General features: G+C 42.0%; 4 protein-coding genes across 4 annotated transcripts in view; 2 read left to right on the top strand and 2 right to left on the bottom strand.

Annotated features, from left to right (window-relative positions):
- The window catches only part of LOC138189217 (uncharacterized), a 4,643-nt gene extending 3,938 nt beyond the window's left edge, over nt 1–705 (bottom strand). Inside the window, exon 1 of the mRNA XM_069131350.1 lies at nt 1–705. This exon is cut by the window's left edge and continues 313 nt beyond it. Coding sequence (XP_068987451.1) covers nt 1–705 — 705 coding nt within the window.
- Nucleotides 706–12,873: 12,168 nt separating this feature from the next.
- On the top strand, nt 12,874–17,516 carry LOC138189218 (uncharacterized). Its single transcript, XM_069131351.1, has 3 exons — nt 12,874–13,891; nt 15,279–15,561; nt 15,680–17,516. Exons 1-3 carry the CDS (start codon nt 12,874–12,876, stop codon nt 17,514–17,516), a joined length of 3,138 nt encoding a protein of 1,045 aa, XP_068987452.1.
- A 603-nt stretch (nt 17,517–18,119) lies between these two features.
- On the top strand, nt 18,120–19,136 carry LOC138189219 (uncharacterized). Its single transcript, XM_069131352.1, has one exon. It carries the CDS (start codon nt 18,120–18,122, stop codon nt 19,134–19,136), a length of 1,017 nt encoding a protein of 338 aa, XP_068987453.1.
- A 32,977-nt stretch (nt 19,137–52,113) lies between these two features.
- On the bottom strand, nt 52,114–55,533 carry LOC138189220 (uncharacterized). Its single transcript, XM_069131354.1, has 5 exons — nt 55,318–55,533; nt 55,080–55,253; nt 53,226–53,744; nt 52,402–53,114; nt 52,114–52,327 (listed from the first exon to the last, which is right to left on the bottom strand). The coding sequence occupies exons 1-5, from the start codon at nt 55,531–55,533 to the stop codon at nt 52,114–52,116; spliced, it is 1,836 nt and encodes a 611-aa protein (XP_068987455.1).
- Between the last annotated feature and the right edge of the window lie 16,556 nt (nt 55,534–72,089).

Genomic DNA, 72,089 nt, shown 5'->3' on the forward strand with positions numbered 1-72,089 from the left:
GAGCGCTTTCAAACTTACGCTGACGGTTTCCAGCAAGTCCTCAATGGCTTCTGGAGTTTCCCTTTTTATTTCGGGATAACTGCGCAGTAATTCCCAATGACGCATACAGATCCGGAGGGCACAATTAAATTTCTCCTTCAGTGTGTTGAGCGCGATGGGATAGTTGGCCTCTGTGAGTTCTAAGGATTGTATGCTCCGTGCGGCCCGTCCAGTTATAGATGAACGTAGATGTTGGAACTTTTGGACGTTTGTTAAGTTTTCATTCCGATCCACTGTGGATGAGAACGTGTCGTAGAAATAAGTCCAGTTCTCGAGGGCACCGTCGAATTGAGGCAAACGGACCTCTGGCAAAGTGATTGGTGTCGTCTCAGGTTTCACGCATGGATCGCGGGTCTTTGTTGGCGAAGGGGTTGTTGATGGTAGTCGGTCGAAGAGGTCCAGGATCTGTACTTCAATCTTATGATGCTCACGCAATAAAGAATCTGCACGAGCGATTTCCCCCTCATCTAACGCTTCTAATTCCTCTTGCACCGCGCTGATTTTTCGCCAATTTTCGTCGAACGAATTACGGCAAGCTATTAGGTAGTATTTGTCTACCCGTCCAGACGCTTCATATTCCTCGAGTTGACGCTTCGTGGTTGCAAATCGGCTGACTAAGGCACTTCGTCTACGCCGCAACGTGCTGATCGGTTCAGCTTGAGCCATATTTGAGTTCAATGGTAGGAACGAGTTTACCTTAATCAAATGGACGTTGATCTAGGAATCGGTAGCTACTCGTTACAGTGCGGTGTCGGCTCGCGTATGTGCTGAGCGAGGAAGGAGTTCCTTTCCGAGGGCAGCTCCTTTGGTTAGTTGCCTAAGTCGTTGGAATGTGGATTTCACGTGACACTGTATAGTCACTCGTCAGTGCACTTTTTAATGGCGCGAAATCCGGCTCGAAGGACCATGTAATTTCGACCAATCGCGGGGAGACGCAATCGCGAGGAGAGACGTCAACGGGAGTCGTAAATTCCCGTTACGATTATACTAGTCGACACCACGAGTTGATCGATCCCCTGATTTCCGTTAGGATAATAGGGGTGATTAAGTTTATATAACACTGTGATTCACAGAATTATAAAATATATATTTCCAACACTTAAACTACACTGTTGAGTAGATATAAATCGTCGATAACAACTTGTCGCACGAAGATGAGATAGATATGAATAGTAGAGCAAGGTTCGTACAGTCGAATTTCGTATGTTAGTGGACGGGAGAGTTGTTTTTCTTACTACCTGTCGCCCTTAGGCTAGCACGGAAGAAAGCTCGGTGTGGGTGTGCCCTTTGCATGAAGAACGCGGATTCGTTATTCACGCTGTTCGTCAGGAAAAGTGAGGGCAACGATCCGCGATGTCGATTGGTTGTGACCCATGCTGATACGTGAAGGAATGAGTCGGAAGCCTCCTACCGAAGTGGTTCATGAATGACCTTGTACATGGAAAAACCCAGCCTGTTTTAATAGATAGCTATTCGGTTTTTCCTAATGGTTGCGTACCCGCTTTCTCCATGTTTTTAATTGCGCCTAATAAACCCAAGGACCTTTCTAAAAACCAGATGTGCGTCGAAAATATTTTTAGCCTTAAGAAATCTTTCAAGACAACGGATCGCCTGAAGACCCATATTGACACAATACAAAGAAACAGACAAGTTATGGTGGGTCCTTAGGTTTATTGAGGTATGAAATGACATTACGCAGGCCGTCGGCTGCACGGTCGCGAGAGCTGCAGCGCCGATGTTTTAGGCGACGTAACATATATCTTGTGTGAATTCGAAGGAAGGATAAGAGAGAGTTAACAAGTTTCTAAGCTTTCAGTAGTTTTTATTCACTAACAGTCCTGACTAAGAATATACAATTCAGTACTAATATATACAGAAATATACAAATATCCACATAAAACTGTACATACAATCATGCGAACAAAAACATATATACAAAGCCATACATACAAAACTATACATACGTTGATTATTATACATAGGAAAAAAAGAGTGACAAGAGTACCGATTATTGGGGATCGAGGTATCCCAACTCCAGCCAGTATGCTGCCATATCTCTTGCGGATTCTCCCGGCTCTCGGTCCAGCAGCAACCTTGCAGTTATTGCTTCTCCCGGAGAAGGATCGATGTTGACTAGGCTCCCTGTCCGTCGCAACATGGTGAATCGGGTCACTCGATGTCTCTTCGCTTGGATCGGTTGTTATCGTACACCTGGCAGGACGATTTTTCTAGCCCACGGTGCCATTTTTGCCAAATTCCGTGGCAGCAGCCGTATTGAACTGAGACATTGCTCGCTTTCTAACCCCCAATCGATTAGAAACACGATGTAGCCAGTCATGGTCCGTTGTAAAAGGATGGCTCTTTCCCAAGCGCTAGCTTCCTTAAAATCTACTAGCACGGCGACTAGCATCCCTGCTCTTAAACTTTTCGCCTTCGGCAAGTACTCCATGGGATGTTCCATCATCTCCAAATTGAGTGTTTTGGTTATCTTCGGACATCCAACCAAACGAACCCACATGGTGGTAAGTGATTCGACTCGAACTACCCGGACAGGAACTCCTTCTCGGAACCGATCGTTTGTGCGTTGTAAAATCTCCATGTTTTACAAATCTTTGAAAAAATTTCGAATGTTAATGTTCGACTATACTGAGCTGCCTAGTTGACGTGTCTAGCACGGATGATGCTCTGGCTCCGCCGGGAATCGGACCTACTTTATATACCTGCAGCGCCGACCCTGAAGACTTACTCGGTCACCGCTTGAACTAAACGCACTTTTTCGTTTGTCTTGTTTCACACTTTTCTTGTCCTCGCAATATTTTATAACAATGTTAACAGTAAATACAGGCAGAATATATAGTATATTTTTGATACACAAGTGTCAGATATCAATTATTGTTTTCCGTTAAAATAAATATACCATAATTAGATGCTCTTTTTAACATTCCGATCCGCATTCTTACAATATTTTACAATTTTTGACCTGAGAATGTCGCTAGAAAATCGAAAACGAACAATTTGAAAAGCACTAGCACGCTTCAATGTGAAAATTATGACGTGGGTGTATGTGCTTTGCCCTGCTTTAAAATATATCACATTCAATTGTATTATTAATTATTAATGTAAATTATTAATGTTCAAGAATATGCATCATATCCCTAAGAAAAATTATCATTTATTTATCCAATGTGCTTGCGTAGAGAACAGCATTATCCGCCACATATTGCAGTGCTGTATCGTTTACGCGTAATTCGCGTCAAACCCTGCCATACGAAGGAACATCCCTGCTCAAAATTCAATCGTACCTAAGACGGTAAATCGATCCTTTGCAAGTTTTCTTCAAAGAGATACGCGATACGACTTGTTGGATTGAAGGGTTTCTTTTCTTCTTTCATTTCTCCTCCTTTCTTTCTATTTGCTCCTTTGCTTCTCTTTGGTCGTCACTAGTTTTCGTTTTAGTGGCGAAGAGAAATAGTTGGAACGAATTTGATTTGCGGAGTTTAAACTCGGCTCTTCGCTGATATCCGATTCGTAGTTTGGTGATTGACAATTATTGGAGTGGTGAACAACGCTTTGTATTTCATGTATTTTACGGAAGACTGCTTTATAAATTCGATATATACGAAATTCCCATAACCCCTCGTATCGAATAGATGGAATTTTATATATAGTTCAATTTTCTTACTTGTATAAATACGAAAGTTTTTATTTTGGTACTTTGTCTTCTCTGGATTATGAATTAGTCCGAAACTCTTTCCGACAACTTCCTCTCGCGAAATAAAATATTCCTTGCTATAGAAAATCGTAGAAAATCAAATTCCTATATTAATCCTCTATCGTTATCAATTTAAATTTCGTTATCGAGTAAAAATTATTATTTTATTAAATTCCTTAAAAAATCGGAACAAACCTTCCGGGCAACTTATATTATATCTAATATATCGATAACGGTTTCGTATTATTCGATCGTGTAATGTAAAAATATAATTGTTACAACCGTTTGCGGAGAGACGCGATCGCGAGGAAAGCGCATCAGCGTGAGGCGTAAATTCTCGCTACGATTTTGACAATCGACGCCGCGAATTAGTCGCACTTCTGTTATCTTAACCGACACAGGGGAACGAAATGAACGGTTGACACCCGTACAAAAATTTCAGTATCTCAGTTCATCCTTGACCGGAAAGGCATAAAATCGTTAGACATTACAAAGGTAAATTATCCAATCGCTATCGACGTTCTAAAAGACAAATTTGACTGTCACCGTCAAGTCCGCATGCGCCACTGGGACTTGATTTTCGATTATCCGAAAATAACTAAGGAGACACCCGAAGCTATAGACGATTTCCTTGAGACGGTCGAAATAAATCTCAAAGCTTTAGATAAATTAGGTGAACCAATCACGTCAAACGTTGTCCTCATCAAATTGTTCACATCGAAGCCGTCATTCGCAAATGGCAACGCACATTACTGGACAAAAAAATGCCGTCATATACACACTTGGTAGATTTTCTTAAAACACCTACGAACGGCGATAGGACAAGTTCAACACCAACCGAGATAAAAAAGGCGCCCGACCAACATAACCGACAGCGACAACACGCGCCGCGAATTCACACTTTCGCCACTACACACAAGACGTTGGCGTGTCCAACTTGTCAAGGACCACACGAAATATGGCATTGCGATGTGTTCAAGGTGAAGTCTGCCAAAAATCTCCTCGAAATCGTCAAAAAGGCTTCACTCTGTACAAATTTCCTAGGTACAGAACACACTCATGCTCAATACTCAGCCGGTTCATGTCGCATATGCAGACAGCGACATCATACATATTTGCATCAACACCAAGGTCACGACAAATCACGATCATCTAGTGGCCAATCGTCGAGCGGTCATTCTTCGAGCGATCGATCTTCTAACGGACGATCATCACCTAGTTCATCGACACCTCCGTCGTCCCACCGTTCGAGACGCGCATCCACGTCTCCCCTGTCGTCGCCCCTATCGTCTACACGAACTTCTCCCCGAGGGTCTCCGCGAACTTCTCCAAAACGCGAGCCTCGGTGTTCTCGAACAAAAGTAGTCGAATTAAACCTACCGTCCAGTTCTCAACGACACGGGAAGGAATGACCGAATCACAGAGAACCGATTCACTGACCTCGCTTCATTCCAAATTCCATCACGATCTCTTGGTCACAGAACAGGTCAACATACTTAACAATAAAAATCAACCATTCCCTTGTAGAGCTCTGCTAGACACCGGCTCTAGCATGAATTTCATAACCGAAAAACTCGCTAGTTCATTAAAACTCAACCAACGGAAATTTTCGGTCCCAATCGGAACTCTCGACGCGTTATCGACGACCTCGAAACGCTATATCGACGGCCACGATCACCTCAATTGACGGCACATACGAACGCACACTGACGTTCCTGGTCATTCCAACTATATCGACTTGGGTCCCAGATCAAACCATAGATCGCTCACTGATACAAATACCGAGGAATCTCCAACTTGCCGATCCAGCATTCCATGGACCTGTTCGGATCGAAATCTTACTGAGCGCCGGCCCAACACTAGCATCACTTTGCGTAAGTCAACTCAATATCAGTCACTCAAACGGGCCCGACTTGCGGCTGCAAAAAACGCGATTCGGATGGGTCATCGGGGGGAGTCCAACCCCACAATGCTCAGCTCGTACATTTCACGCTTCCACGACGGCTTTACAGGCGGACCTCGCCCGTTTTTGGGAAATCGGCGAGGGGCCGCCCACTTCACACAGTTCTGAGGCGGAACGACAATGCGAGGAGCATTTTCGAAATCGACGAAGGGCGATACATTGTCGCTCTTCCATTTATCGAAACAACGCCTTCGCTTGGATCCTCTAAAACCATGGCGATGAAACGACTCACATCTCTCTGCCGTCGTTTCCAACGAGATAAATAATTCGAAGCTGACTATCACGCCGTAATACGAGAATAATTGGAATTAGGACACGTGTCGAAGATCACCACGGATCACTCCACGGCCGACGGATATTTTCTGCCACATCACGGCGTGAACAAAGAGTCCAGCCAAACAACGAAACTCCGAGTCGTGTTCGACGGATCGGCACCAACCACCACCGGAGTTTCCTTAAACGACTTACTTCACACGGGACCGAAACTACAAGAAGACTTATTTTTTATTCTCCTGAGATTTCGTTCTCATCAATACGTCCTTACAGGCGATATTGAATAAATGTACAGGCAATTTCTTGTGCGTCAAGAGGATCGGAAATTCCAACAAATTTTGTGGCGTAACTCTAATGGAGAAATTGACACCTATCAACTTAACACAGTAACGTTCGGGCTTTCGGCGGCTCCTTATCTAGCCATTCGGTGCCTCAAACAATTTGCGGACGACGAGGGACGTCGATATCCACAAGCGGCGATAGTCTTACAGCGAGATTTCTACGTCGACGATGTTCTCACAGGGGTTGATACAAAGGTCGAGGCACAATCATTGAGAACGGAACTCACAGAACTACTCAAACTAGCCGGTTTAAATATTCGAAAATGGGCATCAAACGACCGAGAGCTGCTACAAGGACATTCCGAACAGGATATAAACGACAAACTACTTTTAGGCGAATCTCAAACATTCAAAACTCTGGGCGTTGTTTGGAACTCCTCTGACGATTCGATCCTATATTCCGTTAAAATCAATCCTACCAGCTCTCGAATCACGAAAAGAATAATCAGCTCCGAAATCGCCAAGATCTACGATCCTCTTGGATTACTTGCACCAGTAATCGTGCGAGCTAAGATGCTACTCCAACGACTTTGGACGTTAAAAATCAATTGAGACGAATCTCTGCCGGCTGATTTACATACAGAATGGAATGAATACTATACGCAGTTACCATTACTAAACCACGTAAGGTTTCCACGCAAAACTGTCATCAAGTCTGCAACCGAAATTGAGCTACACGGGTTCTGTGACGCCAGCGAAAGGGCGTATGGGGCATGTGTTTACCTTCACACCATCACTCCGGAGGGCCATGTCTGGATACGACTCCTCACTGCGAAGTCAAAAGTGGCTCCGCTCAAATCACAAACTATTCCAAGGCTGGAACTGAGTGGAGCACTTCTTCTCACAACATTGACTACTACAGTCCTTCAAGCACTACCAAACAATATTTCTCGGACTGTTTATTGGACTGACTCTACCATTGTCCTTCATTGGATCAACACATCACACCATACGCTGAAAACATTCGTCGCTAATCGTGTGGCAGAAATTCAAAGGAATGACAACCCTGCGGATCTCACATCCCGAGGACAATCGCCCGAAGACTTTCTACGACCAACCATTTGGCAATATGGACCGGAGTGGCTACAACAGCCTGAAGAATATTGGCCGACGTGGAACCCAATACCACTACCAATCGAAATACCGGAGCAAAAGAATGCAACCTGTCTGTCCGTGACTCCCGCCGACCACAGTCTGCTGGAGATATTCTCCTCTTGGCCTAAACTAATCAGAGTTACCGCTCGTTGTCTTCGATGGAGACAAAAACAGGATCGAGAGAGACCTCTAACTGCACATGATTTGACTATTGCGCACAACAAGCTTGTCAAATTATTACAACTTTGCTATTTTTCAGATGAGATCCGTATTCTCCGAGCTGATCGAAATTCTGCAGTGAGGGGGAAGTTACAACGGCTCAATCAATTTCTGGACAAGGACGGGGATGTTGCGAGTCGGAGGCCGACTCAGTCACTCAACAATCCGATTATTCGTCACAAAAACATTCGATTATTTTACCTAAGTCTTCCGTTACAGCACACGTAATCGAGCATGAACACATCTTAACCTTCCACTCCGGAACTCAAGCTACTCTATACGCCATAAGATGATCTTATTGGCCTATCGACGAACGTAGTCAAGTTTGGAGCACTGTGAAGAAGTGCGTCCGTTGCTGCCGTGCCAATCCACCTCCAGTGGATTACGTAATGGGTGACCTCCCAGCCGCACGGATAACTGAATCTCGGCCGTTTACCAACGTCGGAATTGACTATTGCGGACCATTTTACATCAAGGAACGAAAGGACCGCAACCGACGCGAAATTAAGGTATACGTGGCAATCTTTGTATGTCTTGCAGTTAAAGCAGTTCACATCGAGCTGGTCATCGACCTCACAAGCTTTATTTATTGCTCGTCGAGGATTCTGTCTAACAATATACTCTGACAACGGTACCAACTTCGTTAGCGCCAACAATGAATTACGAGAGCTCCGAAACCTCCTGCACTCCGACGATCATAAGGTGAAGGTTCAGTCTTTTTTAGCCGACCGACGGATCGAATGGCGCTTCATTCCGCCCAACTCACCCCACTTCGGCGGGTTATGGGAGGCTGCAGTGAAATCTTTCAAACGACATTTCAGACGTGTCGTAGGTAACGCGCTTTTAACATTCGAAAACTTAAATACACTCATCATTGAAATTGAGTCTATCCTCAACTCCCGTCCGCTCACTCCAATATCAATAGATCCAAATGATCTCCTTGTCCTCACTCCCGGTCACTTCCTCATCGGAGACTCACCAACAAGTTTTCGAGAACGAGATTTCAGGGATACTCCGTCCAATCGTCTCTCCAGCTGGCAACATCTTTAAAAGCTCAAACAACATTTCTGGCGAATCGAGAGTACCTGAACGAGTTGAATATCCGGAACAAATGGAGCAAGGGCAGTCACGGCATATGAGAAGGCACCATCGTCATTCTCAGAGAGGACAACATTCCCCCAATGCAATGGTCATTGGGCAGAATCATCAAGGTCCAAACCGGCGCAGACGGCATCATACGGACGGCTACCGTCCGAACGGCAACGAGCACCCTGGATCGGAGCATCAAGCGGATGGTACCACTACCGAGCAGATCGACGTCAGATGACTCCGAAGCATTCATTAACAGTAAGGAATTCTAGAAGAGACCCACCTCACAGCACCACATCTTATCAATTGATCGGTACCCTCTCAACGGGGGGAGTATGTTACGACACGAGGCATTCCATAGGCCGTATTCTTAACCGTTGCTCGTGGCACGACAGTGTCGCAGACGGATCGTCTCAATCATCCGACAAATATACAATGTATCGGCTAGCAGCAAACAGAGCGAGTTCCAGAACCTTCGATTCGGTCCGTTATTTTAACTACACACATAAGGTGACACGCGTGCTGATGGCGTGATCGGTGGCGTGACCCGAGCATAGTGGGGATCGCCTCCCAAAGAACACAAAGGGACCATCGAAGGTCAATCAGTATCGATTGAGAAACCGAACGGAATGCGCTAAAAGAGTCTAACGAACAAAATCCAAGTCGCATAGTCTACCAACTATATCAATAAATATTGTAAAGCCGAGTCGATTTATTACATCAAAGTAACTGTATAATCGTTCAATAACTTGTGACGTGCTTATTGTATTCTTATATATATTGTCGAATATACCATTTTTTGTTAACCTGTTAATTCAGTGTTAACCTCATTTACCTAACTCTGTTATCTTAACCGAAACAGGGGAAAGACTATTTTGCGCCGACGATTATCAAAATCGTAGCGAGAATTTACGCCTCTCGCTGACGCGCTTTCCTCGCGATCGCGTCTCTCCGCGAACGGTTGTAACAATTATATTTTTACATTACACGATCGAATAATACGAAACCGTTATCGATATATTAGATATAATATAAGTTGCCCGGAAAGTTCGTTCCGATTTTTTAAGGAATTTAATAAAATAATAATTTTTACTCCATAACGAAATTTAAAATGATAACGATAGAGGAATAATATAGGAATTTGATTTTCTACGATTTTCTATAGCAAGGAATTTTTTATTTCGCGAGAGGAAGTTGTCGGAAAGAGTTTAGGACTAATTCATAATCCAGAGAAGACAAAGTACCAAAATAAAAACTTTCGTATTTATACAAGTAAGAAAATTTAACTATATATAAAATTCCATCTATTCGATACGAGAGGTTATGGGAATTTCGTATATATTGAATTTAAAAAGCAGTCTTCCATAAAATACATGAAATACAACGCGTTGTTCACCACTCCAATAATTGTCAATCACCAAACTACGAATCGGATATCAGCGAAGAGCCGAGTTTAAACTCCGCAAATCAAATTCGTTCCAACTATTTCTCTTCGCCACTAAAACGAAAACTAGTGACGACCAAAGAGAAACAAAGGAGCAAATAGAAAAAAAGGAGGAGAAACGAAAGAAGAAAAGAAACCCTTCAATCCAACAAGTCGTATCGCGTATCTCTTTGAAGAAAACTTGCAAAGAATCGGTTTACCGTTTCTTAAGGGTATGATGCATACACTTGAACTTTAATAACTTACCTTAATAATGAATAATACAATTGAGTGTTATATATTTTAAAGCAGGGCAAAGCGCATACACCCACGTCATAATTTTCACATTCAAGATGCTAGTGCTTTTCAAATTGTTCGTTTTCTATTTTCCAGCGACATTCTCAGGTTAAAAATTCTAAAATATTGTAAGAATGCGGATCGGAATGTTAAAAAGAGCATCTAATTATGGTATATTTATTTTAACGGAAAACAATAATTGATATCTGACACTTGTGTATCAAAAATATACTATATATTCTGCCTGTATATACTGTCAACATTGTTATAAAATATTGCGAGGACAAGAAAAGTGTGAAACAAGACAAACGAAAAAGTGCGTTTAGTTCAAGCGGTGACCGAGTAAGTCTTCAGGGTCGGCGCTGCAGGTATATAAAGGGGGTCCGATTCCCGGCGGAGCCAGAGCATCATCCGTGCTAGACACGTCAACTAGGCAGCTCAGTATAGTCGAACATTAAAATTCGAAATTTTTTCGAAGATTTGTAAAACATGGAGATTTTACAACGCACAAACGATCGGTTCCGAGAAGGAGTTCCTGTCCGGGTAGTTCGAGTCGAATCACTTACCACCATGTGGGTTCGTTTGGTTGGATGTCCGAAGATAACCAAAACACTCAATTTGGAGATGATGGAACATCCCATGGAGTACTTGCCGAAGGCGAAAAGTTTAAGAGCAGGGATGCTAGTCGCCGTGCTAGTAGATTTTAAGGAAGCTAGCGCTTGGGAAAGAGCCATCCTTTTACAACGGACCATGACTGGCTACATCGTGTTTCTAATCGATTGGGGGATAGAAAGCGAGCAATGTCTCAGTTCAATACGGCTGCTGCCACGGAATTTGGCAAAAATGGCACCGTGGGCTAGAAAAATCGTCCTGCCAGGTGTACGATAACAACCGATCCAAGCGAAGAGACATCGAGTGACCCGATTCACCATGTTGCGACGGACAGGGAGCCTAGTCAACATCGATCCTTCTCCGGGAGAAGCAATAACTGCAAGGTTGCTGCTGGACCGAGAGCCGGGAGAATCCGCAAGAGATATGGCAGCATACTGGCTGGAGTTGGGATACCTCGATCCCCAATAATCGGTACTCTTGTCACTCTTTTTTTCCTATGTATAATAATCAACGTATGTATAGTTTTGTATGTATGGCTTTGTATATATGTTTTTGTTCGCATGATTGTATGTACAGTTTTATGTGGATATTTGTATATTTCTGTATATATTAGTACTGAATTGTATATTCTTAGTCAGGACTGTTAGTGAATAAAAACTACTGAAAGCTTAGAAACTTGTTAACTCTCTCTTATCCTTCCTTCGAATTCACACAAGATATATGTTACGTCGCCTAAAACATCGGCGCTGCAGCTCTCGCGACCGTGCAGCCGACGGCCTGCGTAATGTCATTTCATACCTCAATAAACCTAAGGACCCACCATAACTTGTCTGTTTCTTTGTATTGTGTCAATATGGGTCTTCAGGCGATCCGTTGTCTTGAAAGATTTCTTAAGGCTAAAAATATTTTCGACGCACATCTGGTTTTTAGAAAGGTCCTTGGGTTTATTAGGCGCAATTAAAAACATGGAGAAAGCGGGTACGCAACCATTAGGAAAAACCGAATAGCTATCTATTAAAACAGGCTGGGTTTTCCCATGTACAAGGTCATTCATGAACCACTTCGGTAGGAGGCTTCCGACTCATTCCTTCACGTATCAGCATGGGTCACAACCAATCGACATCGCGGATCGTTGCCCTCACTTTTCCTGACGAACAGCGTGAATAACGAATCCGCGTTCTTCATGCAAAGGGCACACCCACACCGAGCTTTCTTCCGTGCTAGCCTAAGGGCGACAGGTAGTAAGAAAAACAACTCTCCCGTCCACTAACATACGAAATTCGACTGTACGAACCTTGCTCTACTATTCATATCTATCTCATCTTCGTGCGACAAGTTGTTATCGACGATTTATATCTACTCAACAGTGTAGTTTAAGTGTTGGAAATATATATTTTATAATTCTGTGAATCACAGTGTTATATAAACTTAATCACCCCTATTATCCTAACGGAAATCAGGGGATCGATCAACTCGTGGTGTCGACTAGTATAATCGTAACGGGAATTTACGACTCCCGTTGACGTCTCTCCTCGCGATTGCGTCTCCTCGCGATTGGTCGAAATTACATGGTCCTTCGAGCCGGATTTCGCGCCATTAAAAAGTGCACTGACGAGTGACTATACAGTGTCACGTGAAATCCACATTCCAACGACTTAGGCAACTAACCAAAGGAGCTGCCCTCGGAAAGGAACTCCTTCCTCGCTCAGCACATACGCGAGCCGACACCGCACTGTAACGAGTAGCTACCGATTCCTAGATCAACGTCCATTTGATTAAGGTAAACTCGTTCCTACCATTGAACTCAAATATGGCTCAAGCTGAACCGATCAGCACGTTGCGGCGTAGACGAAGTGCCTTAGTCAGCCGATTTGCAACCACGAAGCGTCAACTCGAGGAATATGAAGCGTCTGGACGGGTAGACAAATACTACCTAATAGCTTGCCGTAATTCATTCGACGAAAATTGGCGAAAAATCAGCGCGGTGCAAGAGGAATTAGAAGCGTTAGATGAGGGGGAAATCGCTCGTGCAGATTCTTTATTGCGTGAGCATCATAATATTGAAGTACAGATCCTGGACCTCTTCGACCGACTACCATCAACAACCCCTTCGCCAACAAAGACCCGCGATCCATGCGTGAAACCTGAGACGACACCAATCACTTTGCCAGAGGTCCGTTTGCCTCAATTCGACGGTGCCCTCGAGAACTGGACTTATTTCTACGACACGTTCTCATCCACAGTGGATCGGAATGAAAACTTATCAAACGTCCAAAAGTTCCAACATCTACGTTCATCTATAACTGGACGGGCCGCACGGAGCATACAATCCTTAGAACTCACAGAGGCCAACTATCCCATCGCGCTCAACACACTGAAGGAGAAATTTAATTGTGCCCTCCGGATCTGTATGCGTCATTGGGAATTACTGCGCAGTTATCCCGAAATAAAAAGGGAAACTCCAGAAGCCATTGAGGACTTGCTGGAAACCGTCAGCGTAAGTTTGAAAGCGCTCGAAAAGTTAGGACAGCCTGTAACATCAGATGTAGTGATTATTGAGTTGCTTGCGTCGAAATTACCTTCGTCCAGCATGCGTAAATTGCAACGCACGTTGCCAAACCAAGACGTGCCTTCCTATCAACATCTGATGGACTTTCTGAAAACACGGGCAAACGGTAATCAGCTCCTTTCTAAATCAAAGGAAACTAAAAGGTCAACCCACAAACAACATCGTCATCGACAAAACATACCGCGTGGCCGAACCTTTGCCACAACCAGCAAGACATTAGTGTGCCCGACCTGCAGCGGACCCCACGTACTCAGACATTGTAAGGTCTTCAAAGCCAAATCGGCTGTAGAACGCTTTCAAATCGTAAAAGGGGCAGCGTTATGTATAAACTGCCTAGGCAGCGGACATTCGCTGACACAGTGTACAGCGAGTTCGTGTCATATCTGCGGGCAACGATACAACACCTACCTACACCGAGAGCAAACGCAGATCATTTCACGTTCGTCGAGTAGTCAGTCATCTAGCCGTCGATCGTCCAGCAATCGGTCGTCCAGCAATCGGTCGTCAAGCAGTCGGTCGTCTAGCGGTCGGTCATCGAGCGGTCGGTAGTCGAGCAATCGTTCATCGAGCGGTCGGTCGCCGGGCAGTCGTTCATCGCACAAACGATCTTCTAAGCGACAATCCCCACCTGGATCATCGAAGTCGCGTTCGTATCACAAGTCGAGACGGACATGTAGTGTGGTTCCTGGTGTCGGGTGCTTTCCTGAGATATAGAATCATATACAGCGCCCGGGCATCCCCAGAGCCATCGGAGTTGGGATACGCCCAACCAGCGCACATGGTACCGAGTACCTATGTTACCTCGATTAGTTAGGCCTGCAGGGGCTTTCACTCGTCTCAGGTGAAACGGGGCTTTTTCCGAGCCCTACCGTCTTCTCGGGACGGTATCCGGAGCTGGTGGGACGCTGCTCACCCGCCGAAGGCCTTTCGGGGGAACCATGTCCCCCTTAAATCGGCCCTCTTGCCAGCATTTGGCCACAACCACTGCCACCACGAGTCCATACCCATAATTGGCCGAGCCGAGGGCTCGCTACACCCTCAGGGCTAACGCTCGGCCGCCCGTGGTACCATTCTTAGTCAATGGTGGGACTGTTCTTTGTGGATGTACCGCCACGTCTCTGCTGCACGGCTATCCTGCTAACCGTCCTCGACAGACCCAGATGAGACTCACGTAAGCGGGAGTTGAGGAAATGTACCTCGGCGGCTCTCCCGACGGTCTCGCCCTTCGCTTCAGGATCGTGGGTGCGCTACTACCCAAGGCTCCGTGGGGAAGACTTAGTCTTACACCACGGCAACCTTCCTTGCGGTGTACATAGAGGACTCACGTAAGCGGGACGCTTGTCCCGACGGTCCTCCCTGGCTGCGGGAACGTGGGTTTGCCAGCCCCCATAGACTCGCAAAAGCGAATCCTCCCTGCGGGAAGTCGAGACGGACAACCGAATCTTCCCGGAAGCATACATATTCGGCTCCTAAAGACTCGAAAGTTCCTGAGTCAAGCTCCCCACGGACCAAGGGCACCGCCATACACACCTTGTCCAAGTCCCAACCAGAGCAAAACTGACTAGCTAAACAGACTACAGAAAGGTGGACCGTATTGGAAAATACATCTCCAAACGGCATACTACATCATGATCTACTGGTCACAGCACAGATCGATGTGCTAGACAAAAGGGCCTCACCAATCCGAGCCAGAGCTTTGCTAGATACCGGATCTAGTATGAATTTCATGACTGAGAAATTCGCAAAATCCCTCGGTATGAAACGAAGGAGATGTTCGGTTCCAATCGGCACCCTCGATGACTTGACTACAATTGCCAAGAGCCAGATCACGGCCACCATTGTTTCTGTGGATGGCAAATATGAACGTATAGTAACGTTCTTAATAATCCCAACAATATCGGCAGTCGTTCCAGATCAACCAATCGATAGGTCTGTCATCCAGCTACCCAAAAATCTAAGATTAACCGACCCAGCATTTCATCGACCAGGCCCGATCGACATATTATTAAGTTCGGGACCAACCTTAGCATCCTTTTGCGTCGGGCAGATCAAAATATCCCAAATCCACCGATACGGAGTTGTGTTTGCAAAAGACTCGATTCGGTTGGGTTATCGGGGGGAGCCCGCCAGCTCACGCGGGTATCCACTCCTTTCACGTCACCACCACCGACATACAAGCGGATCTCGCACGTTTTTGGGAAATCGATGAGGGACCACCTACCACGCATTTCTCAGAGGCGGAATTACAATGTGAGGAGCATTTCCGCAACCATGTCCAACGCAACAAGGAAGGGCGATACGTCGTCGCCCTGCCATTCAACGAGAAGCTTCCCACGCTGGGGACGTCAAGGTCCGTTGCCATGAGTAGACTCGCCTCGCTCCATCGCCGATTCCAACGCGACAAGCAATTCGAAGCCGCGTATAGTGCGGCGATCCAAGAGTATCTAGACTTGGGTCACATGACGAAGATCACGCCTGACCTTACCACAACCAACGGTTATTATTTGCCTCATCACGGCGTGATAAAGGAATCGAGTGATACTACGAAACTCCGAGTTGTTTTCGACGAATCAGCAATCAGCACTATCGGAGTCTCCCTCAACGACATTCTACATACAGGACCTAAATTACAGGAAGATCTAATTGAAATTCTATTGAGATTCCGGTCCCATCAATATGTTCTAACGGGTGACATTGAGAAGATGTATCGACAAATCCTCGTACGCCCAGAAGATCGTAAATATCAACTGATTCTATGGCGTAATTCCAACGGGGAGGTCGATACCTATCAACTTAACACCATGACGTTCGGACTATCAGCTGCCCCATACTTGGCCCTCCGATGCCTCAAACAATTAGCAGATGACGAAGGACATCGAATCCTGCGAGCAGCAGCGGTTGTGCAGCGCGATTTCTATGTCGACGACGCCCTCACCGGAGCCGACACAAAGGAAGAATTACTATCGGTAATACACGAACTCACAGACCTTCTCAGATCGGCCGGCTTACACATCCGGGAATGGGCATCCAATGACAAGGACATATTGCGAGGACTATCAGAAAGAGATACCAATAGAAGACTACAATTGGGCGAGTCACAGACGTTGAAAACTTTAGGCATCTATTGGGATTCTCAGGAAAACGCAATCCTTTACTCAGTTGAACCCACAGCGACCATCACTCGTGTCACTAAACGATCAATGAGTTCCGTGACAGCCCGAATTTATGATCCACTTGGTTTGCTCGCGCCAGTGATTGTCAAAGCAAAAATATTGCTTCAACGCGTCTGGGCATTAAAACTTGATTGGGATGAATCCCTACCAGCAGAGTTGCATACTGAATGGGATCGATATCATATCCAACTACCCTTGCTTAATGATATTCGGTTCCCTCGTAAAACCATAATCAAGGCAGCTAATCATATACAGTCACACGGCTTCTGCGACGCCATTGAAAAGGCATACGGAGCATGTGTCTATCTACGCAGTACCAATCCGGAGGGACACACACAAACTCAGATAGTCACTGCTCGATCTAAGGTCGCGCCACTGAAATCGTTGACAATCCCACGACTCGAGTTAAGCGGAGCATTACTCCTCGCCTCACTTATGTCCTTGATAAAGAAGTCCCTTACTATAAATGTTTCTCGCATTGTGTATTGGACGGATTCTACTATAGTGCTTCAGTGGATCAAGTCCTCGCCACACACATTGAAAACCTTTGTGGCGAACCGCGTAGCCGAGATCCAGACGAAAACAAACATCGACGATTGGCGTCATGTGCCCACCAACGACAATCCAACAGATCTCATCTCCCGCGGGCAGACTCCCAAGGAATTTCTGCGCCCGACCATCTGGAAAAACGGACCCGAATGGCTCAAATAACAAGAGGAAAACTGGCCGATCTCGATCCCCACGCCGCTGGGAGAACTCCCAGAACGAAAGAAGACGATATGCCTAACAACGAGTACCATCGATAATACACTCCTCCATAGATATTCGTCCTGGACAAGACTAATAAGAGTCGTCACTTGGTGTCTTCGATGGAGATATAAACAGAACCGATCCTCCCATCTAACAACAGACGAATTAACCACCGCACACAATAAATTGATAAAGGTAATCCAATCCCGACACTTCGCGGCGGAAATTCGGACACTGCAGAAAGATCGAGGCAAGGACGTTGGAGGAAAACTACAGCCACTAAATCCATTCCTCGACGAAGAGGGGATACTACGCGTCGGAGGACGACTAACCAACTCCGCTATCCCATTCAGGCAAAAGCATCCAATTATTTTGCCGAAATCGACAATAACCGAAATCATTATAAACCAAGAACATCGAAACAACCACCACACAGGGACACAAGCTACACTATACGCCGTGAGACTACGCTATTGGCCGATCGACGGCCGCAGCCAAGTGTGGCGCACTATCAAAAGGTGCGTCCGTTGCTGCAGAGCTAATCCTCCACCAGTAGAGTACTTGATGGGGGATTTACCAGAGGCGCGTATTACCGAATCGCGCCCGTTTACGAACGTCGAAATCGACTACAGCGGTCCGCTCTATATCAAAGAGAGAAGGAATCGCAACCGCAGTAAAGTCAAGGTATACGCTGCCATATTCGTCTGTCTGGCAACAAAAGCTGTCCACATCGAGTTAGTCAGCGATCTAACTACCGACGCATTCCTGGCCGCTCTACGCCGATTCATCTCCCGACGAGGATACTGCGCAACCATCCTAACCGACAATGGCACCAATTTCGTCGGAGCTAATCGGGAATTGCAAGAACTCCGAATCCTACTGCAGTCCGACGACCTCAAGGAAAAGGTGCAAAATTTTCTCGCCGACCGACAGATACAATGGCGTTTCAACCCCCCAAACTCACCACATTTTGGTGGTTTATGGGAAGCCGCCGTGAAATCGTTCAAACGTCATCTCATCCGCGTCGTCGGCACGGAGCTCTTGACCTTTGAGCACCTTAACACCCTTGTGATTGAGATTGAAGCAATTCTCAATTCACGCCCACTGACTCCCATCTCATCCGATCCGAAAGATCCCCCTGTCCTCACTCCCGGTCACTTTCTAATCGGTGATACATTAACGAGTTTACGGGAGCGTGATTTCAGGACAGTTCCATCAGGCCGGTTATCAAGTTGGCAGCGCATCCACCAGATCAAGCAGTACTTCTGGAGCAGATGGAATCGAGAGTACCTCAACGAGCTGACCCGCCGCAACAAATGGGACAAGGGAAAACATGACATCCGTGAAGGCACCGTAGTAATCCTCAGGGAGGATAACGTCCCATCTATGCAGTGGCCTTTGGGCCGCGTAATCAAGGTCCATCCAGGAGTCGACGGAATCATACGGACCGCTACCGTGCAGACGGCAACGAGTATCCTGGACCGTGGTGTCAAAAGATTGGTCCCCTTACCCATTCAACCAGAAACAGATGAATCCGAACACCCACCCGGAGCGAAGGAAATGGACAAACGACGCACCTGACTCCACAGCCAGAATTTGATCGGTGCCCTCTCAACGGGGGGAGGATGTTACGTCGCCTAAAACATCGGCGCTGCAGCTCTCGCGACCGTGCAGCCGACGGCCTGCGTAACGTCATTTCGACCCTCAATAAACCTAAGGACCCACCATAACTTGTCTGTTTCTTTGTATTGTGTCAACATGGGTCTTCAGGCGATCCGTTGTCTTGAAAGATTTCTTAAGGCTAAAAATATTTTCCACGCACATCTGGTTTTTAGAGAGGTCCTTGAGTTTATTAGGCGCAATTAAAAACACGGAGAAAGCGGGTAGGCACCCATTAGGAAAAACCGAATAGCTATCTATTAAAACAGGCTGGGTTTTCCCATGTACAAGGTCATTCATGAACCACGTCGGTAGGAGGCTTCCGACTCATTCCTTCGCGTATCAGCATGGGTCACAACCAATCGACATCGCGGATCGTTGCCCTCACTTTTCCTGACGAACAGCGTGAATAACGAATCCGCGTTCTTCATGCAAAGGGCACACCCACACCGAGCTTTCTTCCGTGCTAGCCTAAGGGCGACAGGTAGTAAGAAAAACAACGTCGAAGTCTAGCATCTAACTCTCCCGTCCACTAACATACGAAATTCGACTGTACGAACCTTGCACTACTATTCATATCTATCTCATCTTCGTGCGACAAGTTGTTATCGACGATTTATATCTACTCAACAGTGTAGTTTAAGTGTTGGAAATATATATTTTATAATTCTGTGAATCACAGTGTTATATTAACTTAATCACCCCTATTATCCTAACGGAAATCAGGGGATCGATAAACTCGTGGTGTCGATTAGTATAATCGTAACGGGAATTTACGACTCCCGTTGACGTCTCTCCTCGTGATTGCACCTCCCCGCGATTGGTCCAAATTACAACATACAAAATTAAATTTAATGTTCAGCTGGACAAATTGTACAGTGCAAAATAAAAAAAACGAGAATAAAGAAAGGAAAATAAAATAAAAAAAAAGAATAAAAGAACAAAAATAAAACAAAATAAAATAGAAAAAAAGTTAAATTTAAGATATCTTTTAAACTAATCATTTTTCAAGTCAAGTACTTGTATACCCATCTATAGAGAATTAAAAACTGCATCGAATCGCGTCTAAAAAATGCATCGTACCATTTACATCTGAAAATCATGGAATTGAACTAATCCGTGAGATTGTGATGTTTTTATTTTTGGCAATAAAATAAAAAATACAAAATGAAATAAATAAAATGCAGCAATCGAACAATACCCTAATGTGTAATTACAGCTTAACATGTACAGCTTTTCTCTGTATCTTATTATTACATTCAATTGCATAATGACACATGATTAAGAGAATTAGTTTCTTCCCTGTAGTGAATTCTCTAACAAAAATTATTTTTAAAAAAATTTGTTTAATCTTTATGTTTTATTTTTTACTTTTTTAGTCTTTATAGTTGTCGTCACAGTTGCCACATAAAAAAGTATTTTTTCAAATTTCACCTCGGATAAACCAACAATTATCTCCAATAGAAAACTGTCAAGTTTTTGAAATGAGCAAACGTTTCAAATTTCTGCTTTTTGCAGCTGTACGATAAATGAACGTTATTTAACTTCAATAGTATTGCGCAGGCAAACAGAAAAAGAAGCTAAATAAGAACCGTCAAAAATATGACAACGAATTGCTATCTTCATCGACCGCGATAAATTTTAATGCTGCGCGTTTTCTTTACAGACAATGAAAAATGATTCTCAATTATTGGTGACTGACAGAAAAAACAATTTTTCTCTGAGAAGCTGTTGCAATGGCGCTAATTTATGTGCTTTTATAATTATTCAATGGACGTCGAGTGGCAATTCAATCTTCATTAGTATGTCGATAATTCTTGATAAAAATGGTTATGAGATGAAGTAATATCTCTTCGAGAATTAATCACGGTAAATTAACGATTAATGACAATTACACGACTGTATCTACCGTACGAGTAAAATCTAGCGATGTTCTGTCGTTTCTCAAGTGATACAAATGTACATCAATGTAATATAAATGATAAATATTTTCTCGAAATATCGGGACAAAAATATAGGACAGAAAAGACAACCTCATGGAACTAGCGAGAATGTGAGACAATTGAGAGATAGAGGTAAGATCAAACGAACCGCCTTTTATGGTAGCCCAGTAACGTACGTAGCGGAAAAATTACCGGTGGATTTTAACTCTTACGTCGGGCGACCCTCTAGCTAGACCAGGCCGCGTGCCAGACGAATCCAGATGTCCGCTCACCCGTACTGCGTACCCTCAATAGTCTTAAGGACCCGTCATAAATCCCACGAATTTGCTAGCTAAGGTCCTTCAGACCGAACCAATGTCCTTTTTTTTATCGCTTCTTAACGACTATTGTCTACTACGGCTTGACAAGGGAAAGTTGATTTTTCTCACGTATGAGGCCTCCCACTTGCGCCTTTATCTCGAGGGCGGTTAGCATCCTTCCTCACCCACCACCATAGCAAATAACCAATTAACACCGAAGCCTATTTCCCTCACTCTCTTAGCCAAAATCGTCACCGACAAATCCGATAGTCCCGTGCGCTAGACACATCCATCCTTAGCTATCCTCCGCCACAGCATCATCACCGAACTTCACTGATCTTCCATCTTTCATGCAGTCAACACCCTTTGACCGGGTTTACACCCGTAGATCAGGCACTTACTTATCTTATACATACGCACCAGCGCAACTATCTTCTTTACAAAATTGCTGGAATAAACTGCGATTTATAACTAATTATATCAGTGTCATATTCAATTAAACCACCTATATTATCCTAATCGAAATAGGGGATCGATTATTTCGTGGCGTCGATTATCTAATCGTAACGGCAATTTACGACTCCCGTTGGCGTGCTTCCTCGCGATCGCGTCTCTCCGCGAGTGATCGAACACGATCAGAAGTGCGGAATCAGTCGAGGCAAACAATTAGTGATTATAGAAGACGTTTCAGTTGTGGCAGTGCGGATCATTTAAATGCTAAGTGTCCGGGGAAAGAAAAAGGTGCTAAGTGCTTTAAATGCTTATATTTGGCTGCAATACTCAGCATTAATCTAATTGCGTTAAACCGAGCAACGGGACTAAAGGTTTTCTTATAATCTATGCCTTCTTTCTGTGAACACCCTTTTATTAAAAGTCGCGTTTTCTATCGTTCCGAGTTGTCCGAATTTATCTTTACCTTCCTTAAGGTTGGTTGGTTAAAACCAACCTATTACTAACTACCTTCTGATCTTTTGGTTTTCCTACAAGAATCCACGTCTTATTTTCATGGTGCGATTTCATTTCATCATTCATAGCCGTTTTCCATAACTCGTTCTTTTCGGATCTCATCGCTTCGTTAAAATCCACCGCTACGTACGTTACTGGGCTACCATGAAAGTCGGTTCGTTTGATCTTACCTCTATCTCTCAATTGTCGCACATTCTCGCTAGTTCCATGATGTTGTTTTTTTTCCTATATTATTGTCCCCATATTTCGAGAAAATATTTATCATTTATATTACATTGATGTACATTTGCATCATTGGGAAACGACAAATATCGCTAGATTTTACTCGTACAGTAGGTACAGTCGTGTAATTATCATTAATCATTAATTTTCCGTGAGTAATCCACGAAGAGATATTACTTCATCTCATAAGCATTTTTAGCAAGAATTATCGACACACTAATGAAGATTGAATTGCCACTCGGCGTCCATTGAATATTTATAAAATCACATAAATTAGCGCAATTACAATAGCTTCTCAGAGAAAAATTGTTCTTTCTGTTAATCACCAATAATAGAGAAACATTTTTCATTGTCTGTAAAGAAAACGCGGTGCATTAAAATTTATCACGGTCGATAAAGATAGCAATACGTTGTCATATTTTTGACGGTTTTCATTTAGCTTAAATAACGTTCATTTATCGTACAGCTGTAAAAAGCAGAAATTTGAAACGCTTGCACAATTCAAAAACTTGACAATTTTCTATTGGAAATAATTGTTGGTTTATAAGAGGTGAAATTTGAAAAAATACTTTTTTATGTGGCAACTGTGACGACAACTATAAAGACTAAAAAAGTAAAAAATAAAATATACGGATTAAACAATTTTTTTTAAAACAATTTTTATTAGAAAATTCACTACAGGGAAGAAACTAGTTCTCTTAATTAGATATCATTATGCAATTGAATGTAATAATAAGATACAGGGAAAGGCTGTACATGTTATGCTGTAATTACACAATAGGGTATTGTTCGATTTCTGCACTTTATTTATTTCATTTTGTATTTTTAATTTTATTGCCAAAAATAAAAACATCAAAAGCTCGCGGATTAGTTCAATTCCAAGATTTTCAGATTTAAATAGTACGATGCATTTTTAAACGCGATTCGATGCAGTTTTTATTTATCTACAGAAGAGTATACAAGTACTTGATTTGAATAATGATTACTGCAAAGTATATCATAAATTTAACTTATCTTTTATTCTATTTTGCTTTATTTTTGTTTTTTATTCTTTTTTTAATTTTATTTTCCTTTCTTTATTCTTTTTTTTTTATTTTGCACTTTACAATTTGTCCACCTGAACATTGAATTTAATATTGTATGTCTTGTGTGAATGGGAAGGAAGGATAAGAGAGAGTTAACAAGTTTTTAATCTTTCAGTAGTTTTTATTCACTAAGAGTCCTGACTAAGAATATACAATGCAGTACAAATATATACAGAAATATACAAATATCCACATAAAACTGTACATACAATCATACATACAAAACCATACATACAAAACCATACATACAAAACCATACATACAAAACTATACATACAAAACTATACATACAAAACTATACATACATTGATTATTATACATAGGAAAAATAGAGTGACAAGAGTATCGATTATTGGGGATCGAGGTATCCCAACTCCAGCCAGTATGCTGCCATATCTCTTGCGGTTTCTCCCGGCTCTCGGTCCAGCAGCAACCTTGCAGTTATTGCTTCTCCCGGAGAAGGATCGATGTTGACTAGGCTCCCTGTCCGTCGCAACATGGTGAATTGGGCCACTCGATGTCTCTTCGCTTGGATCGGTTGTTCTCGTACACCTGGCAGGACGATTTTTCTAGCCCACGGTGCCATTTTTGCCAAATTCCGTGGCAGCAGCCGTATTGAACTGAGACATTGCTCGCTTTCTAACCCCCAATCGATTAGAAACACGATGTAGCCAGTCATGGTCCGTTGTAAAAGGATGGCTCTTTCCCAAGCGCTAGCTTCCTTAAAATCTACTAGCACGGCGACTAGCATGCCTGCTCTTAAACTTTTCGCCTTCGGCAAGTACTCCATGGGATGTTCCATCATCTCCAAATTGAGTGTTTTGGTTATCTTCGGACATCCAACCAAACGAACCCACATGGTGGTAAGTGATTCGACTCGAACTACCCGGACAGGAACTCCTTCTCGGAACCGACCGTTTGTGCGTTGTAAAATCTCCATGTTTTACAAATCTTCGAAAAAATTTCGAATTTTAATGTTCGACTATACTGAGCTGCCTAGTTGACGTGTCTAGCACGGATGATGCTCTGGCTCCGCCGGGAATCGGACCCCCTTTATATACCTGCAGCGCCGACCCTGAAGACTTACTCGGTCACCGCTTGAACTAAACGCACTTTTTCGTTTGTCTTGTTTCACACTTTTCTTGTCCTCGCAATATTTTATAACAATGTTGACAGTATATACAGGCAGAATATATAGTATATTTTTGATACACAAGTGTCAGATATCAATTATTGTTTTCCGTTAAAATAAATATACCATAATTAGATGCTCTTTTTAACATTCCGATCCGCATTCTTACAATATTTTAGAATTTTTAACCTGAAAATGTCGCTGGAAAATTGAAAACGAACAATTTGAAAAGCACTAGCATCTTGAATGTGAAAATTATGACGTGGGTGTATGCGCTTTGCCCTGCTTTAAAATATATAACACTCAATTGTATTATTCATTATTAAGGAAAATTATTAAAGTTCAAGTGTATGCATCATACCCTTAAGAAACGGTAAACCGATTCTTTGCAAGTTTTCTTCAAAGAGATACGCGATACGACTTGTTGGATTGAAGGGTTTCTTTTCTTCTTTCGTTTCTCCTCCTTTTTTTCTATTTGCTCCTTTGTTTCTCTTTGGTCGTCACTAGTTTTCGTTTTAGTGGCGAAGAGAAATAGTTGGAACGAATTTGATTTGCGGAGTTTAAACTCGGCTCTTCGCTGATATCCGATTCGTAGTTTGGTGATTGACAATTATTGGAGTGGTGAACAACGCGTTGTATTTCATGTATTTTATGGAAGAGTGCTTTTTAAATTCAATATATACGAAATTCCCATAACCTCTCGTATCGAATAGATGGAATTTTATATATAGTTCAATTTTCTTACTTGTATAAATACGAAAGTTTTTATTTTGGTACTTTATCTTCTCTGGATTATGAATTAGTCCGAAACTCTTTCCGACAACTTCCTCTCGCGAAATAAAAAATCCTTGCTATAGAAAATCGTAGAAAATAAATTTTCTATATTAATCCTCCTCCGTTATCAATTAAAATTGCGTTATTGATTAAAAATTATTATTTTATTAAATTCCTTAAAAAATCGGTGTTACTTCGGGCGTCCCTCTACCTAGTCCAAGCCATACACCGCGGGCCAGACGGAAACCAAATGTCCACTCGTCCTTACTGCGTACCCTCAATATTCTCAAGCACCCTCCATAAATCCCAGCAATCTGCTAGCTACGGTCCTTCATACCGAACCAATGTCCTTTTTTTATCACTTTTTAACGACTATTGTCTACTACAGCTTAACAAGGGAAAGTTAGCTTTTCTCACGTACGATGCTTCCTACTAGTAACTTTCTATTGAGGGCGGCTAAGACCTTCCTAATCCATCAATCTTCGTTTATCCAATCAGAAGCAATGTATACTGCCCTCACTTTCCTGACCAAAATATCATAAACAAATCCGATGGTCCCGTGCGCTAGACACACCCATCGCTAGCTTTCCTCCGACACAGCATCGTAACCCAACGTTACACCTCCTACACCGCTAGAAAAGTCAACTACTTCTCCTGCGACATCATGAGGGTCAAGTCAACTTACTTCTTTTACATACTACAACTTCGAAGTCTAACGTCTAAATCTAACGTCTATTAAGTATCCTCTAATGCTACGTCCACTAGCATACCAAATTCAACTATAAAAGACTTGCTCCATTGTGCATATCTATCTTATCTTCGTGCGACAAGTTGTTATCTATGATTTATACCTATTCAACAGTGTAACTTAAGTGTTGGAAATATATATTTCATACCTCTGTGAATCACAGTGTTATACTAACTGAATCACCCCTACTATTTTAACCGAAATCATAGTTCGTAGTATCCATTGCTTCTTTTACTGTTTTATTAAACAGTAGTTCTCGAGAAACAAAGCCTCAAACGAAAAATTTTTATTCTATTTTTTCGACTTTTCTTTGGCGTAGAATGGGCCCCTTTCCGCTTGAACCACCAGTTACCAACCACCCTGTATATAGATATATCTTATACTATTCTTATTGCATAAACATTTTTCTCCAGGTTACGTTCCTTCGTCTCGCGCAATTTACCACCAACGTTGATAAATCGTTACGGATACACGTCGTTCAACGTCTGTGTAAATAAGAAAATTGATCAAATATATGTATGTCGGGTTTAGATTAGAATCAGAGTTAGGGGCGTGAAACGAATCTCCATTTGAATTATACATTGTCCTTATGCAATAGAGAAGACATTGACTAGTGCATATGCGACTATCATAGAATTGGACAAGCAACCGTGGTAATTAGATACTCGAGAAACTAATGACAATGATCCTAGGTTCAACAACGAATCCGCGGTCAACGGAATGATAGACGTACGTGCTCACAAAATTTAAGTCGGACTCTTTGTTAATAAAACGCGTAATATTCACTGGTCGTAAGGCGTTACTCTTTTTGTCGATGAGATCGGAAGAAAGAATGAATTTCCGTTCCTGTGATGCCACAGAGGAAAACTATGGTGGGGTGTGTCCAAGGACAAGAGATCATTGAATTCATCGAGAATAGCCTTCGTTCAGAAAGTAAGGGAAATTGACGTTGCTGCTAATTGGTCAATCTCCATATCGGTGGTTAGAAAAAGATGCTAACCGCCCTCGAGGGAAAGTTGCTAGTGGGAGACGCCGTTCGTTCAAAGAATAGGTCTCCCCTATCTTCCCGTAGTTGTGATAAAGTCTGTCTGTCTGAAGGACTATAGTTAACCAAATCTTATGATTTATAACGGGCCCTCAAGCTAGCTGAACATGTACTGCGGAGATGCATCGACATTTGGCAATCATCTTACTCGAAGAATAGGGTCTGCAAATGGCGAGCCACGGGACAGAGACCGTTGGAATGTTTACTGTCGCGTGCCGCCCCAAATATTTCTTTTAAGGAGAGCTATAGAATTACTCTATACCTTTGCTAGACAAAGCGTTCATCCATTGAGCGCGGCTACGTTGGCGACTGACTGTCGTCTCGAGCCCAAACTCACTATCACTGTCAAGGTAAAGAGAGGATTCGGAAATACAAATAGTTTTCTTTATTTCGCACACAACAGCTATACAGTATGTTACACTCTGAAGATCTCGATAGCCCTTTTGCACACACGCCTGTTGTCAACCGACTCTCCCAAATACTTCTAACAGCTTCTAACGGTCCTTTGTCTCAACTCAGACCAGGACGCCCTCTAACGCTTACATACACATTCACATGTGCAGTGTAAATGTATCATCTCCCTAGTACGCCTCCTTACATTTATACCGTACACTTAATTGCATTTACGTGCTTGTCGAATTAATTAACAGAAAACTTAACACATATTGCTTTATTTACATTTCTCTTATTTTACATTCATTCATGACCTAAACCTTTCGAATTTCTCCTTACACAATGCCTTCGAGAAAATATCCGCAGTAGTTTCGTCTGTACTTACTTTAATTATATTTATCTTATTTTCCTTTAACCATTAGTGAACGTAGTGGTAATGGACTTTAATGTGTTTAGAATTTTTTGTGAAATTTTCGTACTTTGCTATACTTATCGCTCCTGAGTTATCCTCATAAATTTTTACAGGGTTATCGTCTGGATTTACATTGTAATCCTTCATAATTTCTCTACTAGACATTAATTCACTCACGGCTTCCGATAGGGCTGTATACTCTGCATATGTGGAGGCTTTTGTCACACACCTTTGTTTTTTAGACTTCCAACTGATTACATTTCCATACAATCTAGTTACATATCCAGAAGTAGATTTCCTATCTATATGATCTCCTACCCAATCAGCGTCCACATAACAATCTATCGCTTCACATTTTTCATTCCTTTTATAACGTAGCCTTAAATCTCTAGTCCGGTACAAATATTTCAATATTCACAAGGCATATTTAAAATGTGTTTCGTTACAACAATCTTGAAATCTACTTAGATAACTTACACTATAACTTATATCGGGTCTAGTATTTGTACTAATATACAGCAATGCACCAATTAAGTCCTTGTATCCAGTATCCTTTCTATTTATCTCGGACTTTTCAATTTTTAAGTTTGTCTCCGTAGGTGTACAGTACAATTTGCTGTCTTGTAATTTATATTTCTTTGCTAACGATTCAATGTATTTTGTTTGGCTTAGTGTCATTTCATTTTTGATATAATCATACTCTATATTTATTCCAAGATATTCTTTTACTTCACCTAAATCTTTCATATCAAATTTATCAGTTAATATCTTCTTTATCTTTTGTATCTCCCTTTTGTTTTTACTACAAATTATGAAATCATCTACATATATTAGCAAATAAACAACATTTTCTCCCTCTCCATGAATATATAGGCACAATTCTACATTATACTTCTTAAAACCTAATCTCGTCACATACCTATCAAAACACTCACACCAATCCCTCGGACTTTCTTTTAACCCATAAATCGCTCTCGATAATTTAAAGCTCTATTCATTCATTCTGATATCATATTCTTTGCAACATCGCTCTCTTTTCTCTTTTATTTGCAATGTCCTATTTTTTTATCTCTTTCCTTTCCTCGCTTCGTTCTACTTTTGTTATATTTTTCGCCCTTCTTCCTCCCAGATACTTCACCTTTCCTGTTTCTATCTTCGTCATTACCCTTCTCCGATTTGCTATTCCTTTTCCTCTTCTTATAATTTTCTTCATTCTTACCATCTTCACCATTTTCACAACAAATCGTCTCCTCGAATATACAAGGGATATCTACTTTACAATAATTTGTGTGAATCACACTGCTGTTTTCTTTTTCTGATCTTTCTTGTTCCTCTTCGCTTTCTGATGGCTTAAGTGGTTTTGGAAGCTTTTTCACAATATATGCTGGTGGCTCGTAATCATCATCTCCATCTGAATATTGTTGTTCTTCTTCATCTTCGTCAGAATCCAGTTCAAGTTTGGTTTTATACGTCTTGTTGTAATCCATCTGGTCCCATTCTTTCGCTTGCTTCAATATGTTGTTTTATATGTGTGACATAATCTGCCATATCTCTCTCTCACGTACCCTATCTCTTTCTTTTTCTCTTTCTCTTCCTCTTTCCCTGTCACGGTCTCTATCTCTTTCACGTTCCCTATCTCTTTCTCTTTCTTTTTTACTCATATCACTACATTCGGCACTGTTTACTAAGTGCTCCTTCCCTTTCAATATACTTTTCATTTTATATGTTCCGTCGTCTTTGACCGCTACAGCTGTAAGTTTATTGTGTACATCTATTATTTTCGCAATATTTCCATTTGAAATAACCATATTATTATTATCCGTTAACTTGCCTAAACTAATTAAGTTTGCTGACATTTCCTTCACATAAAAAACTTTACTCATATTTATTTTAGTTCGCTTTCCAGATGCTTCGAAATAGCTTCTAACATTTCCTACTTTTGTTGCCTTTATCGATCTATTATCGCCCAAATATATATTTACCGGTTCTTTAAGGTCGATAGATTTATCAAAGTAATTTGCATTATTAATTATGTGATCGGTACAACCGCTATCTAATAGCCACATTTTCTTTTTTTTTATTAACGTGGAGGAAATCCGCACGGACACCAGGTCGCTTCTGAGGAAAAGCGACGTGGTAGTGCCGGACTCCAACCGACTAAAACCTCCACGATGACCGTCCCGGCTGCGATCGAAATGGGCCCGGGAACCGGTGTAAGCGATACACCGGGCGCTGAGCTGCGAGCGCCTAAGTTTGCACCCCACCGGGGGACGCGGCAGACCTAGTCCGTCTCACCGAAGCGCGTCCACGGTCTCTGCCGAGCCCTCGCCGGTTAGTCCTCTCAGGGTGAGAGTACCGCACCCTCACCCTCTCCACGGCCTCTTTTCGAAGCATGACTTGCTCACAGATGGAGGTCACGGCCCTCCTCCTTCTCTCGCTTACCAACAATGCCTCGAGAATGGTCGGCAGTGAGAGATCCCAACCGATTTCCACGATGAGGTCGTGGCGCGGCCGCGCCCACGCCGGACTGTATTCCAGCTTGTGCTGAGCCGAATCCACGCTCGCATCGCAGTGGTGGCAGCGCGTGGTCGCCTCCTTCCCGATTCGGTGCAGATACTCACCGAAGCAACCGTGTCCGGTGAGCACCCGCGTCACCCTGCAGGTTAGGGGAGGCCCGCCGCCGTCCAACCAAACGTCCCAGTTTGGAAGGACGGCCCCGAGGACCCTTATCCCCGGTGCACCCGCTCTCGTGTCGAGGCTGGCGCGCCATCTGTCGAGCAAAGCTCGCCGAGCCCGAACCCTGACGTCGGGGCCCACGTGGGTACTCGCGCCGAGCAGTCCCTGATGCGATGTCCTTCCGCCCCGCACCGGTGGCAGCGCTCCGACCGGTCGGCCGTCGATGTGCAGTCCCGGCGCACGTGACCCGACTCCATGCACCTGAAGCATTGGAGTCGGCGCGCAGGAAGAGGGGAAACCCTCGCCGCAGACCAGCCTATGTTGATCCTACCTCCTGGTCCGGCATCTCTTCCTCTGCTGATTCTCCTGGCCGCTGTCAACGGGCAGCGTAGCCGTACCGACCCGAGGCCCCGAGAAGCGGAACGTATAACTCCCACGTTGACACCGTTGGCGTGGCAGCCCCCGGCCTCAGCAACGGCGGCTGCCACCTCCTCCGAGGTGACCGAGTCTTCCAATCCGGTCACTCTTATTTCGGCCGTCCTTCGCGGGACGGTTACCTTGGCGGACAAATCCTTCAGCGTGGCCGCCATCCGCTCGGCCAGTCGCGATGCTTTGCATCCAGCGTCCTGGCCTGGGATTTCGAACAGCAGCGCCCCCGTGATCGCCCTCCTCGGTCTTAACTCCGTGATTTCGAGTTTGGAGTGCATGACTTCTCTCTTCACCACTGACATCGCATCCCTGTACGTGAAGAACGAGCCGTCCCTCACGGTGAGCGATACCGCTGCACACCGTGGGGGTCGGGGAAGGCCGGGCACTTTCTCGCTGTGCGCGTCCCGCCCGCTAGCGTTGCGTTTCTTTCCTGCCCGATAGCTCCGAGTCCATTGCCGCTGCCTGCTGCTCGTATGGATTCCCTTCCCGTGCGGGGGCGCACCGAAGGCCGTGCGGCCACTTCCGCGAAAGTCCTTGCCCTCGTTCCGCCGCTTCCGGTCGCCGTCCAGGGCGAAAATGCCCCTATTCGCAATGTCGACGACGGAAGAAATGACGATACCCGTCCCGTGGTTCCTGCGTCCTCGGTCGGCGCATGGACGGTTGGAAGAGGTTGTACCGTGGGCTTCCTGTTTTTTCGCCTCGCTCTTCCGCTTCTTCCTCCTACCACAGTGGTGAATCCTGTCTCGCCGACCGCGAGGTGTCACTCGCCGACCGCAATCGTGCTTGTACGATTCCTGCGGCGATTCCTGCATCCGTAGCCGTGGGAATTGCCCCCCCCCCCTGGCATTATTTTTTGCCGACATTTCGTCCACATGCCGATTGCTCTTCAGGTCGCTTTCAGAGTGCACTCCTGGGTTGACACTTTTTGACACTCTTTGACACATTTTGACAATATGCCGTTAATTTTCATGATCGGTGGTCTCTCCGCGTCCAATTTGCCGTTGACTAGGAGCATCTCCGTCTTTTTCGCCGATAGCGAGAGCTTCTTCTTGACGCACCACGTGGATACGCGGGTAACTACTTCTTGTCCACTCTTCTGTGGTTCTGTCCTTGCATGTCCTGCGACTAGTATCACAATATCATTCGTATACGCGATAGGTTCACATTCTATCGAGCTTATCGTTCAGTTATAAGTCAGCAGGTCATCGAATACTAGATTCCAGAAACATGGACCCAGTACCGATCCCTGCGGGCATCCTTTCGTAACGGGCTTGCTGACTATTTCATTTTTCCCAGTGATTTGTACTGTTCTATCCGAGAAGTAGCTCCTCGTCAGCCGATAGAGGTTGTTGGGGCAGCCTCTTCTCTTTAGCTCGTACATTACTTTTGGCCACTAGACGTTTTCGAAGGCTCCTGAAATGTCAAGTGCTATGGCAAGGACGTACTTCTTATCACTCATATGTTCGACCTTCTCTCTGAATTTGATTATCGCATCCACTGTTGATCGCCCAGGGCGAAAGCCGTATTGACGATCCGAAGACATCTTATGGAAGATGGTCGCCATCCTTGTATCCATCATCCTTTCCTGCAATTTGCCCACCATAGATAGTAGGCAAATCGGTCTGTAGGACTTAGGACTGCTTCTATCCCGATCTGGTCCTTTAGGGATGGTAATGACGTTCCCCACTTTCCATATTCTCGGGAAGACTCCCCAAGTGAGGCTGCCATTCATGAGCCTGAGGAGTTCTTGGTGGATCCCCCTCCCCCAGGCACGTTGTATAATCTCCGCTTCGATCGAGACGGGGCCAGGACATTTGCCCTTTTTCAGTCGCTTCACGGCGCAGCCAAGTTCTTCGAATCGGAACTCCGGGGTGTCTTCTTCGGTTGGTGGGGTTGTCATACTCCTCCTGATCTCTGTCTGCTCCGGCGTGTCCGTTTCCTCTTGGTCATCGGGTAAGAGGGCGGACAGCATCGCCGCCGCGGTCGTTCGCCAGTTGGAGGTATCTCCTTGCGGCGTCCGCAGGGTCGACACTGCCACTTCTCCCCTAAGTTTACCCGTGACCGTTCTGTAGGTAATGCCCCAGGGTTCTTTATTACCCTCTTTTGTGACAAACTCTTGCCAGCTCTGGATCCTGGCTCTCGTGATCTTCCTTGTGTATTCTTTTCTAATTTCCCCGTAACGCAGCTTCTCTTCTTCCCTCGTTGCAGGGTCCTTAGCCTCCTGGTACCTTCTTCTTGCTCGGTAGGTGTCTTTCTTTGCTCGTGTGAGCTCGGGCGTCCACCATGGTAACGACCTGTAATGTCATTTCTTCTTGGGAATGGCCGCGTCGCAGGCTCTTATGAGGACAGCCTGCATTTGTTCTGCCATTCTTTCCACGTCTTCAGCTTGCTGGACGGTGGTTCCTCGGAGTGTCTCCCTCTCCTCTATGACGATTCTCTGGAACACCTCCCAGTCGGCTTTTCGTGTGTTATATCGTTTTTCCTGAAGCTGCGGTTCGGTACTTCTTATCCCGAGAACCAGGCACGTCCCCAGAACTCTGTGGTCGCTGGAGGTTCCGTCCTCTTGAACTCTCCATTTTAGCACGAGACGACAAGTGGCAACCGCTAGGGTTTGCTACGAAATCTTTAACACCCGCGCAACAAAAATATAGCGCCTACGACCGCGAACTGCTTGCCATTTACACCGCCATTAAACGCTTCCGACACGCTGTCGAAGGCAGAAAATTCATAATATATTCGGACCATATACCCCTCGTCTATGCATTTCGCCAGAAACTCGAAAAATTTTCGCCTCGACAATTTCGCTACCTTGACTACATAGCTCAGTTCACGACAGATATCCGGTACGTTAAAGGTGTAGAAAATGATGTAGGTGTAGAAAATGTGAAAACGCGGTAGATCATCGAACGTTAGCAGTAGCGCAAGGTAACGACGATGAACTACGCCAAATTCTCAATTCCGATTCTCGCACGCTGCTGCTTGAGAAGATTCGATTCCCTGAAAAAGACACCGAAATATACTGCGACACATCGACCGGAACCTTGCGGCCGTTCGTACCGAAACCGTTACGACATAACGTGTTTCAGTCGTTACACGGACTTTCCCATCCGGGAATACGCGCCACACAAAAACCGGTGAGGACGCGTTTTGTCTGGCCTTCTATAAACAAAGATTGCCGTACGTGGGCGCGGCAATGCATACCGTGCCAACGTAATAAAGTTACCAGGCATGTATCATCACCAGTTGGATCGTTCAGTACTTTAGCAGGCCGATTCGAGCATATACGATATTATCGTAATGCAGTATTCGCAGGGCTTTCGATACTGTCTAACGTGTATTGATCGTTTTTCGCGCTGGCCAGAAGCCGTTCCCATTGCCGACGTGGGAGCGCCAACCGTTGCTGCAGCCCTCTTATCGACTTGGATTTCTCGTTTCGGCGTCCCTTTGAAAATAACAACCGACCAAGGGCGCCAATTAGAATCGCGTCTGTTCGAAGAGTTGTGCCGGTTGCTCGGCGTCACGCACCTACGTACATCGGCCTATCATCCTGCGTCTAATTGGATAGTAAAACGCCTACATAGACAGCTTAAAGTGGCGATCATGTGCCACGACACGAGCAACTGAATCGAAATTCTGCCAATCGTGCTATTAGGCATTAGAACCGCGATAAAGGAGGACCTAAACGCAACGGCAGCCGAAATGATATACGGCACCGGCATTCGTTTGCCGGCGGATTTCTTTCTGCCAACTAAGCAGCGGGCCACCTCGGAATACGCTACCCTACTCAAGAAACAGACGGAGAAAGTCCGACCTCAGCCCGTTACTCAACACGGCGGAATGAAAATATTTATTTTCCGCGAGTTGGTGCCTTCCCCCTATGTATTCTTACGACACGACGCAATTAGAGGCCATTTACAGCCGCCTTACGATGGGCCCTATCGAGTAACGCGAAGAGGCGAGAAAACATATACTATTAATGTCAACAATCGCGATATAACTGTTTCCGTCGACCGGCTAAAGCCAGATTTTGTAGTACCAGAGGATCTCGAAACAAAAACCGCCGAAACTGGTGACATGCTTATTCCAGTGGAACAGACGAACGCCCGCAACGAAAGCGGCGTAAATAGTAATAACGAAAGCAAGGAAGGAAACACTAGTAATAGGAACGTTACGCGGCCTGGGTGAAGAGTCCGTTTTCCCGATTGGCTACAGGCAGGTTTCGGCTAGACATCGTAAATAATCAGACACGGGTTATATCACAAAAAGAAGAACACGGGGACTTTCAAGGGAAATGCAATAAAAACGTTATCACTGGTAGGGGGGTGATGTAGCCGCACATCAGTTACAATTCGATTCAAATCATATTGTTGTTTTGCTTCGGAGTACGAAATTCGTTAGGTTACGTATAATGTAAGAATAAGAAAACTCCGAGCAAAACAACGTCGCCGTTATATGTAACAAGAAAGCAAAACAAATTTGAATATTCCGACTTCTCCCTAGCTACTATAAATAAACGGACGCGATCGCAAACGGATGATAATAAACAACGACCACACGAAGTTACGCACACCGTTTCGAGACTTGTACATTGTACCGACGATTTAAAAAATAATAACGATTTTATCTACTAGTAATCTCGTCATTCAACCTCCTACAGAATAATAAGATTAACGAATAATAAGTTTAACGAATAATAAGATTAACGAATAATAAGTCTCACGTATAATAAGTTTAACGAATAAAATGATTTACGAAGAATCCACGGTCAACGGGATAACTCTTTACTATGCGTAGAATAGACGCTCGGTATAAACTGTTCGAGGTATCACACTCCAAGGCGATCACACGAATAATAATCTGATGGACATTTTTCTCGCTGTAGAGAAAACATTTTTCTCTGTTGAGAAGGTTCCAATCGCCATTGCTAGGCAGTCTCTGCCTAAAGATTGATATATACTCGTTGGAAGCATCGAGAAAGTTCCAAACGTCGCTGCTAGGCAGTTTCTATCTGGAGTTTGATTGTTAATACAACGTGTGTTCGATTATATTGACGGCTCCAAGATACAATCCCATGTGGCCAGGCCCGTTCTTGAGGCCGTATGCCACCACAACCACATTTCTAGGGAGAATCATACAACCACTCCACACCTCGTCAGGCAAAACGTTCATCCCGTGACCGTGGCTACGTTCGGCCACCACTTGTCATCTCGTGCCCAATTTCGCTATCACAAATCTCGAGCAATTACAATCAGGTTTAATGACAACAATTGTTTAATTACAGCTATGATAAAATCTAGGCTAATGCATCACAGGACTTCCCCAAAATTGCAAAGAAAGGGCTCCGAGTTTCCTCTCATCTCCGACATATATGTATTGAAGAAGTCAACAAATTATTTAAATGGTTAATTATATTTTGCCGTAATGATTTTGTTTGACGACTTCACATATTGTTTATAGAATAGATCAAATTAAAAGTATATAGAAATATAGCTAAAATTAAAAATATTAAAAATGACTAAAGATAAATAACACGGCCTGAACGTGAAATTAAAAATTCATAATGCATTTTAATAATTTTTTACAGTGTGATATCGTTTGATTATAACTACAGTTAGTCATAACTGATAGTGTAACTTGTTAATTAATTTTAGCACCACTAAATTGATGCATCTTATTATATACTGTACTTTCTAAAAGCAGAAAAAGTAGCGTATTTAATTCGGAACAATTCCAAATAAACAACAACTGATAATAACAACAAAAGGAAAAAAGAAAACACGTCTCCAAGGACAAAAAGAAAAAGAAAATGTTAACAATATCCTAAAAATTTCTTTCGAGTTTCAAAATTAAATGTTCTTCGCTTTCCATCGTCTCGTTAAACAAACACAGGTGAAACTACCGCTTAATTAGTGCCTCACTTCTGTTTGTTAAATCCACCCCTCGATCATCAGCTGTACAACATACTTAGGACGACCCACAGTAACCCTAAGTAACTGCGACAAAACTAATATTTTCGCTTTACTGCCGTGGCCTTTCATTACTACGAGACGTCAGTTCGATCAATTTCTTCGGGTTATTGTTCACTCAGGCAGAGCTTTTTGACATCCCTTCGAATAAAGTACATTTCAACTTGCTAGTCACTTCTCGTCATTACCTGTTCTCTCTAAAAATGTATATTCTTCGAGGAAATGTTTTTGGAAATAAATTATATGTCGGAGATGAAACGACATCGGAGCCTTCCCTTTAGAACCTCGAAAATCCCTTAACACCGTAATGTAGATTCTATCATAGGCGTAATTAAACAATTGTCGTCATTCGATCCGATTGTAGATGTTCGAGATTTGTGATAATGAGCTTGTGCTCGAGGCGCCAGCCAGTCGCCGAACGTAGCCGCGGTCACGGGATGAACGTTTTGTCTAACGAAGGTATGGAGTACTAGTGTAGCTCTTCTGAAAAAGAAATAGTTGTAGCGGCACTCGGCAGAAAATATTTCAATGGTTTCTGTCGCGTGGCTCGCCACACGCAGATCCTATTCTCCGAGTAAGATGATTACCAGATGTCGATGCATCTCCACAGTACATGTGCAGCTAGCCTGACGTTTCGCTATAAATCTTAGGATTTAGTTAACTAAAGTCCTTCAAACTAACAAACAGTCTTTGTCCCAACTACGGGAAGATAGGGGAAATCTATTTTTCTCACGAACGACGCTTCCCGCCAGTTTGTTAAGATATATCCTTTATGAGATCTGCTGGGTGTTTCCTTTTTAGTCTTCTTTCTATGCTTGTGTTTATCGTTTCCGCTGCCAGCCAGTTCGGGTGCGTTGCTATTCCTTCTCTGTACCTTCTTGCGCATTTGCTAATCTCTTCCTTGACCGTTGGTATTCCAAGGTCTTTCCGTATGTCCTCGTTTCTAACGTACCATGGGGTGTTTACTATTGTTCTAAGAATTTTTGCTTGGATTGTCTCTATTTTGGTTATGTGGCTCATTGCCGCTGTTCCCCATAGTGGTATTCCGTTTGTCCAGATTGGTTTTATGATCGTATTGTAAATTTTTAATTTGTTTTCTATGCTTAGTTTGGAATTTCGACTTGTTAACCAGTGCATTTGTCTCCTTGCTGCCTGTATTTTGTATATTATTGATTTAATATGCTGTTTCCATGTGAATCGTGTATCTAGGTGGAGTCCTAGGTATTTGACTTGCCTTGTTTGTGTTATGTACGTGCCGTTAAGTATAATGTTTGGTGGTATCTGTTTTCGCGGTGTGAATGTAATGTGGTTGCATTTGTGGGGGTTTGCTATAATTTGTTTATCTTGAAGCCACTTTTCTATTTTTGTGATATGTTCTTGTAGTGTTGTGACTGCTTTTATCGGGTTGGTGTGCCTGACTAGTACAGCTGTGTCATCCGCAAATGTCAGTATTTTGCTATTCTTTGTTGTTGGTATGTTGGCCGTGTATAGTGTGTATATAATTGGTCCTAAGACGCTTCCTTTCGGAACCCCTACCTTGATGTCTTTAACATCAGAGTATGTGTCTTTAATTTTTACTACGATGGTTCTGCTGCTTAGGTAAGATTTATTTAAATTTTATATCTGCTCCGGGAATTGTTTTCTGATTGATTGAAGTAGTCTTTCGTGGTTTATTTTGTCAAATGCTTTCTCGATGTCCATAAAGAGGGCTGTGCAGTATTGTTTGTTTTCTAATGCTAGTATTATTTCATTTGTGAGTCTGTGCATTTGCTCTATCGTGGAGAGTTTGTTTCTGAAAATGGTTATGAGATGAAGTAATATCTCTTCGTGGATTACTCACGGTAAATTAATGATTAATGATAATTACACGACTGTATCTACTGCACGAGAAAAATCTAGCGATATTCTGCCGTTTCCCAATGATGCAAATGTACATCAATGTAATATAAATGATAAATATTTTCTCGAAATATGAGGATAAAAATAAAGGAAAAAAAAAACAACATCATGGATTTCTGTAATAACCATAATGGCGCCAAAGTGATTATCTCGTTTAAATTCGTTTTATGACGAAAGGTTTGTTACATAGAAAAAGAGAGCGCTGTATTATTGTAGTATCGTGGACAAAAGGCCTAAAAGATATCGGACAAAATATAAACAATGTCGCGAGAGCCGAGGCGTCGGTCCTTCAGTTGAATAGATTCGTAGAAAAGGCCTACGTGACCCTGGCAACGAGTGTCTGCGCAACACGTGCGTGGTGGCCCTAAGAAAAAACAAAGGGATGCTAGAACAGTCAGTGTCGATGGAGAAGTCAGGGAGTGCGAGTTGCCTTGTCGAGGTAGTGTTGCTAGCGTCTTCGTGGGAACGTGGTGCACGTGAGAGAGAGAGAGAGAGAAAGAGAGAGAGAGAGAGAGAGAGCGTTGGATCCGTTATGACGAGAGTTGCGTGCTAACCATTGAGTTGTCTAGATTATAGCACGTTATTGTGATTAGTTTACGTTAAACAACCCCCGTTCTTCTGTTTAATCAACATCTGTATAATCCATTTATTGTAAATAAATCATCATCATCATTAATTATCGAGAATAATTATAATGTTATTTTCCCGATATTACATTCTACTTCCAATACTCGATATACCTTCGCGTATTGCGCGCAGTCTGTGCGTATTTACATCTTCTAACAATAACGATAATAATATCGAGCGAAGCCGACACTACAGGTAGTTCGTATTGTTCACGTTCGCGCTTCGTTCCGAACAATCTCTTCTCCGGGGAATTACGGCACGGAGAAATGCAACGTCGTGATTGGACGGTCAGCTTGAAGCATTACGGTCGCGGCGGTGGGGTATAGAGCGCGCTCGACCAGATAAAGAGTAGAGCATCTGCATGAGGAGGACAGAGCTGTCTCGGTACTGTGCTATTTTCATCGGCGCGCTACTGCTGGCTCAGATTCGATTCGACCGTCTTGACGTGAACATCCGAGTTGTCCGTGAGTTCGCAGGGACTCCCGGTTCTCTTATATCGTCGTCTACGACTATCCACCAAACATCCAGTTAATAAATCCAATAGTTATTCGCTTTGTCGCTGGTTGACCACGTTGGCCAACCTCTTACGCGTAAATCTTAAAATCTCAAGATCAGTTAAGTGTTTGTAAGCCATGTACATATACGTGTGTGTTTGTATATACATATTGTAATACATATCTCGCGAAGTTAGTGGAAGTTCTTCAAACGTATTGTATTCGCTGGAGTGAGAGAGAGAAAGGCGTGTTTTTACGACCTGTTCTTGCTACGGAATTATTGCGAGGTGAAATCGTGTACAACACGTAGTGTGCATTACACAATGTGTATAAGATGTGACAACCGGCGTGTGTACCGGCACAAGACTGAGATACAGCTGCTCACCGTGAGCAGGCTTGTCGTGTCGTCAGATGACATTAAGGTACGTTTCTCTTGGTTACACTTTTTCTTCCGTTTTCCGATGCTAGAAATGTCATGTGGTCTGATATGTCCATCGGATTATGTATAGTCGATAAAGGAAGAGCGAGTGTTCGTATGAAAATAAGATCCTATGACTTTACAGTGGAAAGGTATTTCGCTTTTTTTCTATTTATATTAGGAAAACGTAATACGCTAAAATCTGAAGGGCAATTCTGCCGAAAGTACATGCATCTGTCGTTTAGCTAAACGTATCGTTAAAACGTATTTTTCGTCGCTGCAAGTGAAGCGTAAAGGAAAAACACTATTTGATTAACCATTCGTTTCCTGGAACTTTTCAGTTCAAACAGAAGTTTCCCGAGAACTCGACTTTCCTTATTTATCAATTAATTAGTTAATAACTTCTCGAAATACGCCTCTTGTACTAACTAAATCGTAGAGGAAGAAAACGAGGTACTTGATAATTTTCTGCTTCCAATATTCCCGTTCCAGCATAAGTTACTTGAAAGCTCGATTTTTCTCAAATTGAATCACGCTTTTACGTAGTAAATGATGTACACATTCGATGGCTCATTCACGGCTCGTAATCTGCAAAAAGGTCGCACGCATCCCTTGGCATTGCGAGCTCTCATTCGCGTAAGAGAACTTCAAAAGTTCGCGCCGTTTAACTTCTTAAACGACCAAGTCAGAATTGTTATAGGAAATGATCATTTTGCTCTTGTCACTTTCACGTTTAAAGAAATCACAGGAACAGCGTAAAGTTATTTCAAGGTAGAAGGAAGGTATCTTTGTTTTGAAATATATGCAGTTTCCTTAAGATAGATGTTGGATATTCCTTTCAATCGTATTTTATTTTTTACGCTATTCCTTCATGTTAAATTTATGAAAAGAAGCATTTCCTTTTGCGTTATCGAACGCTAATTTCAATAACCGGACAATGCGAATTTAATAACTTTATAAAAGGTGGGATTAATCAATTTGCCCCGTCCGAGGGGCTCGTTTATCGATTGATCGGGCCACGAATTGGTCCACCATCGAAGCACAATCGTTCCAGCGCGGCATTTCCACTATTTTTATCGACAAGTTTTTCTCTAGACACGTTGAACTTACGCGTGACCCGTAAAGGTTCGCTAGTTACGCATCATCGTCTAATCCATACGTATCGTTTCTGATATGTAGACGTAGAACTGGATTCTCCAACTTGTTTGAACGAATCTGAGAATCTTACGGTATAAACGAAATAATTGAAACATATTAACGGAAATTTTTATGGATATTAACGCGATCGGATATTCTGAAGATGTTAGAACATTGGAAGTTGCGATGCTTTTTGGCGATCTTTTTTATCGATAGTGATATATAATGCACTCAAAAATATAATGGGAAGATAGCATTAGAAAAAACGGGATAAAGATATTTCATAAACGGGAAAAGTTTCGGTAAAAAATTACAGACAGTTTATAATAAACAATTATTATATTTTCATGCAATTTGATATCGTGAATCGCTTATGCGTTTTCAACGGTTTTTGCATCTCCTATGCAAAATAAAAAATATGGATTTGGTGACAAGTATGCGCTCGTCGATACATTGTATATCTTCCGTCGGGCAGATAAGACGATTCGTCTGCGACACTGCAGGACCGCGAGCGACGGTTAGAAATATGGCCTATTGTAAACCTCGTGGCGTAACAATATTTAAGCGATTAAAATTATACATATACATATATCGAAACTAATAACAATTCAATTTGATTGCTCAAACCATTTGAAAAATATTAATCAAACGTGCAACCTTTTATCAAAAGAAATATTTATATTTCGATAAGTTATATGTCATTATATATGTAATTTCGTCATTCTGCTTTTACTTATTTTGAAATTTAATGTATTTCTAAAGAATCCTGTTCTTATTAAATATTTCAAATATTTACTGCCCGTATTTAGTCATGTTTAGCCTCGGTATTTAAATTCCATTACAAAAGTTTTTCCTAGAAAATTCTTGATCAATGTTCAACGACCAGGAACGATTCTCCATTTAATTCCACAAAAAGTTACAATTTACATGTAGAAGATTAATTGATTAATTAAGAATCTGCATTTCGACCGATGAAATGAACTAATGGATGGGAAGTCAGAACGGAGAGTAAAAATTTAAGAAAACGCGCAGCATTAAAATTTATCGCGGTCGATGAAGATAGCAATACGTTGTCATATTCTTGACGGTTGTTATTTAGCTTATTTTTCTGTTTGCCTGCGCAATACTATTGAAGTTAAATAACGTTCATTTATCGTACAGCTGTAAAAAGCAGAAATTTGAAACGTTTGCTCATTTCAAAAACTTGACAATTTTCTATTGGAGATAATTGTTGGTTTATCCGAGGTGAAATTTGAAAAAATACTTTTTTATGTGGCAACTGTGACGACAACTATAAAGACTAAAAAAGTAAAAAATAAAACATACCGATTAAACAAATTTTTTTAAAAATAATTTTTATTAGAGAATTCACTACAGGGAAGAAACTAATTCTCTTAATTAGGTATCATTATGCAATTGAATGTAATAATAAGATACAGGGAAAGGCTGTACATGTTAAGCTGTAATTACACAATAGGGTATTGTTCGATTTCTGCACTTTATTTATTTCATTTTGTATTTTTAATTTTATTGCCAAAAATAAAAACATCAAAAGCTCGCGGATTAGTTCAATTCCAAGATTTTCAGATTTAAATAGTACGATGCATTTTTAAACGCGATTCGATGCAGTTTTTATTTATCTACAGAAGAGTATACAAGTACTTGATTTGAAAAATGATTACTGCAAAGTATATCTTAAATTTAACTTATTTTTTATTCTATTTTGCTTTATTTTTGTTTTTTATTCTTTTTTTATTTTATTTTCCTTTCTTTATTCTTTTTTTTTATTTTGCACTTTACAATTTGTCCAGCTGAACATTGAATTTAATATTGTATGTCTTGTGTGAATGGGAAGGAAGGATAAGAGAGAGTTAACAAGTTTTTAATCTTTCAGTAGTTTTTATTCACTAAGAGTCCTGACTAAGAATATACAATGCAGTACAAATATATACAGAAATATACAAATATCCACATAAAACTGTACATACAATCATACATACAAAACCATACATAAAAAACCATACATACAAAACCATACATACAAAACTATACATACAAAACTACACATACAAAACTATTCATACATAACTATACATACATTGATTATTATACATAGGAAAAATAGAGTGACAAGAGTATCGATTATTGGGGATCGAGGTATCCCAACTCCAGCCAGTATGCTGCCATATCTCTTGCGGTTTCTCCCGGCTCTCGGTCCAGCAGCAACCTTGCAGTTATTGCTTCTCCCGGAGAAGGATCGATGTTGACTAGGCTCCCTGTCCGTCGCAACATGGTGAATTGGGCCACTCGATGTCTCTTCGCTTGGATCGGTTGTTCTCGTACACCTGGCAGGACGATTTTTCTAGCCCACGGTGCCATTTTTGCCAAATTCCGTGGCAGCAGCCGTATTGAACTGAGACATTGCTCGCTTTCTAACCCCCAATCGATTAGAAACACGATGTAGCCAGTCATGGTCCGTTGTAAAAGGATGGCTCTTTCCCAAGCGCTAGCTTCCTTAAAATCTACTAGCACGGCGACTAGCATGCCTGCTCTTAAACTTTTCGCCTTCGGCAAGTACTCCATGGGATGTTCCATCATCTCCAAATTGAGTGTTTTGGTTATCTTCGGACATCCAACCAAACGAACCCACATGGTTGTAAGTGATTCGACTCGAACTACCCGGACAGGAACTCCTTCTCGGAACCGATCGTTTGTGCGTTGTAAAATCTCCATGTTTTACAAATCTTCGAAAAAATTTCGAATTTTAATGTTCGACTATACTGAGCTGCCTAGTTGACGTGTCTAGCACGGATGATGCTCTGGCTCCGCCGGGAATCGGACCCCCTTTATATACCTGCAGCGCCGACCCTGAAGACTTACTCGGTCACCGCTTGAACTAAACGCACTTTTTCGTTTGTCTTGTTTCACACTTTTCTTGTCCTCGCAATATTTTATAACAATGTTGACAGTATATACAGGCAGAATATATAGTATATTTTTGATACACAAGTGTCAGATATCAATTATTGTTTTCCGTTAAAATAAATATACCATAATTAGATGCTCTTTTTAACATTCCGATCCGCATTCTTACAATATTTTAGAATTTTTAACCTGAAAATGTCGCTGGAAAATAGAAAACGAACAATTTGAAAAGCACTAGCATCTTGAATGTGAAAATTATGACGTGGGTGTATGCGCTTTGCCCTGCTTTAAAATATATAACACTCAATTGTATTATTCATTATTAAGGTAAATTATTAAAGTTCAAGTGTATGCATCATACCCTTAAGAAACGGTAAACCGATTCTTTGCAAGTTTTCTTCAAAGAGATACGCGATACGACTTGTTGGATTGAAGGGTTTCTTTTCTTCTTTCGTTTCTCCTCCTTTTTTTCTATTTGCTCCTTTGTTTCTCTTTGGTCGTCACTAGTTTTCGTTTTAGTGGCGAAGAGAAATAGTTGGAACGAATTTGATTTGCGGAGTTTAAACTCGGCTCTTCGCTGATATCCGATTCGTAGTTTGGTGATTGACAATTATTGGAGTGGTGAACAACGCGTTGTATTTCATGTATTTTATGGAAGACTGCTTTTTAAATTCAATATATACGAAATTCCCATAACCTCTCGTATCGAATAGATGGAATTTTATATATAGTTCAATTTTCTTACTTGTATAAATACGAAAGTTTTTATTTTGGTACTTTATCTTCTCTGGATTATGAATTAGTCCGAAACTCTTTCCGACAACTTCCTCTCGCGAAATAAAAAATCCTTGCTATAGAAAATCGTAGAAAATAAATTTTCTATATTAATCCTCCTTCGTTATCAATTAAAATTTCGTTATTGATTAAAAATTATTATTTTATTAAATTCCTTAAAAAATCGGTGTTACTTCGGGCGTCCCTCTACCTAGACCAAGCCATACACCGCGGGCCAGACGGAAACCAAATGTCCACTCGTCCTTACTGCGTACCCTCAATATTCTCAAGCACCCTCCATAAATCCAAAGAATTTCCTAGTCGAGGTCCTTCAGACCGAACAAATATCCTATATCTAAATCGCCTTCTAAAGAGTATTGTCTACTACGGCTTGACACGGGAAAGTTGATTTTTCTCACGTATGAGGCCTCCCACTTGCGACTTTATCTCGAGGGCGGTTAGCATCCTTCCTCACCCACCACCATAGCAAATAACCAATTAACAACGAAGCCTATTTCCCTCACTCTCTTAGCCAAAATCGTCACCGACAAATCCGATGGTCCCGTGCGCTAGACACATCCATCCTTAGCTATCCTCCGCCACAGCATCATCACCGAACTTCACTGATCTTCCATCTTTCATGCAGTCAACACCCTTTGACCGGGTTTACACCCGTAGATCAGGCACTTACTTATCTTATACATACGCACCAGCGCAACTATCTTCTTTACAAAGCTGCTGGAATAAACTGCGATTTATAACTAATTATATCAGTGTCATATTCAATTAAACCACCTATATTATCCTAATCGAAATAGGGGATCGATTATTTCGTGGCGTCGATTATCTAATCGTAACGGCAATTTACGACTCCCGTTGGCGTGCTTCCTCGCGATCGCGTCTCTCCGCGAGTGATCGAACACGATCAGAAGTGCGGAATCAGTCGAGGCAAACAATTAGTGATTATAGAAGACGTTTCAGTTGTGGCAGTGCGGATCATTTAAATGCTAAGTGTCCGGGGAAAGAAATAGGTGCTAAGTGCTTTAAATGCTTATTTTTGGCTGCAATACTCAGCATTAATCTAATTGCGTTAAACCGTGCAACGGGACTAAAGGTTTTCTTATAATCTATGCCTTCTTTCTGTGAACACCCTTTTATTAAAAGTCGCGTTTTCTATCGTTCCGAGTTGTCCGGATTTATCTTTACCTTCCTTAAGGTTGGTTGGTTAAAACCAACCTATTACTAACTACCTTCTTATCTTTTGGTTTTCCTACAAGAATCCACGTCTTATTTTCATGGTGCGATTTCATTTCATCATTCATAGCCGTTTTCCATAACTCGTTCTTTTCGGATCTCATCGCTTCGTTAAAATCCACCGCTACGTACGTTACTGGGCTACCATGAAAGTCGGTTCGTTTGATCTTACCTCTATCTCTCAATTGTCGCACATTCTCGCTAGTTCCATGATGTTGTTTTTTTTCCTATATTATTGTCCCCATATTTCGAGAAAATATTTATCATTTATATTACATTGATGTACATTTGCATCATTGGGAAACGACAAATATCGCTAGATTTTACTCGTACAGTAGGTACAGTCGTGTAATTATCATTAATCATTAATTTTCCGTGAGTAATCCACGAAGAGATATTACTTCATCTCATAAGCATTTTTAGCAAGAATTATCGACACACTAATGAAGATTGAATTGCCACTCGGCGTCCATTGAATATTTATAAAATCACATAAATTAGCGCAATTACAATAGCTTCTCAGAGAAAAACTGTTCTTTCTGTTAATCACCAATAATAGAGAAACATTTTTCATTGTCTGTAAAGAAAACGCGGTGCATTAAAATTTATCACGGTCGATAAAGATAGCAATACGTTGTCATATTTTTGACGGTTTTCATTTAGCTTAAATAACGTTCATTTATCGTACAGCTGTAAAAAGCAGAAATTTGAAACGCTTGCACAATTCAAAAACTTGACAATTTTCTATTGGAAATAATTGTTGGCTTATAAGAGGTGAAATTTGAAAAAATACTTTTTTATGTGGCAACTGTGACGACAACTATAAAGACTAAAAAAGTAAAAAATAAAATATACGGATTAAACAATTTTTTTTAAAATAATTTTTATTAGAAAATTCACTACAGGGAAGAAACTAATTCTCTTAATTAGGTATCATTATGCAATTGAATGTAATAATAAGATACAGGGAAAGGCTGTACATGTTAAGCTGTAATTACACAATAGGGTATTGTTCGATTTCTGCACTTTATTTATTTCATTTTGTATTTTTAATTTTATTGCCAAAAATAAAAACATCAAAAGCTCGCGGATTAGTTCAATTCCAAGATTTTCAGATTTAAATAGTACGATGCATTTTTAAACGCGATTCGATGCAGTTTTTATTTATCTACAGAAGAGTATACAAGTACTTGATTTGAAAAATGATTACTGCAAAGTATATCATAAATTTAACTTATCTTTTATTCTATTTTGCTTTATTTTTGTTTTTTATTCTTTTTTTTATTTTATTTTCCTTTCTTTATTCTTTTTTTTTTATTTTGCACTTTACAATTTGTCCACCTGAACATTGAATTTAATATTGTATGTCTTGTGTGAATGGGAAGGAAGGATAAGAGAGAGTTAACAAGTTTTTAATCTTTCAGTAGTTTTTATTCACTAAGAGTCCTGACTAAGAATATACAATGCAGTACAAATATATACAGAAATATACAAGTATCCACATAAAACTGTACATACAATCATACATACAAAACCATACATACAAAACCATACATACAAAACCATACATACAAAACCATACATACAAAACTATACATACAAAACTATACATACAAAACTATTCATACAAAACTATACATACATTGATTATTATACATAGGAAAAATAGAGTGACAAGAGTATCGATTATTGGGGATCGAGGTATCCCAACTCCAGCCAGTATGCTGCCATATCTCTTGCGGTTTCTCCCGGCTCTCGGTCCAGCAGCAACCTTGCAGTTATTGCTTCTCCCGGAGAAGGATCGATGTTGACTAGGCTCCCTGTCCGTCGCAACATGGTGAATTGGGCCACTCGATGTCTCTTCGCTTGGATCGGTTGTTCTCGTACACCTGGCAGGACGATTTTTCTAGCCCACGGTGCCATTTTTGCCAAATTCCGTGGCAGCAGCCTTATTGAACTGAGACATTGCTCGCTTTCTAACCCCCAATCGATTAGAAACATGATGTAGCCAGTCATGGTCCGTTGTAAAAGGATGGCTCTTTCCCAAGCGCTAGCTTCCTTAAAATCTACTAGCACGGCGACTAGCATGCCTGCTCTTAAACTTTTCGCCTTCGGCAAGTACTGCATGGGATGTTCCATCATCTCCAAATTGAGTGTTTTGGTTATCTTCGGACATCCAACCAAACGAACCCACATGGTGGTAAGTGATTCGACTCGAACTACCCGGACAGGAACTCCTTCTCGGAACCGATCGTTTGTGCGTTGTAAAATCTCCATGTTTTACAAATCTTCGAAAAAATTTCGAATTTTAATGTTCGACTATACTGAGCTGCCTAGTTGACGTGTCTAGCACGGATGATGCTCTGGCTCCGCCGGGAATCGGCCCCCCTTTATATACCTGCAGCGCCGACCCTGAAGACTTACTCGGTCACCGCTTGAACTAAACGCACTTTTTCGTTTGTCTTGTTTCACACTTTTCTTGTCCTCGCAATATTTTATAACAATGTTGACAGTATATACAGGCAGAATATATAGTATATTTTTGATACACAAGTGTCAGATATCAATTATTGTTTTCCGTTAAAATAAATATACCATAATTAGATGCTCTTTTTAACATTCCGATCCGCATTCTTACAATATTTTAGAATTTTTAACCTGAAAATGTCGCTGGAAAATAGAAAACGAACAATTTGAAAAGCACTAGCATCTTGAATGTGAAAATTATGACGTGGGTGTATGCGCTTTGCCCTGCTTTAAAATATATAACACTCAATTGTATTATTCATTATTAAGGTAAATTATTAAAGTTCAAGTGTATGCATCATACCCTTAAGAAACGGTAAACCGATTCTTTGCAAGTTTTCTTCAAAGAGATACGCGATACGACTTGTTGGATTGAAGGGTTTCTTTTCTTCTTTCGTTTCTCCTCCTTTTTTTCTATTTGCTCCTTTGTTTCTCTTTGGTCGTCACTAGTTTTCGTTTTAGTGACGAAGAGAAATAGTTGGAACGAATTTGATTTGCGGAGTTTAAACTCGGCTCTTCGCTGATATCCGATTCGTAGTTTGGTGATTGACAATTATTGGAGTGGTGAACAACGCGTTGTATTTCATGTATTTTATGGAAGACTGCTTTTTAAATTCAATATATACGAAATTCCCATAACCTCTCGTATCGAATAGATGGAATTTTATATATAGTTCAATTTTCTTACTTGTATAAATACGAAAGTTTTTATTTTGGTACTTTATCTTCTCTGGATTATGAATTAGTCCGAAACTCTTTCCGACAACTTCCTCTCGCGAAATAAAAAATCCTTGCTATAGAAAATCGTAGAAAGTAAATTTTCTATATTAATCCTCATTCGTTATCAATTAAAATTTCGTTATTGATTAAAAATTATTATTTTATTAAATTCCTTAAAAAATCGGAACGAACTTTCCGGGCAACTTATATTATATCTAATATATCGATAACGGTTTCGTATTATTCGATCGTGTAATGTAAAAATATAATTGTTACAACCGTTCGCGGAGAGACGCGATCGCGAGGAAAGCGCGTCAGCGAGAGGCGTAAATTCTCGCTACGATTTTGATAATCGTCGGCGCAAAATAGTCTTTCCCCTGTTTCGGTTAAGATAACAGAGTTAGGTAAATGAGGTTAACACTGAATTAACAGGTTAACAAAAAATGGTATATTCGACAATATATATAAGAATACAATAAGCACGTCACAAGTTATTGAACGATTATACAGTTACTTTGATGTAATAAATCGACTCGGCTTTACAATATTTATTGATATAGTTGGTAGACTATGCGACTTGGATTTTGTTCGTTAGACTCTTTTAGCGCATTCCGTTCGGTTTCTCAATCGATACTGATTGACCTTCGATGGTCCCTTTGTGTTCTTTGGGAGGCGATCCCCACTATGCTCGGGTCACGCCACCGATCACGCCATCAGCACGCGTGTCACCTTATGTGTGTAGTTAAAATAACGGACCGAATCGAAGGTTCTGGAACTCGCTCTGTTTGCTGCTAGCCGATACATTGTATATTTGTCGGATGATTGAGACGATCCGTCTGCGACACTGTCGTGCCACGAGCGACGGTTAAGAATACGGCCTATGGAATGCCTCGTGTCGTAACATACTCCCCCCGTTGAGAGGGTACCGATCAATTGATAAGATGTGGTGCTGTGAGGTGGGTCTCTTCTAGAATTCCTTACTGTTAATGAATGCTTCGGAGTCATCTGACGTCGATCTGCTCGGTAGTGGTACCATCCGCTTGATGCTCCGATCCAGGGTGCTCGTTGCCGTTCGGACGGTAGCCGTCCGTATGATGCCGTCTGCGCCGGTTTGGACCTTGATGATTCTGCCCAATGACCATTGCATTGGGGGAATGTTGTCCTCTCTGAGAATGACGATGGTGCCTTCTCATATGCCGTGACTGCCCTTGCTCCATTTGTTCCGGATATTCAACTCGTTCAGGTACTCTCGATTCGCCAGAAATGTTGTTTGAGCTTTTAAAGATGTTGCCAGCTGGAGAGACGATTGGACGGAGTATCCCTGAAATCTCGTTCTCGAAAACTTGTTGGTGAGTCTCCGATGAGGAAGTGACCGGGAGTGAGGACAAGGAGATCATTTGGATCTATTGATATTGGAGTGAGCGGACGGGAGTTGAGGATAGACTCAATTTCAATGATGAGTGTATTTAAGTTTTCGAATGTTAAAAGCGCGTTACCTACGACACGTCTGAAATGTCGTTTGAAAGATTTCACTGCAGCCTCCCATAACCCGCCGAAGTGGGGTGAGTTGGACGGAATGAAGCGCCATTCGATCCGTCGGTCGGCTAAAAAAGACTGAACCTTCACCTTATGATCGTCGGAGTGCAGGAGGTTTCGGAGCTCTCGTAATTCATTGTTGGCGCTAACGAAGTTGGTATCGTTGTCAGAGTATATTGTTAGACAGAATCCTCGACGAGGAATAAATAAAGCTTGTGAGGTCGATGACCAGCTCGATGTGAACTGCTTTAACTGCAAGACATACAAAGATTGCCACGTATACCTTAATTTCGCGTCGGTTGCGGTCCTTTCGTTCCTTGATGTAAAATGGTCCGCAATAGTCAATTCCGACGTTGGTAAACGGCCGAGATTCAGTTATCCGTGCGGCTGGGAGGTCACCCATTACGTAATCCACTGGAGGTGGATTGGCACGGCAGCAACGGACGCACTTCTTCACAGTGCTCCAAACTTGACTACGTTCGTCGATAGGCCAATAAGATCATCTTATGGCGTATAGAGTAGCTTGAGTTCCGGAGTGGAAGGTTAAGATGTGTTCATGCTCGATTACGTGTGCTGTAACGGAAGACTTAGGTAAAATAATCGGATGTTTTTGTGACGAATAATCGGATTGTTGAGTGACTGAGTCGGCCTCCGACTCGCAACATCCCCGTCCTTGTCCAGAAATTGATTGAGCCGTTGTAACTTCCCCCTCACTGCAGAATTTCGATCAGCTCGGAGAATACGGATCTCATCTGAAAAATAGCAAAGTTGTAATAATTTGACAAGCTTGTTGTGCGCAATAGTCAAATCATGTGCAGTTAGAGGTCTCTCTCGATCCTGTTTTTGTCTCCATCGAAGACAACGAGCGGTAACTCTGATTAGTTTAGGCCAAGAGGAGAATATCTCCAGCAGACTGTGGTCGGCGGGAGTCACGGACAGACAGGTTGCATTCTTTTGCTCCGGTATTTCGATTGGTAGTGGTATTGGGTTCCACGTCGGCCAATATTCTTCAGGCTGTTGTAGCCACTCCGGTCCATATTGCCAAATGGTTGGTCGTAGAAAGTCTTCGGGCGATTGTCCTCGGGATGTGAGATCCGCAGGGTTGTCATTCCTTTGAATTTCTGCCACACGATTAGCGACGAATGTTTTCAGCGTATGGTGTGATGTGTTGATCCAATGAAGGACAATGATAGAGTCAGTCCAATAAACAGTCCGAGAAATATTGTTTGGTAGTGCTTGAAGGACTGTAGTAGTCAATGTTGTGAGAAGAAGTGCTCCACTCAGTTCCAGCCTTGGAATAGTTTGTGATTTGAGCGGAGCCACTTTTGACTTCGCAGTGAGGAGTCGTATCCAGACATGGCCCTCCGGAGTGATGGTGTGAAGGTAAACACATGCCCCATACGCCCTTTCGCTGGCGTCACAGAACCCGTGTAGCTCAATTTCGGTTGCAGACTTGATGACAGTTTTGCGTGGAAACCTTACGTGGTTTAGTAATGGTAACTGCGTATAGTATTCATTCCATTCTGTATGTAAATCAGCCGGCAGAGATTCGTCTCAATTGATTTTTAACGTCCAAAGTCGTTGGAGTAGCATCTTAGCTCGCACGATTACTGGTGCAAGTAATCCAAGAGGATCGTAGATCTTGGCGATTTCGGAGCTGATTATTCTTTTCGTGATTCGAGAGCTGGTAGGATTGATTTTAACGGAATATAGGATCGAATCGTCAGAGGAGTTCCAAACAACGCCCAGAGTTTTGAATGTTTGAGATTCGCCTAAAAGTAGTTTGTCGTTTATATCCTGTTCGGAATGTCCTTGTAGCAGCTCTCGGTCGTTTGATGCCCATTTTCGAATATTTAAACCGGCTAGTTTGAGTAGTTCTGTGAGTTCCGTTCTCAATGATTGTGCCTCGACCTTTGTATCAACCCCTGTGAGAACATCGTCGACGTAGAAATCTCGCTGTAAGACTATCGCCGCTTGTGGATATCGACGTCCCTCGTCGTCCGCAAATTGTTTGAGGCACCGAATGGCTAGATAAGGAGCCGCCGAAAGCCCGAACGTTACTGTGTTAAGTTGATAGGTGTCAATTTCTCCATTAGAGTTACGCCACAAAATTTGTTGGAATTTCCGATCCTCTTGACGCACAAGAAATTGCCTGTACATTTATTCAATATCGCCTGTAAGGACGTATTGATGAGAACGAAATCTCAGGAGAATAAAAAATAAGTCTTCTTGTAGTTTCGGTCCCGTGTGAAGTAAGTCGTTTAAGGAAACTCCGGTGGTGGTTGGTGCCGATCCGTCGAACACGACTCGGAGTTTCGTTGTTTGGCTGGACTCTTTGTTCACGCCGTGATGTGGCAGAAAATATCCGTCGGCCGTGGAGTGATCCGTGGTGATCTTCGACACGTGTCCTAATTCCAATTATTCTCGTATTACGGCGTGATAGTCAGCTTCGAATTATTTATCTCGTTGGAAACGACGGCAGAGAGATGTGAGTCGTTTCATCGCCATGGCTTTAGAGGATCCAAGCGAAGGCGTTGTTTCGATAAATGGAAGAGCGACAATGTATCGCCCTTCGTCGATTTCGAAAATGCTCCTCGCATTGTCGTTCCGCCTCAGAACTGTGTGAAGTGGGCGGCCCCTCGCCGATTTCCCAAAAACGGGCGAGGTCCGCCTGTAAAGCCGTCGTGGAAGCGTGAAATGTACGAGCTGAGCATTGTGGGGTTGGACTCCCCCCGATGACCCATCCGAATCGCGTTTTTTGCAGCCGCAAGTCGGGCCCGTTTGAGTGACTGATATTGAATTGACTTACGCAAAGTGATGCTAGTGTTGGGCCGGCGCTCAGTAAGATTTCGATCCGAACAGGTCCATGGAATGCTGGATCGGCAAGTTGGAGATTCCTCGGTATTTGTATCAGTGAGCGATCTATGGTTTGATCTGGGACCCAAGTCGATATAGTTGGAATGACCAGGAACGTCAGTGTGCGTTCGTATGTGCCGTCAATTGAGGTGATCGTGGCCGTCGATATAGCGTTTCGAGGTCGTCGATAACGCGTCGAGAGTTCCGATTGGGACCGAAAATTTCCGTTGGTTGAGTTTCAATGAACTAGCGAGTTTTTCGGTTATGAAATTCATGCTAGAGCCGGTGTCTAGCAGAGCTCTACAAGGGAATGGTTGATTTTTATTGTTAAGTATGTTGACCTGTTCTGTGACCAAGAGATCGTGATGGAATTTGGAATGAAGCGAGGTCAGTGAATCGGTTCTCTGTGATTCGGTCATTCCTTCCCGTGTCGTTGAGAACTGGACGGTAGGTTTAATTCGACTACTTTTGTTCGAGAACACCGAGGCTCGCGTTTTGGAGAAGTTCGCGGAGACCCTCGGGGAGAAGTTCGTGTAGACGATAGGGGCGACGACAGGGGAGACGTGGATGCGCGTCTCGAACGGTGGGACGACGGAGGTGTCGATGAACTAGGTGATGATCGTCCGTTAGAAGATCGATCGCTCGAAGAATGACCGCTCGACGATTGGCCACTAGATGATCGTGATTTGTCGTGACCTTGGTGTTGATGCAAATATGTATGATGTCGCTGTCTGCATATGCGACATGAACCGGCTGAGTATTGAGCATGAGTGTGTTCTGTACCTAGGAAATTTGTACAGAGTGAAGCCTTTTTGACGATTTCGAGGAGATTTTTGGCAGACTTCACCTTGAACACATCGCAATGCCATATTTCGTGTGGTCCTTGACAAGTTGGACACGCCAACGTCTTGTGTGTAGTGGCGAAAGTGTGAATTCGCGGCGCGTGTTGTCGCTGTCGGTTATGTTGGTCGGGCGCCTTTTTTATCTCGGTTGGTGTTGAACTTGTCCTATCGCCGTTCGTAGGTGTTTTAAGAAAATCTACCAAGTGTGTATATGACGGCATTTTTTTGTCCAGTAATGTGCGTTGCCATTTGCGAATGACGGCTTCGATGTGAACAATTTGATGAGGACAACGTTTGACGTGATTGGTTCACCTAATTTATCTAAAGCTTTGAGATTTATTTCGACCGTCTCAAGGAAATCGTCTATAGCTTCGGGTGTCTCCTTAGTTATTTTCGGATAATCGAAAATCAAGTCCCAGTGGCGCATGCGGACTTGACGGTGACAGTCAAATTTGTCTTTTAGAACGTCGATAGCGATTGGATAATTTACCTTTGTAATGTCTAACGATTTTATGCCTTTCCGGTCAAGGATGAACTGAGATACTGAAATTTTTGTACGGGTGTCAACCGTTCATTTCGTTCCCCTGTGTCGGTTAAGATAACAGAAGTGCGACTAATTCGCGGCGTCGATTGTCAAAATCGTAGCGAGAATTTACGCCTCACGCTGATGCGCTTTCCTCGCGATCGCGTCTCTCCGCAAACGGTTGTAACAATTATATTTTTACATTACACGATCGAATAATACGAAACCGTTATCGATATATTAGATATAATATAAGTTGCCCGGAAGGTTTGTTCCGATTTTTTAAGGAATTTAATAAAATAATAATTTTTACTCGATAACGAAATTTAAATTGATAACGATAGAGGATTAATATAGGAATTTGATTTTCTACGATTTTCTATAGCAAGGAATATTTTATTTCGCGAGAGGAAGTTGTCGGAAAGAGTTTCGGACTAATTCATAATCCAGAGAAGACAAAGTACCAAAATAAAAACTTTCGTATTTATACAAGTAAGAAAATTGAACTATATATAAAATTCCATCTATTCGAAACGAGGGGTTATGGGAATTTCGTATATATCGAATTTATAAAGCAGTCTTCCGTAAAATACATGAAATACAAAGCGTTGTTCACCACTCCAATAATTGTCAATCACCAAACTACGAATCGGATATCAGCGAAGAGCCGAGTTTAAACTCCGCAAATCAAATTCGTTCCAACTATTTCTCTTCGCCACTAAAACGAAAACTAGTGACGACCAAAGAGAAACAAAGGAGCAAATAGAAAGAAAGGAGGAGAAATGAAAGAAGAAAAGAAACCCTTCAATCCAACAAGTCGTATCGCGTATCTCTTTGAAGAAAACTTGCAAAGGATCGATTTACCGTCTTAGGTACGATTGAATTTTGAGCAGGGATGTTCCTTCGTATGGCAGGGTTTGACGCGAATTACGCGTAAACGATACAGCACTGCAATATGTGACGGATAATGCTGTTCTCTACGCAAGCACATTGGATAAATAAATGATAATTTTTCTTAGGGATATGATGCATATTCTTGAACATTAATAATTTACATTAATAATTAATAATACAATTGAATGTGATATATTTTAAAGCAGGGCAAAGCACATACACCCACGTCATAATTTTCACATTGAAGCGTGCTAGTGCTTTTCAAATTGTTCGTTTTCGATTTTCTAGCGACATTCTCAGGTCAAAAATTGTAAAATATTGTAAGAATGCGGATCGGAATGTTAAAAAGAGCATCTAATTATGGTATATTTATTTTAACGGAAAACAATAATTGATATCTGACACTTGTGTATCAAAAATATACTATATATTCTGCCTGTATTTACTGTTAACATTGTTATAAAATATTGCGAGGACAAGAAAAGTGTGAAACAAGACAAACGAAAAAGTGCGTTTAGTTCAAGCGGTGACCGAGTAAGTCTTCAGGGTCGGCGCTGCAGGTATATAAAGTAGGTCCGATTCCCGGCGGAGCCAGAGCATCATCCGTGCTAGACACGTCAACTAGGCAGCTCAGTATAGTCGAACATTAACATTCGAAATTTTTTCAAAGATTTGTAAAACATGGAGATTTCACAACGCACAAACGATCGGTTCCGAGAAGGAGTTCCTGTCCGGGTGGTTCGAGTCGAATCACTTACCACCATGTGGGTTCGTTTGGCTGGATGTCCGAAGATAACCAAAACACTCAATTTGGAGATGATGGAACATACCATGGTGTACTTGCCGAAGGCGAAAAGTTTAAGAGCAGGGATGCTAGTCGCCGTGCTAGTAGATTTTAAGGAAGCTAGCGCTTGGGAAAGAGCCATCCTTTTACAACGGACCATGACTGGCTACATCGTGTTTCTAATCGATTGGGGGTTAGAAAGCGAGCAATGTCTCAGTTCAATACGGCTGCTGCCACGGAATTTGGCAAAAATGGCACCGTGGGCTAGAAAAATCGTCCTGCCAGGTGTACGATAACAACCGATCCAAGCGAAGAGACATCGAGTGACCCGATTCACCATGTTGCGACGGACAGGGAGCCTAGTCAACATCGATCCTTCTCCGGGAGAAGCAATAACTGCAAGGTTGCTGCTGGACCGAGAGCCGGGAGAATCCGCAAGAGATATGGCAGCATACTGGCTGGAGTTGGGATACCTCGATCCCCAATAATCGGTACTCTTGTCACTCTTTTTTTCCTATGTATAATAATCAACGTATGTATAGTTTTGTATGTATGGCTTTGTATATATGTTTTTGTTCGCATGATTGTATGTACAGTTTTATGTGGATATTTGTATATTTCTGTATATATTAGTACTGAATTGTATATTCTTAGTCAGGACTGTTAGTGAATAAAAACTACTGAAAGCTTAGAAACTTGTTAACTCTCTCTTATCCTTCCTTCGAATTCACACAAGATATATGTTACGTCGCCTAAAACATCGGCGCTGCAGCTCTCGCGACCGTGCAGCCGACGGCCTGCGTAACGTCATTTCATACCTCAATAAACCTAAGGACCCACCATAACTTGTCTGTTTCTTTGTATTGTGTCAATATGGGTCTTCAGGCGATCCGTTGTCTTGAAAGATTTCTTAAGGCTAAAAATATTTTCGACGCACATCTGGTTTTTAGAAAGGTCCTTGGGTTTATTAGGCGCAATTAAAAACATGGAGAAAGCGGGTACGCAACCATTAGGAAAAACCGAATAGCTATCTATTAAAACAGGCTGGGTTTTCCCATGTACAAGGTCATTCATGAACCACGTCGGTAGGAGGCTTCCGACTCATTCCTTCACGTATCAGCATGGGTCACAACCAATCAACATCGCGTATCGTTGCCCTCACTTTTCCTGACGAACAGCGTGAATAACGAATCCGCGTTCTTCATGCAAAGGGCACACCCACACCGAGCTTTCTTCCGTGCTAGCCTAAGGGCGACAGGTAGTAAGAAAAACAACTCTCCCGTCCACTAACATACGAAATTCGACTGTACGAACCTTGCTCTACTATTCATATCTATCTCATCTTCGTGCGACAAGTTGTTATCGACGATTTATATCTACTCAACAGTGTAGTTTAAGTGTTGGAAATATATATTTTATAATTCTGTGAATCACAGTGTTATATTAACTTAATCACCCCTATTATCCTAACGGAAATCAGGGGATCGATAAACTCGTGGTGTCGATTAGTATAATCGTAACGGGAATTTACGACTCCCGTTGACGTCTCTCCTCGTGATTGCACCTCCCCGCGATTGGTCCAAATTACAACATACAAAATTAAATTTAATGTTCAGCTGGACAAATTGTACAGTGCAAAATAAAAAAAACGAGAATAAAGAAAGGAAAATAAAATAAAAAAAAAGAATAAAAGAACAAAAATAACACAAAATAAAATAGAAAAAAAGTTAAATTTAAGATATCTTTTAAACTAATCATTTTTCAAGTCAAGTACTTGTATACCCATCTATAGAGAATTAAAAACTGCATCGAATCGCGTCTAAAAAATGCATCGTACCATTTACATCTGAAAATCATGGAATTGAACTAATCCGTGAGATTGTGATGTTTTTATTTTTGGCAATAAAATAAAAAATACAAAATGAAATAAATAAAATGCAGCAATCGAACAATACCCTAATGTGTAATTACAGCTTAACATGTACAGCTTTTCTCTGTATCTTATTATTACATTCAATTGCATAATGACACATGATTAAGAGAATTAGTTTCTTCCCTGTAGTGAATTCTCTAACAAAAATTATTTTTAAAAAAATTTGTTTAATCTTTATGTTTTATTTTTTACTTTTTTAGTCTTTATAGTTGTCGTCACAGTTGCCACATAAAAAAGTATTTTTTCAAATTTCACCTCGGATAAACCAACAATTATCTCCAATAGAAAACTGTCAAGTTTTTGAAATGAGCAAACGTTTCAAATTTCTGCTTTTTGCAGCTGTACGATAAATGAACGTTATTTAACTTCAATAGTATTGCGCAGGCAAACAGAAAAAGAAGCTAAATAAGAACCGTCAAAAATATGACAACGAATTGCTATCTTCATCGACCGCGATAAATTTTAATGCTGCGCGTTTTCTTTACAGACAATGAAAAATGATTCTCAATTATTGGTGACTGACAGAAAAAACAATTTTTCTCTGAGAAGCTGTTGCAATGGCGCTAATTTATGTGCTTTTATAATTATTCAATGGACGTCGAGTGGCAATTCAATATTCATTAGTATGTCGATAATTCTTGATAAAAATGGTTATGAGATGAAGTAATATCTCTTCGAGAATTAATCACGGTAAATTAACGATTAATGACAATTACACGACTGTATCTACCGTACGAGTAAAATCTAGCGATGTTCTGTCGTTTCTCAAGTGATACAAATGTACATCAATGTAATATAAATGATAAATATTTTCTCGAAATATCGGGACAAAAATATAGGACAGAAAAGACAACCTCATGGAACTAGCGAGAATGTGAGACAATTGAGAGATAGAGGTAAGATCAAACGAACCGCCTTTTATGGTAGCCCAGTAACGTACGTAGCGGAAAAATTACCGGTGGATTTTAACTCTTACGTCGGGCGACCCTCTAGCTAGACCAGGCCGCGTGCCAGACGAATCCAGATGTCCGCTCACCCGTACTGCGTACCCTCAATAGTCTTAAGGACCCGTCATAAATCCCACGAATTTGCTAGCTAAGGTCCTTCAGACCGAACCAATGTCCTTTTTTTTATCGCTTCTTAACGACTATTGTCTACTACGGCTTGACAAGGGAAAGTTGATTTTTCTCACGTATGAGGCCTCCCACTTGCGACTTTATCTCGAGGGCGGTTAGCATCCTTCCTCACCCACCACCATAGCAAATAACCAATTAACACCGAAGCCTATTTCCCTCACTCTCTTAGCCAAAATCGTCACCGACAAATCCGATAGTCCCGTGCGCTAGACACATCCATCCTTAGCTATCCTCCGCCACAGCATCATCACCGAACTTCACTGATCTTCCATCTTTCATGCAGTCAACACCCTTTGACCGGGTTTACACCCGTAGATCAGGCACTTACTTATCTTATACATACGCACCAGCGCAACTATCTTCTTTACAAAGTTGCTGGAATAAACTGCGATTTATAACTAATTATATCAGTGTCATATTCAATTAAACCACCTATATTATCCTAATCGAAATAGGGGATCGATCATTTCGTGGCGTCGATTATCTAATCGTAACGGCAATTTACGACTCCCGTTGGCGTGCTTCCTCGCGATCGCGTCTCTCCGCGAGTGATCGAACACGATCAGAAGTGCGGAATCAGTCGAGGCAAACAATTAGTGATTATAGAAGACGTTTCAGTTGTGGCAGTGCGGATCATTTAAATGCTAAGTGTCCGGGGAAAGAAAAAGGTGCTAAGTGCTTTAAATGCTTATTTTTGGCTGCAATACTCAGCATTAATCTAATTGCGTTAAACCGAGCAACGGGACTAAAGGTTTTCTTATAATCTATGCCTTCTTTCTGTGAACACCCTTTTATTAAAAGTCGCGTTTTCTATCGTTCCGAGTTGTCCGAATTTATCTTTACCTTCCTTAAGGTTGGTTGGTTAAAACCAACCTATTACTAACTACCTTCTGATCTTTTGGTTTTCCTACAAGAATCCACGTCTTATTTTCATGGTGCGATTTCATTTCATCATTCATAGCCGTTTTCCATAACTCGTTCTTTTCGGATCTCATCGCTTCGTTAAAATCCACCGCTACGTACGTTACTGGGCTACCATGAAAGTCGGTTCGTTTGATCTTACCTCTATCTCTCAATTGTCTCACATTCTCGCTAGTTCCATGATGTTGTTTTTTTCCCTATATTTTTGTCCCCATATTTCGAGAAAATATTTATCATTTATATTACATTGATGTACATTTGCATCATTGGGAAACGACAGAATATCGCTAGATTTTACTCGTACAGTAGGTACAGTCGTGTAATTATCATTAATCATTAATTTTCCGTGAGTAATCCACGAAGAGATATTACTTCATCTCATAACCATTTTTAGCAAGAATTATCGACACACTAATGAAGATTGAATTGCCACTCGGCGTCCATTGAATATTTATAAAATCACATAAATTGTCGCAATTACAATAGCTTCTCAGAAAAAAATTGTTCTTTCTGTTAATCACCAATAATAGAGAAACATTTTTCATTGTCTGTAAATAAAACGCGGTGCATTAAAATTTATCACGGTCGATAAAGATAGCAATACGTTGTCATATTTTTGACGGTTTTTATTTAGCTTAAATAACGTTCATTTATCGCACAGCTGTAAAAAGCAGAAATTTGAAACGTTTGCTCATTTCAAAAACTTGACAATTTTCTGTTGGAGATAATTGTTGGTTTATCCGAGGTGAAATTTGAAAAAATACTTTTTTATGTGGCAACTGTGACGACAACTATAAAGACTAAAAAAGTAAAAAATAAAATATACGGATTAAACAATTTTTTTTAAAATAATTTTTATTAGAAAATTCACTACAGGGAAGAAACTAATTCTCTTAATTAGGTATCATTATGCAATTGAATGTAATAATAAGATACAGGGAAAGGCTGTACATGTTAAGCTGTAATTACACAATAGGGTATTGTTCGATTTCTGCACTTTATTTATTTCATTTTGTATTTTTAATTTTATTGCCAAAAATAAAAACATCAAAAGCTCGCGGATTAGTTCAATTCCAAGATTTTCAGATTTAAATAGTACGATGCATTTTTAAACGCGATTCGATGCAGTTTTTATTTATCTACAGAAGAGTATACAAGTACTTGATTTGAAAAATGATTACTGCAAAGTATATCATAAATTTAACTTATCTTTTATTCTATTTTGCTTTATTTTTGTTTTTTATTCTTTTTTTTATTTTATTTTCCTTTCTTTATTCTTTTTTTTTTATTTTGCACTTTACAATTTGTCCACCTGAACATTGAATTTAATATTGTATGTCTTGTGTGAATGGGAAGGAAGGATAAGAGAGAGTTAACAAGTTTTTAATCTTTCAGTAGTTTTTATTCACTAAGAGTCCTGACTAAGAATATACAATGCAGTACAAATATATACAGAAATATACAAATATCCACATAAAACTGTACATACAATCATACATACAAAACCATACATACAAAACCATACATACAAAACCATACATACAAAACTATACATACAAAACTATACATAAAAAACTATTCATACAAAACTATACATACATTGATTATTATACATAGGAAAAATAGAGTGACAAGAGTATCGATTATTGGGGATCGAGGTATCCCAACTCCAGCCAGTATGCTGCCATATCTCTTGCGGTTTCTCCCGGCTCTCGGTCCAGCAGCAACCTTGCAGTTATTGCTTCTCCCGGAGAAGGATCGATGTTGACTAGGCTCCCTGTCCGTCGCAACATGGTGAATCGGGCCACTCGATGTCTCTTCGCTTGGATCGGTTGTTCTCGTACACCTGGCAGGACGATTTTTCTAGCCCACGGTGCCATTTTTGCCAAATTCCGTGGCAGCAGCCGTATTGAACTGAGACATTGCTCGCTTTCTAACCCCCAATCGATTAGAAACACGATGTAGCCAGTCATGGTCCGTTTTAAAAGGATGGCTCTTTCCCTAGCGCTAGCTTCCTTAAAATCTACTCGCACGGCGACTAGCATCCCTACTCTTAAACTTTTCGCCTTCGGCAAGTACTGCATGGGATGTTCCATCATCTCCAAATTGAGTGTTTTGGTTATCTTCGGACATCCAACCAAACGAACCCACATGGTGGTAAGTGATTCGACTCGAACTACCCGGACAGGAACTCCTTCTCGGAACCGATCGTTTGTGCGTTGTAAAATCTCCATGTTTTACAAATCTTCGAAAAAATTTCGAATTTTAATGTTCGACTATACTGAGCTGCCTAGTTGACGTGTCTAGCACGGATGATGTTCTGGCTCCGCCGGGAATCGGACCCCCTTTATATACCTGCAGCGCCGACCCTGAAGACTTACTCGGTCACCGCTTGAACTAAACGCACTTTTTCGTTTGTCTTGTTTCACACTTTTCTTGTCCTCGCAATATTTTATAACAATGTTGACAGTATATACAGGCAGAATATATAGTATATTTTTGATACACAAGTGTCAGATATCAATTATTGTTTTCCGCTAAAATAAATATACCATAATTAGATGCTCTTTTTAACATTCCGATCCGCATTCTTACAATATTTTAGAATTTTTAACCTGAAAATGTCGCTGGAAAATAGAAAACGAACAATTTGAAGAGCACTAGCATCTTGAATGTGAAAATTATGACGTGGGTGTATGCGCTTTGCCCTGCTTTAAAATATATAACACTCAATTGTATTATTCATTATTAAGGTAAGTTATTAAAGTTCAAGTGTATGCATCATACCCTTAAGAAACGGTAAACCGATTCTTTGCAAGTTTTCTTCAAAGAGATACGCGATACGACTTGTTGGATTGAAGGGTTTCTTTTCTTCTTTCGTTTCTCCTCCTTTTTTTCTATTTGCTCCTTTGTTTCTCTTTGGTCGTCACTAGTTTTCGTTTTAGTGGCGAAGAGAAATAGTTGGAACGAATTTGATTTGCGGAGTTTAAACTCGGCTCTTCGCTGATATCCGATTCGTAGTTTGGTGATTGACAATTATTGGAGTGGTGAACAACGCGTTGTATTTCATGTATTTTATGGAAGACTGCTTTTTAAATTCAATATATACGAAATTCCCATAACCTCTCGTATCGAATAGATGGAATTTTATATATAGTTCAATTTTCTTACTTGTATAAATACGAAAGTTTTTATTTTGGTACTTTATCTTCTCTGGATTATGAATTAGTCCGAAACTCTTTCCGACAACTTCCTCTCGCGAAATAAAAAATCCTTGCTATAGAAAATCGTAGAAAATAAATTTTCTATATTAATCCTCCTTCGTTATCAATTAAAATTTCGTTATTGATTAAAAATTATTATTTTATTAAATTCCTTAAAAAATCGGTGTTACTTCGGGCGTCTCGCTACCTAACCCAGGCCATACACCGCGGGCCAGACGGAAACCAAATGTCCACTCACCCGTACTGCGTACCCTCAATAGTCTTAAGGACCCGTCATCAATCCCAGCAATCTGCTAGCTACGGTCCTTCATACCGAACCAATGTCCTTTTTTTATCACTTTTTAACGACTATTGTCTACTACAGCTTAACAAGGGAAAGTTAGCTTTTCTCACGTACGATGCTTCCTACTAGTAACTTTCTATTGAGGGCGGCTAAGACCTTCCTAATCCATCAATCTTCGTTTATCCAATCAGAAGCAATGTATACTGCCCTCACTTTCCTGACCAAAATATCATAAACAAATCCGATGCTCCCGTGCGCTAGACACACCCATCGCTAGCTTTCCTCCGACACAGCATCGTAACCCAACGTTACTCCTCCTACACCGCTAGAAAAGTCAACTACTTCTCCTGCGACATCATGAGGGTCAAGTCAACTTACTTCTTTTACATACTACAACTTCGAAGTCTAACGTCTAAATCTAACGTCTATTAAGTATCCTCTAATGCTACGTCCACTAGCATACCAAATTCAACTATAAAAGACTTGCTCCATTGTGCATATCTATCTTATCTTCGTGCGACAAGTTGTTATCTATGATTTATACCTATTCAACAGTGTAACTTAAGTGTTGGAAATATATATTTCATACCTCTGTGAATCACAGTGTTATACTAACTGAATCACCCCTACTATTTTAACCGAAATCATAGTTCGTAGTATCCATTGCTTCTTTTACTGTTTTATTAAACAGTAGTTCTCGAGAAACAAAGCCTCAAACGAAAAATTTTTATTCTATTTTTTCGACTTTTCTTTGGCGTAGAATGGGCCCCTTTCCGCTTGAACCACCAGTTACCAACCACCCTGTATATAGATATATCTTATACTATTCTTATTGCATGAACATTTTTCTCCAGGTTACGTTCCTTCGTCTCGCGCAATTTACCACCAACGTTGATAAATCGTTACGGATACACGTCGTTCAACGTCTGTGTAAATAAGAAAATTGATCAAATATATGTATGTCGGGTTTAGATTAGAATCAGAGTTAGGGGCGTGAAACGAATCTCCATTTGAATTATACATTGTCGTTATGCAATAGAGAAGACATTGACCAGTGCATATGCGACTATCATAGAATTGGACAAGCAACCGTGGTAATTAGATACTCGAGAAACTAATGACAATGATCCTAGGTTCAACAACGAATCCGCGGTCAACGGAATGATAGACGTACGTGCTCACAAAATTTAAGTCGGACTCTTTGTTAATAAAACGCGTAATATTCACCTGTCGTAAGGCGTTACTCTTTTTGTCGATGAGATCGGAAGAAAGAATGAATTTCCGTTCCTGTGATGCCACAGAGGAAAACTATGGTGGGGTGTGTCCAAGGACAAGAGATCATTGAATTCATCGAGAATAGCCTTCGTTCAGAAAGTAAGGGAAATTGACGTTGCTGCTAATTGGTCAATCTCCATATCGGTGGTTAGAGAAAGATGCTAGCCGCCCTCGAGGGAAAGTTGCTAGTGGGAGACGCCGTTCGTTCAAAGAATAGGTCTCCCCTATCTTCCCGTAGTTGTGATAAAGTCTGTCTGTCTGAAGGACTATAGTTAACCAAATCTTATGATTTATAACGGGCCCTCAAGCTAGCTGAACATGTACTGCGGAGATGCATCGACATTTGGCAATCATCTTACTCGAAGAATAGGGTCTGCAAATGGCGAGCCACGGGACAGAGACCGTTGGAATGTTTACTGTCGCGTGCCGCCCCAAATATTTCTTTTAAGGAGAGCTATAGAATTACTCTATACCTTTGCTAGACAAAGCGTTCATCCATTGAGCGCGGCTACGTTGGCGACTGACTGTCGTCTCGAGCCCAAACTCACTATCACTGTCAAGGTAAAGAGAGGATTCGGAAATACAAATAGTTTTCTTTATTTCGCACACAACAGCTATACAGTATGTTACACTCTGAAGATCTCGATAGCCCTTTTGCACACACGCCTGTTGTCAACCGACTCTCCCAAATACTTCTAACAGCTTCTAACGGTCCTTTGTCTCAACTCAGACCAGGACGCCCTCTAACGCTTACACACACATTCACATGTGCAGTGTAAATGTATCATCTCCCTAGTACGCCTCCTTACATTTATACCGTACACTTAATTGCATTTACGTGCTTGTCGAATTAATTAACAGAAAACTTAACACATATTGCTTTATTTACATTTCTCTTATTTTACATTCATTCATGACCTAAACCTTTCGAATTTCTCCTTACACAATGCCTTCGAGAAAATATCCGCAGTAGTTTCGTCTGTACTTACGTTAATTATATTTATCTTATTTTCCTTTAACCATTAGTGAACGTAGTGGTAATGGACTTTAATGTGTTTAGAATTTTTTGTGAAATTTTCGTACTTTGCTATACTTATCGCTCCTGAGTTATCCTCATAAATTTTTACAGGGTTATCGTCTGGATTTACATTGTAATCCTTCATAATTTCTCTACTAGACATTAATTCACTCACGGCTTCCGATAGGGCTATATACTCTGCATATGTGGAGGCTTTTGTCACACACCTTTGTTTTTTAGAATTCCAACTGATTACATTTCCATACAATCTAGTTACATATCCAGAAGTAGATTTCCTATCTATATGATCTCCTACCCAATCAGGTCCACATAACAATCTATCGCTTCACATTTTTCATTCCTTTTATAACGTAGCCTTAAATCTCTAGTCCGGTACAAATATTTCAATATTCACAAGGCATATTTAAAATGTGTTTCGTTACAACAATCTTGAAATCTACTTAGATAACTTACACTATAACTTATATCGGGTCTAGTATTTGTACTAATATACAGCAATGCACCAATTAAGTCCTTGTATCCAGTATCCTCTCTATTTATCTCGGACTTTTCAATTTTTAAGTTTGTCTCCGTAGGTGTACAGTACAATTTGCTGTCTTGTAATTTATATTTCTTTGCTAACGATTCAATGTATTTTGTTTGGCTTAGTGTCATTTCATTTTTGATATAATCATACTCTATATTTATTCCAAGATATTCTTTTACTTCACCTAAATCTTTCATATCAAATTTATCAGTTAATAACTTCTTTATCTTTTGTATCTCCCTTTTGTTTTTACTACAAATTATGAAATCATCTACATATATTAGCAAATAAACAACATTTTCTCCCTCTCCATGAATATATAGGCACAATTCTACATTATACTTCTTAAAACCTAATCTCGTCACATACCTATCAAAACACTCACACCAATCCCTCGGACTTTCTTTTAACCCATAAATCGCTCTCGATAATTTAAAGCTCTATTCATTCATTCTGATATCATATTCTTTGCAACATCGCTCTCTTTTCTCTTTTATTTGCAATGTCCTATTTTTTTATCTCTTTCCTTTCCTCGCTTCGTTCTACTTTTGTTATATTTTTCGCCCTTCTTCCTCCCAGATACTTCACCTTTCCTGTTTCTATCTTCGTCATTACCCTTCTCCGATTTGCTATTCCTTTTCCTCTTCTTATAATTTTCTTCATTCTTACCATCTTCACCATTTTCACAACAAATCGTCTCCTCGAATATACAAGGGATATCTACTTTACAATAATTTGTGTGAATCACACTGCTGTTTTCTTTTTCTGATCTTTCTTGTTCCTCTTCGCTTTCTGATGGCTTAAGTGGTTTTGGAAGCTTTTTCACAATATATGCTGGTGGCTCGTAATCATCATCTCCATCTGAATATTGTTGTTCTTCTTCATCTTCGTCAGAATCCAATTCAAGTTTGGTTTTATACGTCTGGTTGTAATCCATCTGGTCCCATTCTTTCGCTTGCTTCAATATGTTGTTTTATATGTGTGACATAATCTGCCATATCTCTCTCTCACGTACCCTATCTCTTTCTTTTTCTCTTTCTCTTCCTCTTTCCCTGTCACGGTCTCTATCTCTTTCACGTTCCCTATCTCTTTCTCTTTCTTTTTTACTCACATCACTACATTCGGCACTGTTTACTAAGTGCTCCTTCCCTTTCAATATACTTTTCATTTTATATGTTCCGTTGTCTTTGACCGCTACAGCTGTAAGTTTATTGTGTACATCTATTATTTTCGCAATATTTCCATTTGAAATAACCATATTATTATTATCCGTTAACTTGCCTAAACTAATTAAGTTTGCTGACATTTCCTTCACATAAAAAACTTTACTCATATTTATTTTAGTTCGCTTTCCAGATGCTTCGAAATAGCTTCTAACATTTCCTACTTTTGTTGCCTTTATCGATCTATTATCGCCCAAATATATATTTACCGGTTCTTTAAGGTCGATAGATTTATCAAAGTAATTTGCATTATTAATTATGTGATCGGTACAACCGCTATCTAATAGCCACATTTTCTTTTCTTTTTATTAACGTGGAGGAAATCCGCACGGACACCAGGTCGCTTCTGAGGAAAAGCGACGTGGTAGTGCCGGATTCCAACCGACTAAAACCTCCACGATGACCGTCCCGGCTGCGATCGAAATGGGCCCGGGAACCGGTGTAAGCGATACACCGGGCGCTGAGCTGCGAGCGCCTAAGTTTGCACCCCACCGGGGGACGCGGCAGACCTAGTCCGTCTCACCGAAGCGCGTCCACGGTCTCTGCCGATCCCTCGCCGGTTAGTCCTCTCAGGGTGAGAGTACCGCACCCTCACCCTCTCCACGGCCTCTTTTCGAAGCATGACTTGCTCACAGATGGAGGTCACGGCCCTCCTCCTTCTCTCGCTTACCAACAATGCCTCGAGAATCGTCGGCAGTGCGAGATCCCAACCGATTTCCACGATGAGGTCGTGGCGCGGCCGCGCCCACGCCGGACTGTATTCCAGCTTGTGCTGAGCCGAATCCACGCTCGCATCGCAGTGGTGGCAGCGCGTGGTCGCCTCCTTCCCGATTCGGTGCAGATACTCACCGAAGCAACCGTGTCCGGTGAGCACCCGCGTCACCCTGCAGGTTAGGGGAGGCCCGCCGCCGTCCAACCAAACGTCCCAGTTTGGAAGGACGGCCCCGAGGACCCTTATCCCCGGTGCACCCGTTCTCGTGTCGAGGCTGGCGCGCCATCTGTCGAGCAAAGCTCGCCGAGCCCGAACCCTGACGTCGGGGCCCACGTGGGTACTCGCGCCGAGCAGTCCCTGATGCGATGTCCTTCCGCCCCGCACCGGTGGCAGCGCTCCGACCGGTCGGCCGTCGATGTGCAGTCCCGGCGCACGTGACCCGACTCCATGCACCTGAAGCATTGGAGTCGGCGCGCAGGAAGAGGGGAAACCCTCGCCGCAGACCAGCCTATGTTGATCCTACCTCCTGGTCCGGCATCTCTTCCTCTGCTGATTCTCCTGGCCGCTGTCAACGGGCAGCGTAGCCGTACCGACCCGAGGCCCCGAGAAGCGGAACGTATAACTCCCACGTTGACACCGTTGGGGTGGCAGCCCCCGGCCTCAGCAACGGCGGCTGCCACATCCTCCGAGGTGACCGAGTCTTCCAGTCCGGTCACTCTTATTTCGGCCGTCCTTCGCGGGACGGTTACCTTGGCGGGCAAATCCTTCAGCGTGGCCGCCATCCGCTCGGCCAGTCGCGATGCTTTGCATCCAGCGTCCTGGCCTGGGATTTCGAACAGCAGCGCCCCCGTGATCGCACTCCTCGGTCTTAACTCCGCGATTTCGAGTTTGGAGTGCATGACTTCTCTCTTCACCACTGACATCGCATCCCTGTACGTGAAGAACGAGCCGTCCCTCACGGTGAGCGATACCGCTGCACACCGTGGGGGTCGGGGAAGGCCGGGCACTTTCTCGCTGTGCGCGTCCCGCCCGCTAGCGTTGCGTTTCTTTCCTGCCCCGATAGCTCCGAGTCCATTGCCGCTGCCTGCTGCTCGTATGGATTCCCTTCCCGTGCGGGGGCGCACCGGAGGCCGTGCGGCCACCTCCGCGAAAGTCCTTGCCCTCGTTCCGCCGCTTCCGGTCGCCGTCCAGGGCGAAAATGCCCCTATTCGCAATGTCGACGACGGAAGAAATGACGATACCCGTCCCGTGGTTCCTGCGTCCTCGGTCGGCGCATGGACGGTTGGAAGAGGTTGTACCGTGGGCTTCCTGTTCTTTCGCCTCGCTCTTCCGCTTCTTCCTCCTACCACAGTGGTGAATCCGGTCTCGCCGACCGCAATCGTGCTTGTACGATTCCTGCGGCGCTTCCTGCATCCGTAGCCGCGGGAATTGCGCCCCCCCCCCTGGCATTATTTCTTGCCGACATTTCGTCCACATGCCGATTGATCTTCAGGTCGCTTTCAGAGTGCACTCCTGGGTTGACACTTTTTGACACTTTTTGACACATTTTGACACTTTTGCCGTTAATTTTCATGATCGGTGGTCTCTCCGCGTCCAATTTGCCCTAGACTAGGAGCATCTCCGTCTTTTTCGACGATAGCGAGAGCTTCTTCTTGACGCACCACGTGGATACGCTGGTAACTACTTCTTGTCCACTCTTCTGTAGTTCTGTCCTTGCATGTCCTGCGACTAGTATCACAATATCATTCGTATACGCGATAGGTTCACATTCTATCGCGCTTGTCGTTCAGTTATCAGTCAGCAGGTCATCGAATACTAGATTCCAGAAACATGGACCCAGTACCGATCCCTGCGGGCATCCTTTCGTAACGGGCTTGCTGACTATTTCATTTTTCCCAGTGATTTGTACTGTTCTATCCGAGAAGTAGCTCCTCGTCAGCCGATAGAGGTTGTTGGGGCAGCCTCTTCTCTTTAGCTCGTACATTACGTTTGGCCACTAGACGTTATCGAAGGCTCCTGAAATGTCAAGTGCTATGGCAAGGACGTACTTCTTATCACTCATATGTTCGACCTTCTCTCTGAATTTGATTATCGCATCCACCGTTGATCGCCCAGGGTGAAAGCCGTATTGACGATCCGAAGACATCTTATGGAAGATGGTCGCCATCCTTGTATCCATCATCATTTCCTGCAATTTGCCCACCATAGATAGTAGGCAAATCGGTCTGTAGGACTTAGGACTGCTTCTATCCCGATCTGGTCCTTTAGGGATGGTAATGACGTTCCCCACTTTCCATATTCTCG

This window comes from Bombus flavifrons, unplaced genomic scaffold, assembly GCF_040668555.2.
Source record: "Bombus flavifrons isolate JBK064 unplaced genomic scaffold, iyBomFlav1_principal scaffold0019, whole genome shotgun sequence".
Lineage (NCBI taxonomy): Eukaryota > Metazoa > Arthropoda > Insecta > Hymenoptera > Apidae > Bombus > Bombus flavifrons.

What these genes read in the sequence shown, in the direction of transcription:
- LOC138189218 (XM_069131351.1), top strand. Translation starts at nt 12,874, where the DNA reads ATGGCTCAAGCTGAACCGATCAGCACGTTGCGGCGTAGACGAAGTGCC. An exon ending in ACCCCACGTACTCAGACATT is followed by an intron (nt 13,892 to 15,278) that starts GTAAGGTCTTCA and finishes TACTGGTCACAG; the next exon opens with CACAGATCGATGTGCTAGAC. An exon ending in CCAGATCAACCAATCGATAG is followed by an intron (nt 15,562 to 15,679) that starts GTCTGTCATCCA and finishes TGCGTCGGGCAG; the next exon opens with ATCAAAATATCCCAAATCCA.
- LOC138189219 (XM_069131352.1), top strand. Translation starts at nt 18,120, where the DNA reads ATGGGGGATTTACCAGAGGCGCGTATTACCGAATCGCGCCCGTTTACG.
- LOC138189220 (XM_069131354.1), bottom strand. Translation starts at nt 55,533, where the DNA reads ATGCCGTCATATACACACTTGGTAGATTTTCTTAAAACACCTACGAAC. An exon ending in TAACGGACGATCATCACCTA is followed by an intron (nt 53,745 to 55,079) that starts GTTCATCGACAC and finishes GTGCGTCAAGAG; the next exon opens with GATCGGAAATTCCAACAAAT. An exon ending in TTGACTATTGCGCACAACAA is followed by an intron (nt 52,328 to 52,401) that starts GCTTGTCAAATT and finishes GAAATTCTGCAG; the next exon opens with TGAGGGGGAAGTTACAACGG.